This window comes from Notamacropus eugenii, chromosome 3, assembly GCF_028372415.1.
Source record: "Notamacropus eugenii isolate mMacEug1 chromosome 3, mMacEug1.pri_v2, whole genome shotgun sequence".
In the NCBI taxonomy this organism is placed as follows: domain Eukaryota; kingdom Metazoa; phylum Chordata; class Mammalia; order Diprotodontia; family Macropodidae; genus Notamacropus; species Notamacropus eugenii.
This window is the reverse complement of record NC_092874.1, coordinates 418,901,722-418,973,810: the sequence shown is the minus strand read 5'-3', so window position 1 is coordinate 418,973,810 and position 72,089 is coordinate 418,901,722. Positions and strand designations below refer to the sequence as shown.

The window sequence follows — 72,089 nt, the reverse complement described above, 5'->3', positions numbered from 1 at the left end:
GCACATTCCCTTCCACTCCTTCAGCCCGCAGTCAATTGTTAAACATTTGCCATGATACGCTTGGCTCTGGATGTTATGGTTTAAAAAAGAAGTCAATAAAGTAGATATTGTCCAAAGGCAGGCAATCAAGATGGTGAAGGGCTTTGAGTCACCATTAGAATAGGATCATTTGAAGGAACTGCATAAGTTTAGAAAAGAGTAGAGAAGACTCTAGAAGGACGGGCAGCTGTTTTCAAATATTTGAAGCATTGCTGTCTTGTCAAAAGACGATTAGACCAGTTTTCTTTAGTTTCAGAGAGCAACAGTAGGAACTGTGGATAATAAAGTTGCAAAAAACAAAATGAAGCTTGGTGCTAAGCTAATCTTCTTAACAATTTGAGTTTTTTAAAGGTGGAGTTAAAGGTGGTGGTTTTCCTCTTTTTGGATGTCTTCAAGCAGAAGCAGGACTCCACTTGTCATGTATATTATTTTGGAGAATACTTCCATATATTGGTTCAAAAGCAGCTGAAATATCTATTACCTCTCAGATTCAGTAATTCTGTAACTTTGCCTGGGTTTCCTACCACTAAGTTGTACTTCACAGAATAAACTAATCCTAGTCCTGAAAATTCCACCAGATCTTCATGCTTGTTGGAAAGTCATACAAATCTTTGCTTATATATGTCATTAAAATAAATAACTACATTCCTGGGGGGGAAATGAAAATATTCCTTTTTTGCATACCATTTAACATCATTAACCTCATGCACTTGACTTTTATATGATTTCACTAGCTCTCAGTTGTGGAATTATTTCTTTGCAATTCATGTGGTTTTCTTTTTATTACATGAGTGAAAAATGGATACTACATCAAAAAAAAAGTCTCAAGGACATCCATGAAAAATAGCTTTTGGAAAACCATCCAAAATTACTTGGACTTAACACAACTTGTTATTTCAATTCAGGGTCATGATTAACTACAAATGAATGGTGGTCAATTTTAACTGACCATCAATCATTTTCCGTTGATCAGCCTTGCAAATCTTTGATGAAATAAAATGACTTGCCCAATGCCAATCATGGTGAAATTCTATATTTGAAACTCAGTTATTTTATTAAAGTGAACTGGGTTATAACATTTATAACGTAACAGATGATGTCATCTCATGATATCTCCATCCAGTGGGACTCTCCTGGCTCTTTGTTATAACATCACGGTAAAACTGTGGTAGGGTTTGAATGTCATCATGCATTAGTGAAGGCATCATTATAGTTCTACTTCACTATTGCCCTTTTCCCTGAATATTTTTTTTCTGGGAGTAGAGACACAACATGCCCAGAAACATTCTCTCAGAATCAAACTTCTTTAGCTTACATCTAATTCAGATTCTTATATCAGCCATAGTAAACTGCCTAGCTCAGCTCATGTCTTTAGTTCCTACTAGTTATTAACAAACATGTACGGAGTAGTTGGGGATCTACATAGGGGATTTCACTCTATGATGAGCACTAGACAATAAATATTTCCCTGTACCAATTTCAGATGGTCAGATGTGAAGGAAGGAAAATAATTAAAAGCACAGGATTCCAATATATTGCTCACAAGGAATTGCTGAAATCATATGGTTCTTGAGTTTTTCACCTATCAATCCAATAATCAACAAGCATTGTATATGAGGAATGCGCAAGTATATAATGGTGACATAATGATAAAGATCAGATCACAAGCATCAGAGAAAATCTCTCTTTCTCTTTCACACTCACACATACACACACACACACAAACACACACAATTACCCATATCATTTGTTTGTTGTTTTGATGAGTCCCATTGAATGGAATTTCTCATCTACCCATTCTAGAGTCGGGATGCTTTAAGGTTAATCATCCAGACAGATCTTGTATTAGGTTTCTTGTTCATCTGTTATTTTAGGAGTCTCACTGAGAGGTGAAGTATATGTCAGTTTCAGGTGGTTTCTGGGTACAGGGCTATCAAAAGTTTGGTGAATTTTTTAATCTTATTTTGTGACTTTGTAAGAGAGATAATGTGTTTTTTTTTCTCCCTTCCTCCCTCCCGTTTTCCTCACTCCAGTCTTTCTTCTGTTTTCCTCCTTTCTCACCCCCTCCTTTTTCTGTTTCTCTTTCCCTCCCTTCCTCCCTTTCTTTCTTCTTACACACATGTACACAAATAAATACATGCACAAACATATTTATAGACATGTACATATATATAACATGTGTGCATGCCTAAATATTGTATGTGTGTATGTATATGTATATAGATATATAGACTCACATCTATATATCTTTATTTATATATAACATATGCATGCATATGTATAAATTTCCACAGGTTAGATTTTCAAAAAGTAATATAATTCTAAAAACAGATTAAAACTCAATTACTAAGGATTTAAAATATTAACAAATAACTAAGACCAACAAAACAGCACCACAAGCAAAATTTTATAGCCAGCAAATATAACTAAGAGATTGCTGTGAGTATGAATCAGTGAAATGCTAATATCATGAGAGAGAAAAAGGAGAAAGAATAAAGATATTAAGACAAAATGATAAAAATCAATAATAAAGAGAAATGTGTAGACTGCTAAAATAATAGGCTCATAAATTACAAAAAAGCAATCATGGAGCACTAGCAGATTTTTTACTCTTTTTAAGAACAAAGAAATACAAATAAGAAGGTAATATTTGAATGCATTGAAATATTCCATGATGTCAAGAATGTAGGTTAAGAGATTCTGTGCACTACAGTTCAGCTAGCTAGTGTCCCGTACTGCTCTTAAAGCTGAGGCTGAATCACCTCTAATTCTAAACCAATATGAGTGTTCACAATTTTCAAGTTCTCAAATTCAAATACATTCAATCCACATTTATTAATTACCTGTTTATGTGACAGTATGTTTTCAAATGGAATTTACAGGTGTGACTTTGAGGAGAGCAACCAATCTGATCACACCCTTTGACCAGGTGATTTCACTGCTCTGACTGTATCCTAACGATTTTCATGCCTTAATCATCAACTTCTTTGGACTTTAGTTATTCACCTAAAAAATGAGGAGGTAAGATTTGATTATCTTAAGGGGATTTTCTCTCTCTAAATCCATGACTGTGTTATAAACTGGTAAGGAGCAATGTAAGCCTGAACTGATGTGGAAGGAAACTGAAGAAAACAATATATACAAGAGATGTTGTAACATAGAAATGACAAGATTAGACAACCGATTAGATTTGTGGGGTGAGTGAGAGTGAGAAGTGGAGGGCTGGTGATTAGGAGAAATGGTGCTCATGACCATAAAAGTAAAGTTTAGAAGAAGGGAGAATTTGGAGCCGAAGGATGAGTTCCGTTTTAGATATATTGAGTTTAAGGTGCCCACTAAATATTCCATTGAATGATAATGATTAATTGTATCAAATTCTTCAGAGTTCAAGGATGGGGCTTAACAAAAGCAATTGAAACTATAACTTTGGAGATAGACATTTTAGTTAAACAATGAGATTGGAAACCAGATTTCAGAGGATTTAGAAGAGAGAGAAGAAATGGAGAATACAGCATGTGTAGACTGTTTTCTCAAATTTAGCCATGAAGGGAAGGAGAGATAGAGAACAATAGCCAGTGGGAATTGTAAGATAACTGAGGGAGATATATAGAATAGTCAGTGTGTATGTAGGTTCAAGGCTGTTCATTCACCTTTGGTGTCCATCTGGCACTCAACTCTCGTCTATGGCTCTAAGAAGCATACACGGCTGTAAGGGGCGCTGACCGCCACACCATCTGGGACGCCACACTGACGGACATGAGGTAAACTGAGTCTGGTGCAGGGAAGGGTGAACAAGATGGCGCTGGAAGGGATGGCCCCACTCCTGGTTTGTTTTTGTCACTATAGTTCCAGCTTGTGTTCATTACTATAGCTTTGGGCTTGTTTGTGTGTGTTACCATGGTTCACTGGGCTGGCTGGCAGAGATTATATAATCAGAATGCTTGCTTGAATAAATCGGAGTTGCTTCACGACCTGCCCTCCCGCCTCATTCTTTTACTTGCGAGCTCCACAGGAGGACAAGCAACCTGCTGGTCAGGCATAAGACTTGCTCCTCTCGGTAAGCTATGCCATCACCATAGCACATGGCAAACATGTTCTGGTAAAACTATCTTGGCAGACAGGTTAAAACAGGTTGAGGGTAATCTATAAGCCATGGAACTATGGATGAGTAAGGGGTGTATCTGCCCCAAGCATGTGAAGTCTTCCCCCAGTGGAATGGCAGATGAAAACAATTTGTTCTATCAGCCATGAAGGTGGATGGTCATACATCAAAGATGCAAAGATCTTCTACTGCATCTCAGGCCATTTTCAGTTCTGATTTTTGTCTTGACACTGGACTTTGATGACTGGGAGAGAGAGTGAGGCTGATGACTTTGTACAACTCAGTCTCACTTAAACACAATTCAAGTACACTAAAGAAATCACCTTGTGATGGCATTTGTCCTGTTCAAAACTGAAAGACAAATAACAGGTTGCAGGGAAGTAAATAGTAGAGATTATGAATAAGTAAGAAAGTGAGCATGATTTTGGAAACAGTCATCTAGAGAAGATAAGGGAAGAAATAAAAGTTACATATAGAGCATTTGGACTTGGCAAGGAGCAGAGCCATGTTTTCATTTAAGATTCAGGAAGAAGAGAATATAGGAGGGGAGGGATAGAATGTGTAAGTCATGTGAGATGAGGAGGTGGTTAGAAGTTCCTGGAAAATGGCCTCACTTTTATCAGTGAAGCTCAGGAAGCAATTTCTAGTCATTACACAATTTCTCAAATTAATTTCATCCTGTTCTCTTCCAGTTTCAATACTGCCTAATTTACCTTCCCTCTGACATATAAGTTCAAAGTATATGTATGGATGTACTGAATATAATATCAGAGAATCACAAAATCTTAGAGTCATCTATTCTATCCCATCATCTGTAAAAAATCTGCACTACCACATATTCAACAAGAAGTCATCAAACTTCTGATTAATGACCTTCAGTGAGGGAAGAATCCTCTCTCTCAAAACAACTGATTCTACAAAGAATTTTTAGGCCTTTTCCTCAGAGAAAGCATAATGTATCTTTCGTTTTTCAGTTTCTTCCAGTTTTTTTTGTTTCTGTTCTCAGAGAACAAACAGAACAAGCTTGGTCTTTTTTTTGCTCCCTCAATATAGCCCAGTAAGTACTTGAAAGAATTTAAATGGCACCCCCAACCTCAATCAAGTATTCTCTTTTCCAGGCTATCTATCTCGAATTGCTCCATCTGACCCTCTTATGCTACGTATTCAAGGCCCTCTATTACTGTGGTTGCCCTTTTCTGACTGCTTTCAAGCTTATCAATGGCTGTTCTAAACTGTGTCTCTAAGAACAGAACACAATCGTCCAGATAGTGTTATGTACTCTGAACATACAGTGTCATATGGGGATTATCTCTTTCTTATTTAGGAAACATATGCCTCTCATGTATTTTCTTATCAAACTATGGACTCATATTGATCTTTAAGTCCACTAAATGCCACCAAGCTAAATAAATAACAAATAAGAAAACAATTATAGAAAAATAGACCATAGAAACAAAAATCATGCTTCCTAGACAAATCATATCTGTCATATTTGTGAGACTTATTTTTTGAGCTGATAACACTTTTACATTTAGCATCAGAAAATTAGCTCAGTGTAATTGTCAAAATCGCAATACTATTATTCCAAAAGTTAGCTGTCTCTTCTTGTTTTTAAGCACTGGCAAACTTGATTAGCCACCCATCTATTCCTTTATATAAGTGACTAAATATTTTCAACAGAGTAGAATGAAACTGAGAGCTACTACACTGTTGACTGATCATTAAATTTGATATGAAACCAATAATGATTACTCCTTGAGTCTGACCATACGACCAAGTGAGAATGCATTAATATAATTATATTATCATCTAGTCTACATTAACCATTATTTAATAATCATATGGGATATTTTCAAATACTTTCCCATAATATAATAAGAGGTATAGAAAACCTATGATCCACTGAATTAGGAAGGGATAGAGAATAAATATATAATTTCCTTGGTATAAGAAACTCTTGAATGAGGAAACCTCCTATACCAATGCAAGTTGCTGTGTGTTCTATCTAAACAGATCATTGCGTGTGTGTTTGTCCTTTATTGCTGAAGAAGACCATGCCATCTGAAAAAAATGATGACATGACTTGCATTTGACTTTGTTTTGAGTGAGGGAGGACTGTGCAGGTCACCAGCCTCACTTTTCCTCCAGAGCCATCTGAATCCAGTGACCAGGTATTCATCAGGATGACTGAAGATGACCCAGGATGAGGCAATTTGGGTTAAGTTACTTGCCCAAGGTCACACAGCTGGTGAGTGCCAAGTGTCTGAGGTGAGATTTGAACTCAAGTCCTCCTGACTCCTGCACTGGGGCTCTATCTACTGCACCACTTGGCTGCCCATTGCATTGTAGCCACTAGTTAGGATAGTAGGGAATCTTATATTTTGTCTTTTAATCCATTGTGCTATTGGAAAAATGTATTGTCGTGTAGAATTTCATGTGCAAAAACTCCCTTATCTCTTTTATCCCTTCACCAAAGGATCCGTGGGAAATCGTCAAATATGCCAGAAGTATAAACATGTGGACTGAGTGAGTCCAAGAGTGCCAGGAATATATGAAAGTCAACATTACCATTGTTGTTTCCCTTTAAAGAAAAGGACAGACCATCCCCCAATCCAAAATATTGTCTGTAGAGGAAGGGGAAGAGTCAATGGTAATGCTCACCTGAGTGTTGGTACACCCAGCCTACTACTCTGTCTACACTTATTGTCAGGCGTTATTGATGTTTTCTCATGTGTTTTTTTTTTTGGTAGTAGTATTTTTTGTGCTTTCTCCTAAGCATTTGATATCCTTCTCTACTTCTGAGGTTTTGGTAATCTATCATTCAGCCCTTTTAAAAAATGTGTTCTTTCCAACATAGATCTTGCTCTAATTCGGCATCATTCTTATCTTTGGTTTGCTTAATATCATTTCTTCTCCCCTTCTATAGCACATTGAATGCTATGCTGTCAGAGTTAAATACTGTGGCCCCAGAAGTACTAATGGAAAAAAAAAAGCAACCAGTAAAAGAAAAATGAGACACATCTGTACAAAAATATTCATAGATACTTTACTCATAATAGTGAAAAAATGGGACTATATTTAGCAATCAGTATTGGTGAATAAATAACAGTATACCAAGGCAATGGAATACCATTCTATCATAAAAATGACAAATATTAAGAGTATAAAGAAATATGGAAAGGAGCAAAATGATACAAAGCAATTTAAGCAGAATAGGTGTAGCACAATGACTGTAGTCATTTTAAAATTTAGAATATAAAAGATAATATTTTATAATTATGCAGAAAGGAGGTAAGATATACAGGTAAATGAATTGTTATTGATATAATTTTATTAAAACCTAGTTTTGTTTTAAATGAAAATATAAACATTAAAGACTATTACTTTTGGAGGAGTTGACTCTATATTCTTTTTGCTTATTTGTGTTTGCTGAAACTTACTAATCTAACAGAAAGCTGACTTTACCATGCTCAGAACCATGGACAAAGTTATGTGAGCTTTCATACTAAGGCATATTCTTAAAAGTTATATATTAAGCACAGAATGAAGTAAATGAGGGCACATGTTTATAAAGTAGAATTCCAATCCAAGACCCAATTAGTGAAATATTCTCCCCTCTAATTTTGTGTTTTCATTATATCTTCTATTTTACAAGCCAGGAAACTGAAGCAGAGAGATTAAATAATTTATCCAGGGATGGCCTCATTCTTGTCTTTGTATTTGAAGTGTCTACCATAAGACCTTGTTTATAGAGTCAATGAAACACACACACACACACACACACACACACACACACACACACACATACACGTTGACTGAAATGTTTGGTCTCAGTGTTGAGAAAACTCTGTTTCAGGAAAATAGCTGACCACATAGATTTGGGCTGACCACCTATAAAAGACAGAATCCTGGAATTTGAGCCAGGAAGACTTGGGTTAAAATTCATACTTCTTTTTTAAGCCATGTGACGATGGACATATTCTTTCATCTCTTTGGGGTAGTAAGTACAGATCATCCTTATCCATTAATAAATATAATCTCCCATAGAGTTCTGTGCTGTTGGGAATGGTAAAAACTCTCCAGGAAATGTACTCTAAAGAGAAGAAAAGTTGTATCATTGCTGGAACACCTAGAAAACTGAATACTCATGGATCCCTCTCATGACAACTGTTTCCTAATTATTCTTTAACTATGCTCCTCAAAGTTCCCTTGCTATGGTCCTAAAGCTCCCATTCCTCAGCTGTTCTGCTTGGTCTCATTAACTGTCATCTACTGAAACTGTACCTTCTACTTCTGCTCTCTGCCTCTGAAATGACTGGTTCATGCTTCCTCCTCCACTTGCTGCTGCTATACAAAAAAAAAAAAAAAAAAAAAAAAGTTTTCATCATCAGCCATACCTGCTGCTTCTTTGTGGTGGGTTGGGGTGGAGTAGGAAGGATATTTTGTCAGTCTTTCAACCATGATCAGCAGGTCTCAGGGATAACTAGCATATTTCATCCTTTTTTTTTTTTTTTTGAAGGTAGACACATCTGATTTTCTTTTTTTATTTGTAGCCCTAGCACCTATGGCAGTACTTTGTATCTAATAAAGGCCTTAAATTTTTTTAAGTTCTGGACACCATCACAATTTGCAGATGAGTTATTCCTTCAGGCCCTTTACTTTTGACATAATACATGCACAAGTGGTCTTTATAAGAGTATACTGGAAACAAATCACAGGGGGCTGATTTGGATAAAAAGGAATCTCAGAGTGAGATAAGTTTTGTTTTTCAAAATTCCAGAGAGTGCCCTGAATTTGGGCTTATGGAACAACAAGATATCTAGCAGAGGTCCATACATAAGAAATAATGATGACTTCTGGGTTTAGAACATTGTTTGAAGCACAATCCTCATATGGAACAAACTCAAAGTCCTTAGCCTTTCTGAGGCTGCCTTTTTCTGGCACCTCTCAAGTTTATCAATGTCGCTCCTGCCTGGGACACCCCCAACTGAACATAATGCTCCAGAGGGAGTCAGAACAAGTAGAGTGCACTTCCTTATTTCTGGAGACCATGCCTCTCTCCATGCCTGACTTGCCTTGTAGTTGAACTGGGTCACATGGTGAAAAATAGGAACTTAGGCCATAAGAAGATGGGTTTTACTGTGAGCAAGTCATTTTTCTTCTGGTACAGTGGATAAAGCACTGAGACTAGAGTCAGAAAGTCCTGAGTTCAAATGCAGGCACACTTACTAGCCATGTGATCCTGGGCAAGTCACTTAACCTCTATCCGCCCCACTTTCCTCCAAATAAAATTGGGATAATAATAGCCCATACCTCCTAGGGTTGTTGTGAGGATCAGATGAAATAATATGTGTAAAATATTTAGCACAATGTGACACATAATGAGACACTTAATAAATGTCTGTCTGCTTCCCCCTTTGTATTCAACTGAGGGGTTGGCCTTCCAACAAATGCAGTAACCTTCCATGATTCTAAATGAAGACAAAGTTTTAAGGGCTCAATTTGTTTACTTGAAAGAAAAGTCTAATGGAGTTTATAAGGAGGCCCTGGTAAAGTTTCAAGGAACTCATAGAAGGCAGAATAATAATAAAGAGATAAGCAGTTTAGACTATGTTGAAGGTTTTATATAGTTTTATCACCATGGAGAGCAATAGGGCTATATACATTTACTTGCCAGCACTACAGGCTTCTATAGATTCAAAATACCTAACCATAACTTGGAAGGAAGAACATGTAAAACACAAAAAAAGTGTAACCAAATTTACAAGGGCCTTCTTTTCTGGAAAAAGGCTCCTGATTTCTTAACGGATATTATCAGTTAAGAAGTTTAATATCCCAAATGCATTTTATTTTATTTTAAATTTATTTATTTTAAGTTTTCAACATTCATTTGCACAAAATTTTGAGTTCCAAATTTTCTCCCCATCTCTCCCCTCCCCACACCCAAAAATGCCTTTCATTCTGATTGTCCCTTCCACCAGTGTTCCTTCCCTTCTAACACCTCTTCCTTCCCTTATCCCCATCTTCTCTTTTTTCCTGTAGGGCAAAATAAATTTCTGTACCCCATTACCTGTATTTCTTATTTCCCAGTTGTACACAAAAACAATTCTTAACATTTGTTCCTAAAACTTTGTGTTCCAAATTCTTTTCCTTCCTCTCTCCCCACCCATCCCCACTGAGAAGGCAAGTTATTCAATATAGGCTATGTATGTGGAGTTTTGCAAATGACTTCCATAATAGTCATGTTGTGTAAGACTAACTATATTTCCTTCTATCCTATCCTGCCCCCATTTTTTCTATTCTCTCTTTTGACCTTGTCCCTCCCCAAGAGTGTTTACTTCTAATTCTTCCCTCCTCCCATTTTCCTTCCTTTCCATCATGCCCCCCATCCTGCTTATCCCCTTCTCCCCTACTTTCTTATAGTGTAAGATAGATTTTCATACCAAGTTGAGTGTGCATGTTGTTCCTTCCTTGAGACAAATGTGATGAGAGTAAGCATCACTTTTTCCCTCTCACCTCCCCCCCTTTACCCCTCCATTGGAAAAACTTTTTTCTTGCCTCTTCTATGAGAGATAATTTGGCCCATTCCATTTCTCCCTTTCTCCTCCCAATATATTCCTCTCTCATCACTTAATTTTATTTTTCTAGATATGATCTCTTCCTATTCAACCACTTGTGCTCTCTGTCTCTCTCTCTGTCTCTGTCTCTCTATGTGTGTGTGTGGGTATGTGTGTGTGTGTGTGTGTGTGTGTGTGTGTGTGTGTGTGTGTAATCCCTCCAACTACCCAGATACTGAGAAAAGTTTCAAGAGTTACAAATATTGTCTTTCCATGTAGGAATGTAAACAGTTCAACTTTAATAAGTGCCTTGTGATTTCTCTTTCCTGTTTATCTTTTCATGCTTCCCTTAATTCTTGTGTTTGAAAGTCATTTTCTGTTTCAGCTCTGATATTTTCACCAAGAATGCTTGAAAGTTCTCTAGTTCATTGAATGACCATTTTTTCCCTGAAGTATTATACTCAGTTTTGCTGTTTAGGTGATTCTTGGTTTTAATCCTAGTTCCTTTGACTTCTGGAATATCATATTCCAAGCCCTTTGATCTCATAATGTAGAAGCTGCTAGATCTTGTGTTATCCTGATTGTATTTCCATAATACTCAAATTGTTTCTTTCTAGCTGCTTGGTATATTTTCTCCTTGACCTGGGAACTCTGGAATTTGGCTACACTATTCCTAGGAGTTTCTCTTTTTATATCTCTTTCGGAGGTGTTCTGTGGATTCTTTCAATATTTATTTTGCCCTCTAGTTTTAGAATATCAGGGCAATTGTCTATTCTCCTTACACTTGTATCACAAAGTATATTACCATTTGGTGTTAATTTGATGACTGACTAGATACTCTAAGTATATAGAGTAAGGGAGGATCCTGGACAGGGATAGTTGGAAAGAGACAGCTGGCTATAAATTGGCATGAGTGAGATAGCAGATACAGTCCCCATGCATTTGTTAATTATGTCTTATGTGGTAAGCACTACACTGAAAGCAGAAAATAAATAGACCTCAAGAGGTTTATATTGTAATGGGTAAAACAACATACAAACACCTATGCATAGACATAGTTTGAACAGGGTAAATTGTAGTGCTTAGCACACAGGAAGTACTTCAGTGCTTGTGGAATATTATAGCTGCTAACTTACACATACCAATTTACAGTCAGAATAGTCACATTAAGCTACTGCTTCAGTGTTGTGGGTACCTAGCCACTGTGCTAGGTATACTTCATGATGTACAAAGATGTCTTTTTCATTGTGATTGTTATTTTGTAGTTGAAAAGGTTGGAAAATCTAGGTCAGAATCCTAGCTTTGCAACCTACTACTTGGCAGAAATTTTGGCACGAGTGATCCAAAGTAGGGAAGATTTTGTAGGGGGGCCATTAGAGGTAGTGGGGATTTTCAGTCTCATTCAACTCAAAATGTGTGGATGGTTTCTTTGTCTTTTTAGGTATAAACTCCACGACAACCACTGAAATCTCCACACATAAGTATGTACATATGTGTTTATATTGTATGTATACACATGTGAACACAAATAAGCAGATGTATTCCCATACACAAACATCTATACACACACTCATTTGTGTGTGTGTGTGAGTGTGTGAGTGTGTGATGTTTGGAGGTAAAATTTCCACTTCTGTGTAAACTCAAGATTTATCACTCATGCTGAACACTTGTGTTACAGTGCATAAGGCCAGTGTTCTACTTAAGGAGAGGAAGAAGCAACAGAGATGTGATTTGAGATGGAAAGCCCCCATTAATCCCAAATATATTATTCAATATATAATCTGTAATAAATTTTATTAAATTAACAGTGTGCAAGTGTAATTGCCTTCAGAAAGTGGAGCCAGGGTAGATAGTGTTACATATGTATATATAATATTTACGTTAAAATATATGTGTTTATACCTATATGTGTTGGCATGCATTTATTTATGTAAGAACAGTTTTTTTTAAACTGGATATAGTCTATTGAGAATTTAACTTTTCATTTTTTATTATGTTTATGGTGATATAATAGGCTGAGTTTAGCATTCAGACTGTCAGAAGGTAAGAAATAATTATTGCTTTCTGTCAGAGGAAAAACAAAAGGAGATGGACAGGTAAAGAAGTATATGCACATGCTTGCATACATACACACATATATGTATACACACACATATTTATACATGTACACACATATGCATACATACATGTATATGTGTGTATAAATATGTATATGTGCATACATACACATATATTCCTCATATGATACCCCATTACAGTATACAAGTGAGTCTGCATTCCTAAAAGATGCAAGACTTAGTTTTGTCAGGTTCTACTATGCAAGAAAAGTTTCAAATTTGGCCCCAGCAAAAGAATATGTTTACTTTCTATAAGCTGGATTTTGTATATACGGAGACTTTCATCACTGTTAGGCTGAATATTAAGTGAAAACTTTTTAATTATGGCAACCCCTGTGTAGTACCAACACAATACTCATAGCGTCTAAGGCAACCATGAACATACTGGTGCAATTCTGAATCCTGAAATACAACAGACTGTTCACATGGAAGACAGAATCAAAGCATTTATTCAGATACCAGTAAGTTGTAATGATAATTTCAGGTTAATGGTGTTGGTGGCTGGGAAAAGTCAAAGACCTTCCCCACTCATTAATATGCCTCAAGTATGTTTTGTTAATTTTCTAATGGAGGCACTGGTTCTCAAGGTGTGTGATGCTCTTTGGCTTTGAAAAGTGTATACATACGCTAAGGTGAGGTTTTACTTTGGGGCTTACTCATTGGAAGTGTTGGTTGGCTAGACAAATCTCTGCCCAGCAGCCCTGGCTTCAAAAATCCAGATGTTGGTACTTCTCTTCCTGGTAATTATATGTATGGTCAGACAGTTGGATCTATCTGTTGATTGGTCAGACAGCTGGAAGCCCTGTCTGTTGATTTTGATTTCTCTGTATTTTCTCTGAAGTTCAGGGTGCTGACATTTCCCCCTGAATTAAGTGAATGATACATGTGCTTGATTAAAGTGATTGTTGACCCCTCAAAAGTTTCATTTCCTTTTAGAAAAGCACATCAATGAACTTGAGATAGCAGGCCCCCTGTGTATGTGGAGGTGCTTGCTTTTGCATAAGCCAAATCCCAGCACTAGAAAGCCAAATTCATCATACCAACAAAGAAATCTATACACAGTAACAATGCAGAGGGTAATACCAGCCCTATGCCTTACCTCTTTTAGTCTTCCCAGAAACCAGCTCCCTTAAAGAAATTACAAACAGGCTCCCTTCAACAAAACGTTCTTCTCTCACTTACAGCCAGCTACCTGCTTTCCTGTAACCTTCAGTTCTGGCTGCTCTCTGATCAATTGCCTCTCAGCTCTGCTCCAGCTCTGCCTCTCCTTGTTCCACCCTTCCTGCTCCACTCCTTCCTGTTTCATATGACTTGACCCATATGTCTCAGGCTTCTATGTGACCCAGGCAGATCACATGGGCCTATTAATGAATGGGAAAGATCTTCTCATTTAAATCATCATTATACCATGAAACAAAGAAATCTTAACAATGGATCACTACTTCCTTCTCTAGATGAGCAGAAACTATCTAACAATATGTTCTAGAATTTCATGAAGAAGTGAAATCACACCAATTGATTCATAAGGTATACTTTTTTTGTGAAAATTGGGACAATGCTTGCTGTACTTCAGTCCTCTGATATTTCCCTTGTTCTCTAGGATCCTTTAGAGATTTTTGGCAAGAGCTCCTCCATTTCATCTGCCACTTATTTCAATACTTTCCATTGTAATTCATCTGGATGCTGTACTTAAATTTGATAAGAGCAAATAGATACTCTTGTAATTTCTCCTTATATCCTTTACATGGCAGCTGCTTAGTTTCCATTTCTGCTTTATCCTTTATTGTCCAACATTTCTTCTTGATAGAGAAAAAAACAAGCAAAATAAAATCTGAGTATATCATCCTTCCATCCATTGTAAGTTGTCATCTTAACACTAGACAGTGATTGTATTTCTTCTTTGATCTTTCTCTTACCCTAAAAATTGATAACATTTTAAAAAGGCACTTTCTGGGGTGATCTTTAGCATTAGTTGCCTTCCTCAACTAATTCTGGACCTTTTTATTACAGATACAATTCCTACCATAACAAGAGGATTGCTGGGGGTTTTACTTTAGGAATTTTTAGTAAGGAAAAATTGTGGGATATTCACTCTGAGATGCATATAGCAAAAGTATAGACTAGAACTTAAAATGCTTTTGTGGTTATTGCTATTGTTGATGTCATAGATGATGATGATGATGATGATGATGATGATGATGATGATGATGATGATGATGATGATGGTGGTGATGATGATGATGATGTTCTTGCCACAGAATGCATAAATGAAGCTATGTAAATGGATGCATTATTTTAGTGTGTGTGTGTGTGTGTGTGTGTGTGTATGTGGAGAATGGAGAAGAAAATAACAGTGGCCAAATCTTTTGAGGTTCAAATTTACTACCACAGAAGTGGGGAAGTATAAGCCAAAAATGGGAGCAATCAGAGGGAAGGGAGGAAGGATTGGTAAGTAGGATAAATGATGCAGAAAACAAAGGATATAAGAGTTTCAAATGGCATGATCAGCATCACATGCTACCAAAAACTAGTTTGTTCAAGTACTACAAAAAATGATTTGGTTTTACTTGAAGGAGGTTATTGATGTAAACACAGGCTGCAGTTCCAGTGAGACAAAAGTAGATCTTCACACAAGCAATAGGAGATGAAGAAAGGGAGGAGTGACTGTGGTTCACTTTTAAGAACCATATGATTGTGACATCAATGGGACAATAGATGAAAGGGACAGTGGAATAAAAAAAAGACATTTTCAAGACAGATTGTAAGTTCTGAGACTGAATATGTCTCATTTTATTTGTGCGTACTTGAATTTAGTGCAGTGCCTTGTGCTGAACCAGTAACTACCAAATGTTGAGGTAATTGCCTAATAGAGAAGATGAGTGAGGGAACAAGTTCTATTTGAAGGACAGAGGGGGTGGGATTCAGAGCTCAGACGGAGGGATCATTTTCAGAGGAGAGGAGGCTTATCTCTTTCTCTCAGAATATGGAAAAGTATAGACATACAAAACATGGAGTTGAGAGACATAGAGAGAGAGACAGAGACAGACAGAGACAGAGAAAGAGACAGACAGAGACAGAGAGAGACAGAGAGAGAAAGAGACCAAGACAAAGACAGAGACACAGAAAGAGCAGATAGTCTCTGTCATCAATGTAATAAAATGAAAAATAAATACTAATATCACAACATTTCAAATGCCAGGTAATAATTATGCTGGGGTGGTTAGGGTAGGAAGAGAAAATGAGGGGAGGGGAATCAATATTGCTTTCTTTTGCTTTTCTGGAAACATTTTCATGCCTGATTACAGGGCAAAGAAAATCTATGATCTCAGTTTCAATAACAAAAGGCACTTCTTTGGGAGAATCAGGAGACATTTATTTCTAAGGAACACCTATTAATCATTTTGGTTTTTTGCATACTCTGAATAAATGTTTTTAAAATTGATTATAGCTCACAAGTTCTACTTGGTACAGACAATGTTACCTTAGACTGATAACACTGTCTTTTTCTCTCTGACAAGATGAATTATGTTTCTTTAATACAATGATGGCAGAAATTTTTTCCATGGATGCCAAGAAGTAACTACCTTATATCCTTGTAGCAACAGAGCAGTACTCTGTACAAGTATATTAAGTATTGTCATAGCTGAAAAGCCTTGGGTGGGTGAGGGTTGCCATTGCTATACACTTTTCTCTCATTAAAATTTTAAGTCGTGTCTTTCCAATAGATATGTTTTGGATGCATATTTTCTCACAATTTTTTTTTCACTTTAAGGATGAGCACAGTGAAACAGACCAGGCAATCAAACAGATTGTACTTGTAAGTAGGCTTGTCAGATCTCTATTTACACCTCAAATTTATCACTTGTCCTAAAAACCATTATCTTTAACTCTCATGGTTGAATTATTTTTGTTGCACTTTAAAAAAACAAAGTACTTTCTTCAAACTACTTGATAATTATCTTGAGATTAATTTTTAGTAAAATACCATAAGACGTAGTTAGTGGAATGGTTTCCAAATATTTTTAAAGGGCAATGATGATCTTTATGATCTAAAATAGATTTTGTGAAGCATAGTTTATGTATAACTAATCTCGTCTCTATTTTTGACAAAGCTAGCTTGATAGATTAAGAGAATGTTAAAGAGAAAATGTTATAGAATGTTATATCTGGATTTCATTGTCATTTAATAAAATGTCTCATCATTACTCGCATTTAATTTGAAAAATACTTGGAAATTACCCCTTTAATTATTATTTTGTTATTTGCCTAGGAATATATCCCTAATTCATTAGGTAATACTTTGGAAAATACAGTGAGGGAATATATTATCTGAGCTGTTCAACCATCAACTAAGTGCTCCTTTCTGAATCTATAGCATACATATTAAAGGAAGTATCCCATGTAGCTGTAACTCTAAGGGATTGTATAATTTAAAGAATTTAAACAAAGTGACCATGTGTTATGTTGACCAGAACATATTTTTAAAATTAATTATTTTATTTGTTTTCAGTATTTGACAGTCACTTCCATATATCTTAGATTTTTCCCCTCCTTCCCTGTTACTCCCCCTCTCTTCCCACTCCCTCCCTGAGATGGCACACTATCTTATATAGGTTCTACACATACATTCTTATTAAATGCATGTTGCATAGAAGAATTAAAATGAATGGGAGAAACAATAAAACAAAACAAAACATTATACAAAAGAAAATGGTCTGTTTCTATCTGTGATCCAGTTCCATAGTTTTTCTCTGGATGTAGAAGGGATTTTGCCTAAATAGTCCATTGGAAATTTTTTAAGTTCTTGCATGGCAATGAAGTACTGAGTCTACCAGAAAAATTCCTCCCACATTGTGGTTGCTGCTGGGTAAAAAAGTTCTCCTGGTTCTGCTTCTTTCACTCAGCATCAGTTCATATGAGTCTTTCCAGGCTTCTCTGAAGTCTTCCTGTTCATTGTTTCTCATAGCACAACAGTATTCCATTATATTCATATACCACAACTTGTTCAGCCATTCCAAAAATTGATGAGTATCCTCTTGATTTCCAGTTTTTGGCCACACAAAGAGAGCTGCTATAAATATTTTTGTACCTGTGTGACCCTTTCCCATTTCTGTAATCTCTTTGGGATACAGTCTCAGAAATGATATGGCTGGGTAAAGGGTATGAACAATTTTGTAGCCCTTTGGCATAGTTCCAAATTGTTCTCCAGAGTGATTGAATCATCTCACAGCTCCACCAACAATGAATTAGTGTTCCAACTCTCTCACATCTCCAACATTTATCATCTTCCTGTTTTGTCATGTTAGCCAATCTGATATCTGTGCTGTGGTACATCAGAGGTGTTTTGATTTGCATCTCTCTAATCAATAGTGATTTAGAGCATTTCTTTCATATAATTATAGATAACTTTAATTTCTTTCTCTGAGAACTCCCTGTTCATATCCTTTGATCATTTATCAATTGGGGAATGACTTGTATTCTTGTACATTTGACTGAGTTCTCTATACATTTTAGAGATGAGGCCTTTATCGCAGAGACTAGTTGCAAAAATTCTTTCCCAGTTTTCTGTTTCCCTTATAATATTGTTTGCATTGAGTTTGCTTGTGCAAAATCATTTCAATTTAATGTAATCAAAATTATCCATTTTGCACTTCATACGGTTCTCTATCTTTTGTCACAAATTTCTCCATTCACCATAAATTTGACCAATGCATTATTCCTTGCTCCCCTAATTAGTTTATAGTATCAACCTTTATACCTAGATCATGTATACATTTGGACTTTATTATTGTGTACATTGTCAGGCTTTGGTCTATGCCTTGTTTCTGTCACATTGTTATCCAAGTTTCCCAGTAATTTTTGTCAAACAATGTGATCTTATCCTAGAAGCTGAGGTCCTTGTGTTTATCAAACAGTACATTGCTATATTAATTGACAACTATGTCTTGAGTACCTAACATTTTCCACTAGCCTACTCCTCTGTTCCTTAGCCAATACCAAGTGGTTTTGATAATTGCTGCTTTATAATACAGTTTGATATGTGGTAGGGCTAGGCTACCTTCACTAGCATTTATTTTTGTTAGTTCCCTTGATATTCTGGACCTTTTGTTCTTGCAGATGAATTTTGATATTACTTGATCTAACTCTAGAAATAATTATCTGGTAGTTTGATTGGTATGGCACTGAATAAGTAAATTAATTTAGGTAAAATTGTCATTTTTATTATGTTAGCAACTGATGTTTTTCCATTTATTTCAATCTGACCTTATTTGTGTGAAAAGTGTTTTGTAACTGTGTTCATATATTCTGTGGGTTTGTTTTGGCAGGTAGACTCCCAGATATTTTATAATGTCTACCCTAGCTTTAAATGGAATTTCTCTTTCTATCTCTTGCTCTTGGGCTTTGTTAGTAATAAAATAAAATGCAGATGATTTATGTGGGTTTATTTTGTAACTTGCAAATTTGCCAAAGTTGTTTATTATTTCAAATAGTTTTTTACTTTGTTCTCTGAGATTCTCTAAATATCTCATCATACTATCTACAAAGAGTGATCACTTAGTTTCTTCTTTACCTATTCTAATTCCTTAAATTTCATTTCCTTCTCTTATTGCTACAGCTAGCATTTCTAAAACCATATTGAATAATGTTGGTGATAAAGGACATTCTTGTTTCACCCTTGATCTTATTGGAAATGCATCTACCTTACCCCCATTGCATGTAATGCTTGTTGATGGTTTTAGGTAGTTACTACTTATTATTTTAAGGAAAGTTCCATATATTTCTATGTTTTCCAGTGTTTTCAACAGGAATAGGTGTTGTGTTTTGTCAATAGCTTTTTCTGCATCTATTGAGATAATCATGTAGTTTCTGTTAGTTTTGTTGTTGATATGATCAGTAATGCTAATAGTTTCCCTAATATTGAACCAGCCCTGCATTCTTGGTATAAATCCTCCATGATCATAAGGTATTATTATCATGACAGGTTGCTGTATTCTTTTTTCCAAAAAAATTTTTCTAATAAAATCTTATTGAAAATTTTTACATCTATATTCATTGGAGAAACTGGTTTCTAATTTTCTTTCTCTGTTTTTGTGCTTCCTGGTTTAGGTATCAGAACCATATTTATATCATAAAAAGAATTTGGTTGGACTCCTTCTTCAGCAATTTTCTGAAATAGTCTATTTACTATTGGAATTAACCCTTCTTTAAATCTTTGATAGAATTTGCTTTTAAATCCATCTGGCCTTGGAGACTCTTTTTCTAGGGAATTCATTGATGGCTTGTTCAATTTTTTTCCTGTGATGGTGTTACTTAAGTATTCAACTTCCTCTTCTGTTAATCTGGATAATTTATATATATTTTTAAAATAATCATCTTCATTTAGTTTGTAGGATTTATGAGCATACAGTTGGGCAAAACAATTTCTAATTATTGTTTTAATTTCCTTCTTATTGGAGGTTAGTTGGTTCACCCTTTTCATTTTTGATGTTGGTAACTTGATTTTCTTCTTTCTTTTTTTTAATCATATTGACCTAGAGTTTATCATTTTTTTAGTTTTTTCATAAAACCAACTCACAGTTTTATTTATTACTTCAATATTTTTCTTAATTTCAATTTTATCAATCTGTCCTTTGGCTTTCAGTATTTCTAATTTGGTATTTACTTGGGGATTTTCAATTTGTTCTTTTCCTAGCTTTATCAGCTGCATGCTCAGTTCATTGATCTCCTCTTTCTCTATTTTATTCATGTAGGCATTCAAAGTTATAAAACTTTCCCTAAGAACTGCTTTTGCAGTATCCCATAAGATTTGGTAGGGTATTTCATTATTGCCATTCTCTTGAATGAAGTTGTTGACTGTTTCTACAATACGTTGTTTAACCCATTCCTTCTTTAGGTTTAGACTATTTAGTTTCCAATTAATTTTTGGTCTATCTTTCCATGGCCTTTTATTACATATAGTTTTTATTGCATTAAGGTCTGAGAATGATGCATTGACAATCTCTGCCTTTCTGCACTGGATTGTAAGGTTTTTATGGCCTAGTACATGGTCAGTTTTTGTATATGTGCCATACACCACTGAGAAAAAAAGTATATTCCTTTCTATCCCCTTTCAATTTTCTCCAGAGATCTATCATATCTACCTTATCCAGAGTTTTATTCACCTCCTTAACTTCTTTCTTGTTTATTTTCTGGTTAGATTTATCAAGTTCAGAGAGGGGGATTTTGAGGTTCCCTACTAGTATAGTTTTGCTGTCTATTTCTTCCTGTAACTCCCTTAACTTCTCCTGTAACATTTTGGATGGTATACAACTTGAAGCATATAGGTTTAGTAATGAAATTGCTTCGTTGTCTATGGTGCCTTTTAGCAAGATATAATTTCCTTTCTTTTCTCATTTGATTAGATCTATTTCTGCTTTTGCTTTGTCTGAGATTAGGATTGCTGCCCCTGCTTTTTTATATCACCTGAAAGACAATATATTCTGCTCCAATCTTTTACCTTTACCCTGTGTGTATCTCCCCATTTCAAATGTGTTTCTTGCAAAGAAAATATTGTTGGATTGTGCTTTTAATGCATTCCGCTATCTGTTTCCATTTTATGGGAGAGTTCATCCCATTCACATTTACAGTTATTTTTACTGTCTGTGTCTTTCCCTCCATCCCCTTTCCCCCTTTTATGCTTTTACTTCTCCCTTCTTCCTTTCTCTCCACAATAGTTTTAATTTTTGGCCACTGTCTCCCTCAGTCTTCCCTCTCTTCTTTCAGCCATGCCCTCTTTTAATCCCCTTTTCCCTTCCTACTTCTTTCCTCCCTTTTAGCCTCCCCTCCCTTTTCTTTCCCCCTTCCCTTCCTACTGCCTATAGAGGTAGTTGTATTTCTCTCCATAATTTAGTTTGTTGTTCCCTCTTTGAACCCAATCAGATGAGAGTAACTCTCAAACAATGCCATCTCCCTCCCCTCTTTCCCTCTATTGTATTATATTTTTTTGCCTCTTCTGCTCATGTAATTTAATTTTTTCTGGCTCCCCCTTTTCACAACTCCCATTATAATCCCTTCTCCCTTTTAAATCACATTTTTATCATGACATCATTTTCCCTATATGTGTATCCCTTTTATATATCATAATAAATATAAAATTCTCAAGATTAACAAGTATCATCTTCCCTTATAGGGATGTAAACAGTTTGCCCGTATTGAACAACAAGTTTTTTTTTTTCCCTCCATTTACTTTTTTATGCCTTTCTTGAGACCTGTGTTTGAAGATTGCATTTTCTATTGAGCTCTGGTCTTTTCTTCAGGAAAGTCTGGAAAACCCTTGTTTCACTGAATGTCCATTTCCTTGCCTGAAGTATTATATTCAACTTTGCTGGGTAATTGATCCTTGGTGTTAGTTCCAGCTCCTTTGCCTTACAGAATATCATATTCCAATTCTTTCTATCTTTTAATGTAGAACCTGAAAAGTCGTGTGTGATCCTGACTGCACTCCTCAATAGTTGAATTGTTTCTGGCTGCCTGTTATATTTTCTCCTTCACTTGATCGTTCTGGAATTTGGCAATGATATTTCTTGGTGTTTTTAGTTTGGGATCCCTTTCAGGAGATGAACAGTGGATTTTTTCAATGACAATTTTGTCCTCTGAATCTAGAACTTCCAGGGAGTTTTCCTTGATGATTTCTTAGATGATATTGTCCAGGCTCTTTTTTCATCATGACTTTCTGGTAGACCAATAGTCTTTATGTTTTTTTTTTTTCTCCTTGATCTATTTTCCAGGTCAGTTGTTTTTCCAATTAGATATTTTACATTTTCTTCTATCTTTTCATTCGTTAGATTCTGTTTGACTGACACTTGATACTCATAAATTCATTAGCTTCTACTTTCCTGATTCTAATTTTTATCAAATTGTTTTCTTCAGTTAACTTTTGCATCTCCTTTTCCATCTGTCCAATTGTTCCTTTTAAGGAGTTATTTTCTCCAGTTAGGTTTTGTACTTCCTTTTACATTTTTCCAATTTTTCTTTTAAATTCTTCTGTGATTTCTTTATTCATATTTTTAAAATCATTGGTCAGTTTTTCTTCTATTTCTCTAATTTGACTTTTCAGATCCATCCTGAGCTCTTTCAAGAATGCTCTTTGTGCTTCAGACCAGTTCATATTTCCTTCTGAAGTTTCAAATTGTCACATAGTTTCAATTCTGGTCTCTTTGGTATTCCTGTTTTGGTCTTTGTCCCTATAGAAAAATTCTATAGTCTTTTCTTTTCTCCTTTGCTTCTTACTAATGATGATCACCCTTTTCCTGGCTTTTAAAGTAAATATATTCATCTGGGGCCCAGTGGCTCTGTCTCACTGTTCTTGTGCCTAAAACTTGAGGCTTTGTGTGTTATGACCTCAGATTCTTTCAGCTAGTAGCTAAAATACTGCAGCTTACCTGGTGCTGAGCTGGCTGGTGTTTGAAAGCAGAGGCTAGGTGAAGACTTTTTGGATTTCCCTGAGAGTTACCCTGGAGCTCACTGCATTAAGTGTGGGGGAAGGATTGTCTGGCCACAGGAGGTCTCCTCTGCTGAGCTACAGCATAGGCAAGCTCAGTGTTTGATGATCCCATCTGTGCTAGTGTCTTCCAGATTCCCCACTCTTGGGATCCTGGTGTTAACTGTTGTTCAACCCCTTGGGGCTCAGGATCTTCTCCTGGTTTGCTGAGGTAGGGCTGTCTGGGACAGTTGCAGTCCTGCATTGGTCCCCTTCACTCAAGAGAGACCCTTCTTGGCAATTTTCCTAGCCTCACAGGTTAAGAGACCCCTTCTGCTGCTCCCACTGTTCCAGGATTTTTCCCAGGGAGATATTCTCTGGGCTCTTCAAGGTCAACAGTGAGAGGGAGATCCCAATTACCAATCACTCTACCATCTTGGCTCTCAGAAGTGGAAATACCCCAAAATATTTAAAATAGGAAATCTTTTGACCTTCTCTTCCAAATACAGTGGGAAACTTCATTTTTAGTCAATGACCCCTACATTCACAAAACACAGGCATTTAGTATACTGTGTGTGTGTGTTTTATTAGACATTATAAAAATGAAAGGAAAATTATATAGGGATTTGTTCTCCAACTACCTCCTCAAACTCCTTCTATAAAAAAAGGTAAATAAAATGAGAGAAATGAATGCTTGAATCTCCAATACCAGAAACAGATAACAAGAAAATAAAAGGGGAAGAAAGTCAAGATAAAATTTTCAAATCTTGATATTCTCTGCCGCTCCAGATTTGCTTCTCATGTCCCATCCTCTGCCATCAGAGTGTCTGGATAGGGTGAATCTGGAGAGTTCTAGTGTGTGCTCTGCTTTTGCTCCAGTGGTAACAGAAAACTTAGTCTTAGAGTTTAAGAGTACCATCAATACAAGAATTGCCCACTACCACAGGCAGCATAACTATTCCCAAAAGCCTTACCTTAATTTTAGCCTTCTGCTCCAGATGCTATTCAAAGTCAACAGGATGTCTCTTTCAGGGTTAAAGGGAACTCAGATTTCTCCAAGAGCTCACAAATCTTATCATTCTCTATCATATTTCATGGCCTCAAATCCTCAGAGACTGTGTATTCTTTCAAAAAGAAAATAAAAATGGAGGTAGAGACTTGGAATGAAAATAAATCAGTGTCTACTTGCTCTCTTTTTTTCAGTCAACATTTATTGAATTAGTAATTCAAGCAGTAAGAGGGCAGGGTTTGCAGAGCTCAGGTGAAAGCATGGATATAATTTATATTGAATTTGTCTCTTTTCTAGAGCTGAACGCAATCACTAGCATATAGTAAGAACTTAATTAATGTTTGTTTCCTTGATTTATCTCCCTAGTAGACTATAAATTCCAAAAGTGTAGGTGTTATATTTCAGCTAAACTTTGTGATACATCTAAGGACATGAATGGAGAAAACATATAAATAGCCTATGAACTAGAAAACTTTGCCTGGTTAAAGACCTAACTAAGCAGAGACTTAAACTAGATAGGTGAGACTACATCAACAAATGATGTTTAGGCAAATAACTTAATTTTAAACATATAGGCCATGTGGACTCACCTGATGCTGCATCAAGATTTCATTGAGTCATGTTCTTCCCTTGTGAATTGCAGTGGGCCAAATATGTAAACTTTGTCTTACCTGTTTACTCTAGAATTAGAATTAAATTTTATAGGTACCTTTTTATATATTACTTCTCTTCCCACACTCTGAAATCCAGCTCACCTGATCTCTCTAGTCCTCATTTTCCTGTCTTTGTATTGAGCCACTTCCTGTAACTGTAGAGATTTCTCCTTACCTCTCCCACAAGAATTATACTATTCCTTTAAGAAACAACTCAAAATTTTCCTGTACATGAAAACTTTCCTGATTTCCTTCCTCTAATTGCTGGTCTCTGTCTTTCCTAACTACCTTAGATTTATCCATTACATAGACACATACACACACACACGTGTGTGCATGCATATATATATATATATATATATATATATATATATATATATATATATATATATATATATATATATATATATATATATGTGTGTGTGTGTGTGTGTATTGCCTAAACATGTGCATATGTTATATTGTGTATGCACATATACACATGTATATATATGCATATACATGCATGCAAATATCCATATATACATATCTAATATACACACACTTTTTTTTCCTTTTCTTGTCTCCCCAATAAAAAGGAAAATCCTTGAGAGAAGGGATTGTTTGTATCCCTAGACCTAGTATGATACCTATCATGTAGCAGGTGCTTATTAACTGCTTTTTGATTCATTGTGGAAGATGACCTGGTTCTTACCACACCCAATAACTCTTAAATCATGCTATAGGCTTAATCCCTTATTCTAAGCCCTGAGGCTTCCCCCTACCACCCTAACTTGTTTACCATGAAGACCCACTGGACACTGGAGGATGCAGCAAGGCAGGAATCATGGGGATCCCTTCCCTCATCTTCCTGTGCCCATGTCTCTTTTTCCTTTTTCCTTTTCCCCTTCCAGTTGGGCAATGAGCCTTCTCCTCAGTTCTCATGCTCTCAGACCCCAGAGCTCCCACTTTATCAGCTTTTTGTCCACTCCTTCCTTTTGAATAGTTGTATACGGAATCTCTCCAGTTCCCCTCCCATTCCTTCTTCCTCAGATATGCCTCCTGAGAAAGAAAAAAAATGTTCAAAACATCTGATACAGTAGCTATAGATTATAATGCATTTATGACTCTTACTTATGAGTTTCTTCCCTCTCTAATTTGAGAAGGGAGGTATGATTCATCATCTTTACCTTCGTACTTTTATTCCTTTTACCTTACATAGCAGGGCATTATTTCTCAAGGAGATAAAGTGACTTGCCCAAGGTCATAGCCAGATCTTTAGAATCCAAGTTTAGTGCTGTTTTCCCTACAACATGATACTCCTGAAATTCTTATTTTTATACTTTTACATTCTTATATAGGCTATAAGGAAAGAACAAAAAGGAATGATAATGGAAAAGTAACTTGGATGCAATCCATCTGGCTTTTAGAGAAATACTTTAGAACACCTTGAAATTCCATAGAAGTCACACCCTGAATGAGAAGGGAGCTTAGAATCTAGCTGCCAGAAACGTAGTGATTCCTATGACTGTGAGTTTCAGATTTCTATTTTCTGAGTACAATGAAAGGACAATGGATTTTAAAAGTGGAAAAGACTTTTGGATTCCTTCCCAGAGATGGAACAAAGGAAAGAACAAGATTCAAAGTAACAATAATAGAAGGAGTTAGAAGTGATGGTTTATGTCAGAGAGAATATATGTTTAGGAATAAAAAATTAAAGGTAAATACAATTTTAGTCATAGCTCCATGAGTTATGTACAGTAAGGATCAATGATGGACACAAGTCATGGTTGGCTACAATAAAAAGGGTTCTGTTAGAGAGTACTTCTGTTTCCTGAACCCTTGAGTTATAGGAAATGAACATTCATGCTATTTTCTACTGTTCAGGTACATCTTCTACACAGTCCTCACTGATATAATCTTACTGTACCCCATTCCCCAAGATTGCATATAAATAAAATGATCATGGATGAGCTGCATTTCCTCACCAGTCAAAAGATTCACAGTTCAGCACAAAGACATTTAATATAATCAGATGGTAAAAAAAAAAAAAAATGCAACAACACAATTTTTTTTCACATGAACCTAGAACTCACTTCCTGAAAAACACATTTCCCCTCAGTAGGAAGAGTAGGTCTATTTACATATCCTACATAAAGCATACATACATGAGTAACCCATGTGCTAGAAAACACGAGGAAGGCTAATTCATGTTTCTGATGCTGCAGAGCTCCTAATATTTTCTAGTGATCTTATCTTGAAGGTCACCTAATATTTGGTGCGTTATTTACTAGGGATGTTGTAACTAATCAACTTCTCTCCCAAAGAGAAGGGATATGACTTGGTTATCTCGCTCTTTCAATGATCACTAATCCTAGGGAGAGGGAGGAATGGCCTAATTTCCACAGGAAAGGATTATAGTTGTATCTTCTAGTGTTCAGCTTCTTGCTGAACCTCAGTAATGGCCTTCAGCTGATATATAATAATTGTGGGGAGAGCTGCACCTCTTTTTCTTAAGTCAATTTTCCTAATCCATAGCTACAAAGCCATTTCAGGTATTGATTTCAGTCAATGCCTATGAAGCTCTCTTTCCCTGTGTTAGTCTTCTCACAGATTTCTTATGGTCAGGCTAAGATCTCTTAGTTCTACTATCACTAGGACTATGATAAGAAATTCATTTTAAGTCCTAGTCATATTCCCCTGGATGAGACAGCATTTCTAGAAATGGAAAAATAGTTGACAGAATCCTTGGTAAAGAAACTGTTCTTAAGTCTCAACATTGCAGTCTTCTTTTCTACGGAAATTCTAAGTATGGGATTGATTTGAGAAGACTAATTACTTATGTTCCATTCTTGCCTCCCCTCATCCCTCCAAAAAATCTCAGGTTGCTCTTTGTGCACATTTTTCCAAGAACCAATTATAGTACCAGAAAATTACATAGATTACATAAAAGATTACATTTTTTAACATGGCTCATTAATAATCTAGTAAACATCAGTAATTAGTATAAATTTAATTGCAGATAATTATTTCAATTTTACTGCACAATCACATTATAATGTCACACAGTAACACATGAGCACTGACAATAAAGAGAATAGTTAATGCATAATCAAAAGTATTTATGTTAACAGTAAGGACATTTCGACCAAAACTAGCCATCATTTGTTTGTGTTCACATACACATATATTCATTAGCAGGGCTAAAAGGTTTTCTCTTTTCTCTATCTCTAATATTTAGTGTTTTCTTTATTAACTTCACTATCATCTTCTTGTTGAAACATTACTTTAACTCCACCCCACCACACACACATACCCCATTTCCTAGGTCTCTCTCCTCAAATTACTGTGCATCATACTTAGTTATGATTATGTTTTGTCCTTCTAATAATTTATATGGGGCCATTAGAGACAAGGATGATATTGTTTCCCTTACCATCCCCATGTATATTCATGTATGTATAGTTGGCTAGATAGAAAGATAAATCTATATTTAGACTATATGTCTATATATTATATATTTAGAATATACATGCATGTGTGTGTGTGTGTGTGTGTGTTCCTGTGTGTGTGTCTGTGTATGGGTTAAGTGGAACAGTGAATAAAGTGCCAGGTGCAGAGTCAGGAAGATTCATCTTCATGAGTTCAAATCTTGTTGCTGACACTTAACAGTTGTGTGACCCTGGACAAGTTACTTAACTCTGTTTGCCTTAGTTCCTCATCTGTAAAATGAGCTGGAGAAAGAAATGGCAAAACCCTCTAGTATCTTTGCCAAGAGAATCCCAAATGGGGTCATGAAGAGTTGGACACTGTGAGAGAGACTCAAAAACTATATGTCTCTGTATATCTATCTATCTATCTATCTATCTATCTATCTATCTATCTATCTATCTATCTAGATATATATGCATTTATATATACATTATACATTATCAACATGTAAGTATATGTGTATATACATACGTATATAAGTACACACACATATATATATATATATATACACACACATTTTACATTAGCTCTATTAATTTATAAATGGTCCTTAAATCTACATGGAAACTATATAAGGATATAAATACATAGATCTATCTATATAAATATCCATATCTATATAGATATGATAGAGATTTAGACATGTAGATAAAAATATAGACATAACTATAGTTGGTTGGTTGGTTGTTGTCCTTCGTCTTAAAAGAGGACCAAAATGAAATCACCATTGTAAAGTGCAATTTCAGTGTGTCCAACTGTGGCTGATCAGATCAATATGAGCTTGGAATGCTCTACCACAGGTTGGGCACAGATAGTCCGTGTGAATATTTGGAGTGAATATACCAGATTTGCGCATCCTGAATTTACTTTGTGCTGTCTCAGTCTGCTTTGCTCGAAGAGCACAGCACCTTTTCTTATGTGGGCATTCCATGCTGAGCATGATAGCTTTGTCCATTATCCAGAACCTGGGCAAACATGCCATCATGAAATTGACATACTATATTGATGAACTTCTCTGGGCAACCAAATGTTGACATAATTTTCCATAAGCCCTCATGATTAACAGTGTCAAAGGCCTTGGTCAGATCTATAAGCGTTGTGTACAGACCTCTGTTCTGCTCCTGGCATTTCTCCTGGAGTTGTTGAGCAACAAACACCATATCGACTGTTCCTTGGCCCTTTCTGAAGCCACACTGGCTCTCAGGTACATGACCATCTTCCAGGTGAAGGATCAGCCTATTAAGAAGGATTCTAGCAAGAATTTTACCAGCAGTGACTAAGACAGAGAGATCCCTCTGTGATTGTTGCAGTACAATCTGTTCCCTTATCCTAATAGAGATGGGCAATGGAGGCATCCTTGAACTCCTGGGGGATAACCTCCCCTTGCCATATAACCTGGAGAATTTCAGTTAGCTTTTGTATGAGCAATGGTCCCCCTACCTTGTAAATCTCATCTGGAATAGAATCAACACCAGGTACTTTGCCACATGAAAGGAGCCTGGTGGCCCTCAAAACTTCCTCTTCAGTTGGAAGTTCAGCTAAGGAGGGATTGACTTCAACCTAAGGTAAATGGTCGGTGGCCTCAGCATTGATTGATGATAGTCTGTTGAGAACACTATGGAAGTGTTGAGACCATCTCTTGAGGATCATGTCCTTCTCACTAATCAATGTGACTCCATCAGCACTGAGTAGTTGTGATGCACCATAGGTTTTTGGTCCATAAATAGTTTTCAGGGAATCATAAAAGTGCTCTGGATTGTTGCTATCAGCATAAAACTGAATTTCATTTGCCTTCTTGCTGAGCCAGGAATCCTGCAACTCTCTAAGTTTTGCTTGTACTTTGCTTTTGATGGAATTAAATGCTGCTTTCTTAGAGGTGGATGAACTCTCCTGCTGGTAAATCCCATGGAGCTCTCATCTTTCATTTAGCAACTTCTGAATTTCCCCATCATTTCATCAAACCAGTCTTGGTGTTTGTGAGTGTTCTGACCCAGATGAGCAAATGCAGTGCTGTATATCAAATCTCTGAGAGCTGCCCTCTCCTTTTCTGCTCCACTGTTGCCAACTGTGAGAGTGACAAAGACAATGTGTGGTGCAGAGTGCTGGACTGATCATAGACTTATCCTTTCCAAGCTAAATATTCTCATTCATCAAAAGCACTAACTCCAAGGCAAAATGACTACCAGAAGAATTAATGTCAAGAAATTAGAGCTCTTCTCTGAGTGTGAACTGTTTGCTGCTGACTTGGATAGACATAACTATAAGCATAGATATGGATATAGATAAGATATGGATATGGACAGAGACATATACTTAGAGATAATCATGGACATTTTACATGGACATGGATGTTGGACATGGATATGGACATGGTTATGGACATAGGCATAAATATAGATATATAAAGGGACTTAAGGCAAAGGATAAGGTCATAAGGTAAAATGTGTGTTCCTCCTTCATTGCCGAAGAAGACCATGCCATCAGAGAAATAATGACATGGCTTACACTTGACTTTGTTTTGAGTGAGGGAGGGCTGTGCAGGTCACCAGCCACATTTCTCCTCCAGAGACATCTGAATCCAGTGAACAGATATTTATCAGGATTATTGGAGATGACCCAGGTTGAGGCAATTGGGGTTAAGTGACTTGTCCACGGTCACACAGCTAGTGAGTGTCAAGTGTCTGTGGTGAGATTTGAACTCAGGTTCTCCTGACTCCTGCACTGGTGCTCTATCCACTGCACCACCTAGCTGCCCCATAAGGCAAAATAGCAGAGATATAGATGGTTAGATGATATCAAAGTCTCATTATGTCTCTGAGCTAATATTCTAGTCAACAAAGATTTGCTAAGTATCTGATATGAAGTAGGCAGCACTGTGGTACTTGGAGATAGTAAGAAAAGAACAATCTTCTCTGCCTTCAATGATAATACCTCTGGAATGGTAAAACATGGTGACAAATAGGTATGATACAGAATAGTTTGTGGTAAGAATCCTAGGAAATGTGGAGAATGGAGTGCAGTTTCAAGTAAGGTTTTAATGAAGAGGAAAAAGTGAAGCTAGGACTTTAAGGAAAACAATGATTATTGGAGGAATATATGGGAAAGGGAAAGGGAATAAATGTACATAAATGTAGTGCCTGCTATGTGCTAAACATTGTGTTAAGCACTTAAATATCCCCTTTGATCCTCACATTGATCCTATGAGGTAGCTGCTGTTACAGTTCATACTTTACAATAGAACAGACTGATGGTGAGAAAAGTTAATTGACTTGCACAGAGTCACATTGCCATTAAGAATCTGAGGTTGACTTTGAACTCAGATCTTCTTTATTCCATGCCTTGCATTCTATCTGTTGTATGATCTAACTGTGTCACAGAAGAAAGAAGACATACTTTAGATTTTTGCAAATGCAAAGAGGATGTGGACAGAATGATGAAAAACTGGTAGTCCAATTTGACTAGAATGGAGAATGTTTAGAGAGGAAAAATAAGGCTAAAGCCAGACCATCCTCCTACAAAGACGATTTCCTACTTATCTATCTTTAGCACTAAATTTAGTACCTGGTATGTAAGATGGTAATTTAAAATATTTGTTGACTATTTTCTTCTTTAAAAAATTTATTTATTTATTTGTTTGTTTGTTTGTTTGTTTATTCATTCATTTACTTATTTTAAGTTTTCAGCATTCATTTCCACAAAATTTTGAGTTCTAAATTTTCTCCCTATCTCTCCCCTTCCTGCCCCAAACCCTGTGCAATCTGATTGCCCCATCCACCAATGTGCCCTCCCTTCTAACACCCCTTCTCTTATCCCCATCTTCTCTCTTGTCCTGTGGGGCAACATAAATTTCTCTACCCCATTATCTGTATTTTATATTTCCCAGTTGTACTCAAAAACATTTCTCAACATTGTTCTTCAAACTTTGAGTTCCAACTTCTCTTCCTTCCTCCCTCCACAACCATCCCTACTGAGAAGGCAAGCAATTCAATACAGGCTACCTATATGTAGTTTTGCAAATGATTTCTGTAATAATCATGTTGTGAAAGACTAACTATATTTCCCTCCATCCTATCCTGCCCACCATTTCTTCTATTCTCTCTTTTGACCCTGTCTCTCCCCAATAATGTTTACTTCTAAAAATGTTCCCTCCTCCCATTTTTCCTCCCTTCCATAATGCCCCCCACCCTGTTTATCCCCTTCTTCCCTACTTTCCTGTAGTGTAAGATAGATTTTCATACCAAATTGAGTGTGCATGTTATTCCTTCTTTGAGCCAAATGTGATGACAGTAAGCATCACTTTTTCCCTCTCACCTCCCCCTTTTTCCCCTCCATTGGCAAAGCTTTCTCTTGCCTCTTCTAAGAGAGATGATTTACCCCATTCCATTTCTCCCTTTCTCCTCCCAATATATTCCTCTCTCACCCCTTAATTTTATTTATTTAGATATGATCCCTTCCTATACAAGTCACCTTGTGCTCTCTATGTCTCTCTGTCTCTGTCTGTCTTTGTCTCTGTCTCTCTTTCTCTGTCTATCTATCTGTCTGTCTATCTATCTATCTATCATCTATCTATCTATCTATCTATCTATCTATCTATCTATCTATCTATCTATCTATCTATCTATCTATCTATCTATCTATCCATCCATCCATCCATCCATCCATCCATCCATCCATCCATCCATCCATCTATCTATCTATCTATCTATCTATCTATCTATCTATCTATCTATCTATCTATCTATCTATCTATCTATAGTGTGTGTGTGTAATCCCTCCAACTACCTAGATACTGAGAAAAGTTTTAAGAGTTACAAATATTATCTTTCCATGCAGTTCAACTTTAATGAGTCCCTTGTGATTTACCTTTCCTATTTACCTTTTCTCACTTCTCTTGATTCTTGTGTTTGAAAGTCAAATTTTCTTTTCAACTCTAGTCTTTTCATCAAGAATGCTTGAAAGTCCTCTAGTTCATTGAATGACCAATCTTTTCCCCTGAAGTATTATACTCATATTTGCTGGGTAGGTGATTCTTGGTTTTAATCATAGTTCCTTTGACTTCTAGAATATCATATTCCAAGCCCTTTGATCCCTTACTGTAGGGATGGCACAAGCTGCCAGATCTTGTGTTATCCTGATGGTATTTCCACAATACTCAAATCACTTCTTTCTAGCTACTTGTAATATTTTCTCCTTAACCAGGGAACTCTGAAATTTGACTACAATATTCCTAGGAGTTTATCTTTTTGGATCTCTTTCAGGAGGTAATTTGTGGATTCAATATTTATTTCACCCTCTGGTTCTAGAATATCAGCGGAGTTTTCCTTGATAATTTCATGAAAGATGATGTGTAGTCTCTTTTGTTGATCATGGCTTTCAGGTAGTCCCATAATTTTTAAATTATCTCTCCTGGATCTATTTTCTAGGTCAGTTATTTTTCCAGAGAGATATTTCACATTTTCTTCCATGTTATCATTATTTTGGCTTTGTTTTTTAATTTCTTGGTTTCTCATAAAGTCATTAGCTTCCATCTGTTCCATTCTAATTTTTAAGGAACTATTTTCTTCAGTGAGCTTTTGATCCTCCTTTTCCATTAGACCAATTCTTCTTTTTAAAGCATTCTTCCCCTTATTGGTTTTTTGGACCTCTTTTGCCAATTGAATTGGCCTATTTTTAAAAATGTTACTTTTTTCAGCATTTTTTTTATCTCCTTTGGTGTGTTCATCCTTCATTGCCTAAGAAGATCATACCATCTGAGAAATAATGACATGACTTGCGCTTGACTTTGTTTTGAGTAAGGGAGGGCTGTACACATTGGCAGTCTCACTTCTCCTCCAGAGCCATCATGAATCCAGTGACACATCTTCCTCAGGATGACTGGAGATGACCCAGGTTGAGGCAATTGGGGTTAAATGACTGGATCTCCTTTAGCAAGATGTTGACTTGCTTTTCATGATATTCTTGCATTGCTCTCATTTCTCTTCCCTATTTTTCCTCCACCTCTCTTAATTGATTTTCAAAATCCTTTTTCAACTCTTCCATGGCCTAGGACCATTGCATATATATTTTGGAGGTTTTGGATGCAGAAGCCTTGACTTGTATGCCTTCCCCTGATGGTAAACATTGTTCTTCCTCATCTGAAAGGATGGGAGATAATACATGTTCACCAAGAAAGTGACCTTCTATAGTCTTGTTTTTTCCCCCTTTTTGGGAATTTTCTCAACCAGTTACTTGACTTTTGAGTCCTTTGTCAAGAGTAGGGTATACTCTGGGGGACCTGAAAGATCTCAGTTCCTCCACAGTGGCACAATCAAGGGAGAGGACTTTACTCCCTGACCTGGCACCTGGCTGAGATTAATATCAACTGCTAAATTCCCCCAAAGGCCTTAGGCAGGGGCAGAGCTGCCACTCAGGGCTGAGGTTCAGATCAGCTGTTCAGTTTTCCCAGGGACTTTAAGCTGAGGGCTTCAGTAATGGAAGCTGGCTGCTGTCTTCTGCAGCCACCTCCATTGCTGCTGTAGTAACCCGCTGCTGCCACCACTGCGACCGCTGCCTAGGGCTGGGGCTATTGTAGGGCCCTGCTCCCTTGTCACAGATGTGAAAAAGCCCTCTTACTGACCTTTGAAGTGCATTTGTCGCCTTTGGGTTGATGGATCTGTGAACTTCAGATGCTGCTGGGAATTCCACCCTGAAGGCCTGCTCCAGTTCTGTTCCTCCTTACACTGTGCAACCAAGGTTGAGCTGCCCTCCACTCTGTGTCAGTGGGACAGACCTTTCCCATTGGCCTTCCAGGTCACCCTGGGCTGGAAATCTCCTCGACTCCATCTCTCTGTGGCTTCTGCTGCTCTAGAATTTGTTGAGAGTCTTTCTTTACATGTATTTTATGGGCTGTGGGGGAAGAGGCAGAGTATGTGTGTCTTTCTATTCTGCCATCTTGCCTCTACCCCTGACTATTTTCTTTGATCCTTGTTTTATTTTGTTTATAAGAGTAGTGCCTCTTTTCCCTTCTTGTGTCTTATTTTAGAAATGGGATGTAATCCAATCCACCCTCCTGCCCAATTCATCCCTTCTTCCTCCTCTCATCCCAATTAGAAGCATCAATTACTATTAACCTGGAATTAATTTGCAAATACCAAAAGAAATGAACATTTATATCCACCATTACCATTTAAAATCTCTGTTCATCAAAGGCACCAAACATATGTAATAACATCAAGCAGAATAACTGATGTCAATTTCAAGATGAAAACACTGACAGAGAATATTTGCTTTCAATCAAGTTATTCAGGGGCTTTAAGAAGTAAAACAAAACAAAACTTCAAATAAACAGAGAAATTCACACACATATTATAAAAAGAGGAGAAAAAAAGATCTCCCACCTATTTAGTAGTTGTTTGTGCTATATAATGATATCAGTCAACCTTATTTATAATTGTAAGTCATACTATTTTATGTATTTAAGAATTGTTTATTGAGTTTCTTGAGTTATTCTGGGAATGGAGTTCTAATTTGTTACTCTTAGCAATAGTAGAAAGGTGCAAGTAACAGGACTTTTCCTAAAGAATCTTTTAATCTTGCTGAAGAGACAGAAATAAAATATGTGAAACTTTAATTTAGAACTAAGGACAGATTACTGAATTTGCTTGCAGTACAAATTCAGAGAATGGGAATTTCTGTGGGAGCCAAATTTATCAGTAAAGTCTTCACTGAGGAAATAAGGAGTAATAGGTTGTTGAATAACTGATAGGATCGTTGGAAGGAAGGGATTATTGAACTATGAGGAGAGAAAATCTGGACATAGTCTGATGTATACTATCAATTCAGGGAGATAGATTGCAAAGATTTCAGAAAAAAAGGTTGGTAAGAACCAGGGGCCTCAGATTTTACAAAACAAGTTGGTTTAAGAAGGTAATTCAGAAGATAATAGCCTCTAAGGGACACAGTATCCTTTGCCTGACAGAACTATTCAATAGTCAGAACCAAGTGCTGTCAAATAAGGACTCATTGTCCCCTTTTGAAAGAACTGTTCAGCATCAGGAGGAAATGGTGCTCTAAAATGGCCAAGTCTCACAGTTCCTTTATGTCCCTCTCCCCTTTGTGTGTATTATTGCCCTTTTTTTATTGGTTTAAGTTTTGTGTGCAGATTGACCAATCAGATATTGACTCTCTTTTCCATCCTATTGCTCCATTTCTTATTACATCACTGGGTGTGTAGCACTTAATCACTTACATAAACATGGTATAAAACTTTAATCAAATTGTTCAAAATTAATCAAGTAAATAACACCTATGAAAGCAGAACAGTCGTATTTCCACTTTGAGTAATCTTCCCCCAAGTAGGTAGGAACTCTAATAGGAAGTAGGCCTAACCTGGGCCCTGACTGCACATCCAACTGCTTCCAGAGATTGCTGGTAAAGAGGTTATTATAATTGCTGCAGAAACAAAAGAAAGCATACAAAAAGTGAACAAAATACCTTGGAAGTTAAGTTTCCAGTTTCATGTAATAACTGACTCAAATTATTTCATTTTTATTCTGAACTTAGACACACATCAAATTAAAAGGGCACAAATATATGTCTGCACGCACATACACATATGTGTATTTATATGTGTCTGTATATATATATATATATATATACATATGGAGAGACAGACAGACAGATAGAGAGAGAGAGAGAGAGAGAGAGAGAGAGAGAGAGAGAGGCAGAGAGATCCATATTCCTTTTTTTCTGTTCACATATATGAACAGAAAAAAGGAGAAATTATTGTACCTGAAACTTCAGATAATAAATAAATAAACAACATTTGTATAGTACTTACTATGTGCCAGATACTCTGCTAAGTGTTTTATACATATTATATCATGTGATCCTCACAACAGTTCTGGGGAAAAAGTAGTTATTATCCCCATTTTACAGTTGAGGAAACTTTGGCAAATAGAGGTTAAGTGACTTGCCCAGGTATTAAGTATAGGCCCGGCACTATGTCCTGCTATGTCATATAACTGACTGGATCTCTCAGGTAGCCCCATTGCTTATCCTAGATCAATATTTCTTCTTTGTCAACTGTGAACAGACCGATGAATATCTCATTTTATTCAAATATTTAACCTAGACTTTCAGGGGACTAATCAGAATGAAGGTGTGCAGAAAACCACAGGTTAAGAACCTCTCATCTACAGTCATAATTGGTTACTCTATTTGTCACTCAGATCACTTCTGCTAGTCCCACTCATGGCAGTATGGGCTATTATAGAAGAATGCATTTAAGGAAAATTCACAAGCAGAGATTTGGTATTTCCATTCTTTGATGCCTGACACTTTTCATATGCCTAACTGTTTAGTTTGGGGCTCTTTTCCTTTCATACCAGAGAAATTTGAATTGGGTTTAAATTTTTCATTTACTAAGCCTGATTCTCACAATACTGTCCTGAAAGTTGGAGAGGGCACATTCTAGGCCTAGCTAGAAGCATTCTATTTTCTCAGCATTCTTTCACCATGAAAAACCTTTCCTCTACTCTAATTACCTTATACCCAAAGACACTGTCTTTAAGTTCCATAAAGGAAGTATGTCCTCCAGACATTCTACCAGCCCAGTGCAGGCCTGTTAGCTGATGAACAAAAAGAAAACCAAAAGAACATTACCATAATGGAAGAACAGGGAATTTACTGACCAAGTTAGATTTCTGTAAACAGCTTAGAAAGAAGCTAGAAGCAAAGGCATATTATTTGAGGACAAGTACATAAGAGTAGTAAAGTCCTGTAAGAATGTCAGATATACTGAGGCTGAGAATGAGCTTTTTGTGATAAATACTAAGGGGAACAAAAATAGCTTTTTAAAACTACATTGGGAGCCAAAGACAGATCAAGGAAGAGATAGGACTACAGCCCAGAGTCTGGGGCAATTATAATGGATAAGGTCACAAAGCAGAACTCCTAAACTCTTATCTTGCTTTTATTTTCTCTACAAATTATATACACACTGGGAAAGATAGATTAAACATGGTTAACTGGGAACTGGAGCCCACAAAAAAAGGAGAAGATTGTTTGGAGAGTTCCTACAATGAACTGAAGTCACCTTTTTTCTGACTGAATGACAGCCCTAAGTATTAAAACAAATTACCCTTTGTTTGTTGACCTGGTGCTATTGATCTCTGAAAAATGTTAAAGAATGGGAGAGTTTCAGGCATGAGGGAGAGCTGGTAAAAACACTACAGTGGTGAGATGGAGGGTCTCATTTGAGGAAAATGAGGACAGTGTCTGTCACCGGATGGCAGAGTACTGGTGTGCATGTGGGTAAGGTATAAGAGAATTGGAAAGGCAAGAAGTTAGGTTTCAAAGGACTTTAAAAATTAAAACTGAAGACTCTGTTGTGGATCTTGTATGTTAGAAACATCAAACTTGTTCCAGAAAGCTGTCACAAAATTCCCAGTTTAGGTAGAACCTGATTAAATATAATTGGAAGGTATTAAACAAAAATGAATGAAAAACAAATCAATATAAATGATGCTAATTTCTTGATTTTTCCAAGTCTATATGTGACCCACAGGGATGTGGGTTTTTTTTTTTTTGAGTATGATAATGGTTGCTAAGCAATAGGGAGCTACTGAAGTCTTTTGAATGCAGGAGGAAGGAAAGGAGGTCATATCTTCATACGTGCACTTTAGGAAAATCTGAATTTGGCATCTGAATTTGGATGACTAAACCCACCTGCAGGCTACTGCAGCAGTCCAGGGGTGAGGCAATTAGGACCTGTAGTAAGGCAGTGGCAATGTCAGAGAAGAGAAGGTAATATATACAAAAGATCTTGAAAAGGTAGAATTGAAAAGGTTGACATTGATAATTTTGGAGAAAACAGTTACAGTTGAATGATGAATTCAGAAACCAGACTGTAAAGAATTAAACTGGAGAGAGGAAAAGAGGTGACAACTAAGTACAGATGGCCATCTTAAGGATCTTAGTCAGAAAAGGAAGAAGCAGTGTACCCAGTCAGCATGGTTTGGTGAATTTTCCCATCTTGTTTGAGTAGGAGCAAGGCAGCAAATTGCTGGAGTAAACCATTCTTGAGGCTTGGCAGACCTATGGGGGGACTGAACATCATGATTGGGATAAAGAACTGATTTGGGGTTGGCAGAAGATGTGGTATGACAAAAGACTGTGATCAGATAAGATTTCAGGGTTCATGAACATAGGAGTTGGGGCTTCCATAAACATGTAAAGGTCTACAGTTTGACTATTCAAATTATTTGGGTGCCCCTAACCCCTCAGTTAGTAAATCTGTTTGGTGTGTGAGATTCTACATGAAATCTCTAGGTACACAGGCCAGGAAATCATCCAAAAGGAAGGGTCCTGTTTTTTGCTTATAAGAAGAATCTAGAATCTTTAAATCATAGTCAAATGATACAGACTTTCATACCTGGGGAAATTATTTTTTAAGGAAATTAGATGTTTCTTTTGAAGTAGTTTGTGGTATTTTGTGATGATTGCTTTGTATCTAAAGGAACTCTCCTCCATGTTGATTTCATATATATATATATATATATATATATATATATATATATATATATATATATATATATATATATATATGTGTGTGTGTGTGTGTGTGTGTATGTGTGTATGCATATATGTATAAAGAATGTCCTATCTTTTGTTTCAATAGTCTTGAATATTTTCTTAGATCAGATGTGAATTGTTATAATTTTTAGTCACCTCTTCCATTCTTTTTTTCTATCTTGGCTTTTATTTTTCACCTCTTCTAAATAGATGACAGTATGAATACTGAAAAACAATGATGAGCTAATATTTATGTAATGTGTTTTAAGGCTGTAAAGTGTTTTACATATATTATCTCATTGGATCACAACAACTCTGTGAGGTAGGTAATATTATCATCCTCATTTTGAGTAGGAATAATTTCATGACTGCTAAGATACATCAAATTCCCTCTTTAAACATGTTTCATAGAAAGGCTTCGGTTTGAATTTTATTTTTTTATATTTATGAACTGCATGACTGTGAGAAAATAAAAAAAAAAACCAACTTCTCTGGACCTCATCTTCCCTAAGCCACATTTTATACATTTAATAGTTATTTTGAATTTGACAACTCCTTCTAGCATTTCCTCATGAATCTTCTTATTGCTACGCAGAAATGCTGTTGATTTTGTAGATCAATTTTGTACAAAGTACCACTTTACTAAAGCTATAAATTTTCTATATTTCTTTCCTGGTTCTCTAGGTTGGGATAAAAAAATCACCCTGTCATCAGTATATAGGGATAATGATGTCTCCTCTTTGTCAATTTTTATGCCATTAATTCCTTTCTCAGCACATAGTTGTCATTTAACTTCTTTGTTTCAAATAACAGTGGACAGAAGAAGCTTTCTTCCTTTATTTCTGAGTTTAATGGAAATATTTCTAGGATTTCCCAATGGTAAGCAATGACAATGCTTAGTTATATACCTAATGTATATAATTAGGTAATAATATATAATATATGCAATATTATATATAATTATATATAACATTATATGGTAATATAAAATATGTAAATCAAGCATTAGCTTTGCTTTTCATTGGGAAACCCTAGAAGCTTTTCCATTCTGTTTATCTAGCTTCTATCTATCTATCTATCTATCTATCTATCTATCTATCTATCTATCTATCTATCTATCTATTTATCTATCTATTATCTATCTCTATATATGTGTATGTATATGTATATGCATATGTATATACATGTGTATATTGATTAATTGTATTGAATTAATAGTAATTTCCAGCATTTTTCCCTCATTAAATTTTGAATGTACACACACATAAATTTTATACTGAAACAACTCTTGTGTACCTATGCTTTTTGGGGGGGATTTTTTGAACACGAATGTTGCACTTCGTAAAAAAAAAAGACAGTTCTGCCTCGATATAATATAATTAGGAGTTTTGTTATTTCCAGATGCTTAGCTGATACATAGATATAGCCCAATTGTTTGAGATGGTATTTAAGAAGACTGGAATAGGTGAACTTTGCCCCAAATTATCTATAGTTATGAGATAGAGGAAAGATTTTCATTTTGCAGCAATAGTTTTTCACATTCCCCCTTCTCTTGGTTTTCTACCAAACTTAATGAAATGAAGGACGGTCATCCTTAAGCCAGTCTCCAGGGTCAGTTTGATACACCACCCACTGTCTTGAGAACTCTTTTATTCTATGATTCCTATTCAGCTGTCCTCTGTACTGCTGCTATAGAGCCTTCCTCAAATAAATATTTCCTGGATGTAACAATTCCTAGTTATAACTCTGACTTTAGTTCTAAGCAATGAATTAAATTTTTATCAGAAAAAAAATGGTAATTTCCATAGTTGAATCAAAATGAAAATGTTTTCTGGGAGGGGGAATAAAACTGAATAACTTTTATCTGTGATGCAACTGGACTTCACTTGAGTCATATTTTATCAAACTAATGAAATATTCTTATATTTCCCTAAAGCTTCTTTTAAAATTATATTTGTAACTTCACTCCATCATCAACCTTTTGCATATAGTTGAAGACTCTTATTACTGCTTTCAATTTCTTTGCTATTTACTTAATAGCAGGTTTCAGCTGATGTGACCTTTTACTTGATAAAAAAGAAAATAGAGCATCAATAGATTGCTACCATCAATAGGATACAATTAACTAGGTGATGATTTAATGAAAGAATAATGTCAGAAGAACTGTGGCGGGAAAGCTATTTTAAGAATTAGAGACAATTTTATGCAAAAAGTGCATGCAGAAGGTAGTGATTTCATTAGCATGTGCTTAGCAGTTGACAGTAGTGTCTTTGATTTTCTCCTCTTTTCTATAATTTTATGCTTAAATGATCATTGAGGTAAATGATGTGGAAGAAAAAAGAATTTCTATTGTTTCTGGAATTGCAAGTCAGTGCTGGGATGGTTGTAGCAATCCTCAGTCAGCTACTTAACTTCTGCAGACACTGTAGTCACCACATATTGAGCTTGATGACCCCTATTAAATCTAGTCTAATCTTCCACCCAACTCAACTCCTGCTTCATTCTATGTAATGTGAAAGAACAGCTGACAAGTTCATTATTGCTTTGCCTATTACTGCTTTATAGTTTGGATTTGAATATTTAAAACAGCACTTTTGATACGACGAGGTGGAAAATGTTACCTTATTGTTATGAATGAGACTCTGAATGGGCTGTCTATGCCATTTCATCCTTTTGAATTCTTAAATTTGCCAGCTCAGTTTATGGAATTCTGTGATTGATAAAGCCACAACTTTGTACCATTTATTCTGAAATCTTCATTGCTCCAACATTGATTAAGAGGACGACAGACTGGAAGGAGGAGTTGAAACTTGAAATCAATTCTTACTGGCTCTAAAACAGGCTGTTTATCCATGAAGCAATGCTGTCTTTCAGAAAGTAGACCTACTGTATTAGAAAACTCGGCTGCCAAAAATTTTTGCCTGATAAATATTTCCCCAATAATTTTAACTATGGTTACTTTGTATAAAAACTTTTTCATAATCAGTACTCTCCATTTTATCATTTGTGAGTAATTAATCAGTTGATAATGAACAGCTAGTACAAACACATTGATATTGGACATGGTAGCGCTATGAGTGGAGAGGAGGGGAGATAAAGTAGAGACAGAAATGACAAGACTTGGCAAATAAATTGGATAAAAAAATTCTACAGATGGACTTAAAATACCAATGAGGGGTAACTTTTTTCTTGAAGCGGCCTTTGAGACTCAACATAAGACTTACAACTTTCCTGAATAAAAAACAAGTAAACAAAAAACAAACACTATACTAACCATATCTCCTACCAGGCTACCTATTCAAAGACCCTTAGTTTTCTAGTCACCTACTGTATGCTATATTGGTTAGATTAGAAACTCTATCAAGGAGGACTATTTAACTTTTGTCTTTGAATACTTCTCACATAGCATCAGAGGGTTCCAATACTATTCTGATGATATGAAGAGATAGAAAAGCTTCCAGTATATTAGCAAACATTTGGGAGAATATGGACAAGAGTCCAACATGATGGAAAGGTCACAAATGGGTATTGATGCAGATAATGGAAAGGAATACTTCAATCTGGGAGAATAGTGTTCTTAGTGCCTAGCACTGAAATCTACTCATGATTTAAATGTTTGTTTTTTAAAATTATTTTCCATTGTGTGATTACTCAACTGAAGTAATAATGAGCAAGAGGCTAGTACTCAGATAGACTGTGTTCAATTATGAAACTTGTTAGTCATGTGACCTTGGACAAATCACTTTACTTCTCACCTCATACTTCTCTATGTGTAAAAGACAGAAAATAATGCTTGAGAATTTTTTAAGGTTTGACTCCAAGAATTGTTACTTAGAATCACAGGTTTAGAATTCTAAGGGACTTTAAAGATAATCTAATTATACCCCACCATTTAAGATATGACAATAATGATTTATGATCAGTGCCTGGTCCTATTCAGTAATAAAGACCAGGTGTGTGATAGTAATCAAGTACTCATCCTATCTGTCATGTACACTGCTCAATATGAGGAGTTTCTCGAGGGTATGAATTACAATGTCTGGAATCTCAGTTTTAGTAGCCCCTGCTGTGACTTCTGTCCCTACCTTTCCATAAGCAATATCTGAGATTCTTCTATTTGTCTAGAAGCTGGTGTTCATAACCCAGTCAGAACATGACTTACCATCTCCACCACGCTAAGAAACCCCTGTGTTTCCTTGTTCATTTATAAAACATATTGTATCAAAGATCTATCAGAATATTAAAAAAAATAATTCAGAACAAAATAACAGGAGTGAACTCAGACCAAATTCTCTCCCTCTGTGATCTTTCTTAGATCATAGTCATCAAATCCTCAGTGACGAGGTCAGTTTCCTTGCAGTAGCCCCAAGCAGGAAACTGACAAGATATTTGCCTACAGCTTTATTTATTGGTTTTCACTTTCCCTCTCACAGCCCACCTTCAGTGGATCCTTGTCCATTTAATTGAGGTGAGAAGCATGAACTTCTTGGTCATAAGTCAGTTTCACTGGCAGGACTGTATCTGTCTCAGGGACACAACTGCAATGTGTTATTGTTACTATTTTTGTCTTTACTCGGGGAAAATGTTTAGGGGGATTCTTGTCACTCATAAGGAAGAGACAGTCTGGGCATCTTCATATCTTCTGTATGTTGATAGAGAGGCAGTATAATAGTTTCAGTTAGCAAGGTGCTAATATTTTTCTTCTTTCACCTTCAAAAGCCCACTACTGTCCAAAATCTGAAGTCACCGTCCTTCTGTCTGCAATCCATCATGGAAAAGATACTCTTTGCATGCAAACTGAAAATACAAAGCTAAGACAAAATGTATCAGCAAAGGTGTATGTTTTTCTCTTACTTTCAATGAGACAATAGACAGAGACTAGACTTCATCAGGGTCATTGGAGTAGTTAGAATTCATATACATGGAAGCAATCTGGGGCTAAATTTTTCTACTTTACTATTCTAGGTCATAGAGTCCTCATGCATTAGTCACAGAGTAATGGGGTTTGGTAGTTCCCAGGTCTCTGTTTCACTTCTTATGCCTTAGCTTTCCTCAGAAAATTGAGAGCCTAAAACTTCTAATGCTAAGTTTTAAAATATGCAAAAAGCTTCAGAGTTGCTTAGCTGGTAGATCTTAAAATATAAAAGCAATAAAAACCCCTTTCCCCCCTCCACATGTGAACACTGTGGCAATGAGTATTTCCTATATCCACCCCATTTTCAATCCCTACTAGATGTAAATTGTCATATCTTTTGGGGATTTTTCTATCACTGTGAAATGCTTAGAGAAATGGAAATGATAGAACAGAGACCGTCAGTAGAATAACATAACTTTACAGGTTCTTTTCCAGGAACTCTGTGATTCAGCGACACCAGCTCATTGTTCCTCAACAACATACTTCATCTCATACTTCATCTCCTGACTCCTAATATCTTTACTGGCTGTTTCCCATACCTACCATTATCTCTGCCTCCTGGCTTTCCAGATAAAATCCTTTCAGCTTCTAGATACTTTTCCTGATGTCCCTCAATAATGGTCTCTTTCTCCTGTTAATTATACCCAATTTATTCTGAGTAGATATTGTGTGCATGTGAATATTTACATGTTGTTTCCTCCATCAGACTGAGTTTCTTGAGAGTAGAGATATCTTTATATTTTCTTTGTGTCACCATAGTAGACATTTAATAAATACTTCTGAAATGACCTGCATAGCGGTATTTGTATAAGATTTCTTTTGTTCAGATCAATTTTAATTTTTTTTTAATATTAAGACTGAAGTTCTTCCAAGTCTATGATTTGGAATAGCGAAAAAAAATGTGCCATATAGAGATTTTAAACTCTTTCTCTTAACCTTAAAGCATCATATAAATATCGATTGTTTTCATCGTTTCATTCCATCTTAATTTTTTTGAATAGGGCTTATTACAATGCTTGGCACATAGTAGGTGCTTAATAAATGTTTATTGATTTATGGACTATTGAATACCCTGATCATATGTTCTATGGAGGAACTTAATATTTTATCAACATTGTCGTAAAAGTCAGACATCTTCATGTGATCTATTCATGATCTTAAATTTTGAATTTTTTTCTGAGAGATGGATATGATTTTTCCAATTTATTGAGATGCTCTCATTTCCTTGAGTATTCTATTAAATTAGAACTTTGTTGCGCTCCTACCATTGTTTTTGATCTTTGGCCAATCAAGGACTGTTGTTGGGGAGGTTTTTATACAAAATCCTCCATAAAGCCAGTTTAGATTCTTCCCTACTTCTTAAGAAACAAATTTCTCACACCTTACACTGTCATAGGATTTTTCTTGGATCTCTCTTTATTTACCTTATTTTTCCTAGCATCACTGTCATATCCATGTATGTTACTCCCTTCTCCTTAGCCCCATTAGGGCATATCATATCTATTTTTGTCTTTGCTGCTTGATTAAGAGATCTGATTTATTGTTTATTATTTCTTCCATTCTCATTAATTATTGTCTTGTATCTCTTTTGCCCTTTGTAGGTAAGTTCCTCAAAAAGACAACATACAATAGGTGTTTTGACTTTTTCTCATCTCATTGCCTTCTTAAGAAGTAACATTCTGGCTTCCAATTTTATCATTCCAAAGAAAAACCTATTCTCTTAAAAATTACTGATGATCCTTAGTTGATAAATCTAGTGAATTTTTTCTCCAGCCTTACTCCCTTTGACCTCTCTGCAGTCTTTCACACTATTAATACTCTCTCTTAGATACTCTCTAGGTTTTTTAGGACACCACTCTCCCTTGGCTCTCTTGCTAAGTAGTTGGCCAGTCTTTTCTCTTTTGCTCTATCTTCTCCAAAATCATATCCTTTAAACATAAGTGTCCCTTAGTGTCAGGTCATGGACTCTCTTCTCTTCTCCTAATATAATACTTGGAGATCTCATTAATTTTCCCCTTTTTGATTTCCATCTCTTTGCTAGTGATTTCAAATCTACCTATTCTACCCTAAAGTTTCTGCTGATCTCTGAGCTTGTATGTCCAATTGCCTTTTAGTCACCTTGAATTGGATGTCTGGTCAAGATCATAAGCTGAATAGAACTTGTCATCTTTCCCCTTAAGCCATTTCCTCCTACTTTCCACTTTATTGTACAGGACAACACCATCCTCTCAGTCCTTTATTCTCACTTCTTAGGAGATATTCTGGATTCATCACTATCTTTCAACCTACTTTCCATATTCATTCTTCTGCCAATGCCTGTTACTTTTGCAACATCTCTTGAATATGCTTCTTTCTGTCTTCTGACACTTTGACCACATTAGTGCAGGCCCTCATCACTTCACTTTAATGAGGTAAAGAAAAGAAAGACATCAGGCTGGGAGGGAAACAGCAACAGTTACTATTGATAATCACTCTTAAACTAGGAAGATCCAGAAGAGAGCCCTTAGGCAGGGGCCCAGTGGTGTCCCAGCTTGAGAGTGCAGTAAGTTTAAGAGCACAAGAAAGGGAAGGCAAGAGAAGGAAAGGGAAGGGAAGAGAAGGGAAGGGAAGGGAAGGGATGGAAAGAGAAGGGAAAGGAACAGGAAGAGGAGGGAAGGGAGAGGAAGGAAAGGGAAGGGATGGAAATGGAAGGAATGGAAAGGGAAGGGAAAGGAACAGGAAGAGAAGGGAAGGGAGAGGAAGGGAAGGGAAGGGAAAGGAAGGGAAGGGAAGGGAAAGGAAAGAATCTAGCCAGTCTTCTTAAACAGACCTACTCAATGAATGGGCATTACCTCACCCTAAGCGAGTACCTACATAGACCTTGGCCTAAAGGGTCCATGTTCTCCCAGTGCATCCTGGGTCATCTTCAATCATCCTGATGCATATCTGGTCACCATATTCATATGGCTCTGGAAGAGAAGTGAGGCTGGTGACCTGCACAGACCTCCCTCACTCAAAACAAGTTCAAGTGCAAGTCGTGTCATCATTCTACTGATGGCATGGTCTTCTTTGGCAGCAAAAGATGAACACAACATCAACTCACACCTTGATCATTGCAATATTTTTCTAGTGGGTCCACTTGCCTTGACTCTCCCCACTCCATTCTCTGTTCCGTTCAGTCACTAAAATGATTTTCCTAAAGTGCAGGTCCAATTATATCCACCCCCCCTCCACTCAATAAACTCCAATGACTTCATGTTGCGTTCAGGATCAAATACAAAATGTTCTTTTTGGCATTCAGAACCCTTCATAACCTCACCCCCTCCAGTCTTCTTACACTTTGCTCCCATATATGTACTCCTTGATCCAGTGATACTGGCCTCTTGGCTGTTCCACCAACAAGATACCCCATCTCTAGCCTCCAGGCCTTTTCTCTGTCTGTTTCCCAAGCCTAGGGTGCTTCTCCCCTTCTACAATATACCTCCTCCAACCCCACTTAATTATCTTTTCTTCCTTTTCTTAATTATTTCCTACTTATCCAGAATACGTTTTGTTTGTATATGTGTAGATGTAAGTTCCTTGAGGACAGAAACTACCTTTTGCCTCTTTCTGGGCCACAGTCACTTAGCTTATTGCTTGACACATAGTAATTGTTTAATAAATGTTTACTCGTTAAGTTCTTGATTATATTGTCTGGAAAAAAACCAAAAACTTTAAGATGACATGGGATTTAACCATACAATAGAAACACAGATGGTAAAGTTTGGTTAACTGAAAATGCTTTAGTTTGAGGAGATGTCTGTTCTTAATTCCACTGAGTTCATCTTTAGTAATAAATGGAATAATAGAAGGTGAAGTGAAGAAAATCTATTGTCCTCAATAAGAACCATAACCTTTTCATGCACCTATTTATTCCTTCCCAGAATACCTTTTTTGCCAGTGTGTAGGCCTAGAATCTGAGTCATCCAATGACAAGATCTCAACCTGCCTCAGAACTTGTCTGTGACAAGAAACATGGACAATAATGATGTGTCTTCTATAAGCTTTGCCCAGGTGTTTTAAACTAATGTATGGTATGCTTCATAAGGAATGTGCTTGGAAACATTGAGAGAGTTTCTCATTTTCTCTTTTTTAAGCAATTAGACAAGATATGGTGTGGTTGAATGACTAAAGCACTGGAAGGCAATTAACACATATTGAGAAAGCAAATGAAGGCAGGCTTTATTAACAAAACTTATAAATAAGGAAGTAATCTAAGTATGGCCAATTTAACTTAAATAACATCTACAAGTCAAAATATTCCAATGCAAACATTCTCCAAATAGTGGTCCGGAAAAGGGAAAGGAAATGAATTATTTTGAAGACCCTGAAAAGACCTCAATATTTTTTTGGATTCTCTTATAGTATCACAGATTCTTTTTTAAATTTACTTTTTAAAAGAACGAGATAAAAGAGACCTTAGAGATCATCCATCTCAATCCCTTTACTTTAGATATGAGCAAAATGAGATCCAAGGCAGGGAAGGGATTGACTGAAGATCATAGAAACAGTAAATAAAAAATCCAGGATCACAACCCAGGTCTCCTAACTCTAAGATTTTAGGATCTTAGATCTGTAGTGAAAAAAACCACAGATTATCTAGTTCAATGCCTTCATTTTTATAGATGAGGAAACAGAGGCCCAGAGAAGTGAGACGATTTGCTCATGGTTATTTAATAACTCCTTTAAAATAAGTTCTTGTTCTAACAAAGTGATTTTTTTTCCCCTCCATAATGCAACATGTCTCCAAGTGACGAGATTTTGCGTTAATATGTGAAGAGGAACTATAAGTGATGTGTGTGATAATGACAGCCACAATCCTTTTATAATACATTTGTTTAATTTCAATTCAATAGTCACTTATTTAACACCTACTATACTCAGGACGCTAGATAATATTTCAATCTCCAGGCCTGCAAGAGAGTAAAGAACAGGAAAACTAAGAATCAAACTTCATGGTGCAAATGATTTGTATATTAAACAAAACCTACATATCTTCTGTTTTTATTTTTCATTGAATTTTTAATGAGCAAAAATCTACTTTCTGTCTTTTTCACCCAATCTCATTAGGACAACAAAACAAAAATAAAACTCTTGTAAAAACATGCAGTCATAACCAGTTATCTCATTGTCTTTGTTGAAGAAAAATAACAATAAGACATGCATATTTTTCATTGCTGTACATCAGTCATATGTATACATACGTATTTATGCATATGTATAAAATTGTTTAATTTCTAAATACTTTCTAGTTAGTAAAGACACTGAAACAATGAAGTGTGTTTAGAGCAAAGAAACTAGAAAGATAGAGGGTCGTTTTAGTTAATTCCTGTGAGATCAGTTGAAGACAACAAGACTGTTTAACATGGGACGGAAAGAAATCTAAAGACACTTTAGCTCTAGTGTATCTGGAGACACATTAGCTGCCTGTCATATGAAAGAGAATTGTTCTGTTGGACCCTGGAAGTAAGGAGTAGGAGCAACGTGTACAAGTTGCAAAGAGTCTGATTTAGGCTTGATGTCAGGAAAAACTTTCTAAAAAGTCGTGTTTTCACAAAGTGGAAAGTTATCTCAAGAAGTGACCATTTCCCTCTCACTGGAGGGCTTCAAACAAAGGATGAAGACTCATCAGAAAAATTATAGAGGGGATTCTTCTATGGACACAGTTTGAATGAGGTGTCTACTGAGGTGTTTTCTGGTGCTAAAATTCTGTAATTCTCTGAGTAATGCTTTTATTTTCAATTACACAAAAAAAGCAATCTAGGTTATCTACAATTCTGGATCCTGCTGACTGTGGCCAAGAACTCCTGCAGCTTTGTCATTCACTCAAAGGCCATGACTGCCACAAAGTTTATGTCCAATTAACTTGGGGTTATGATTCTGGTGTGGAGGAGGCCATTACATTAGCATATGAAAGCACTGAATTGCAATGGACAAGCTGTGAGCTGGTGGGAGGCCAGGCCAATGAGTCTAGGTCAGTTTGTTACAACATTAGATGCCCATACCTTGAAGCATTCTCGATGCAGTATTTTTCAAAATGGCCTACAAAATGATCAGTAATGTATTCTCTCAAAACATATTAATATATTACAAATCAAAGATCTATGATTTCTTCAGTATAGGGAACTTCCTGTACAGGAGCCAAGTCCAACAATATAGACTTAAACACATCTATTCAGAGAGTAATAGATTTTGAGCTGGAATGAACCGTAGAAACGATCTTCTCCAATCTGTTCATGTTACAGATGAGTAAATTGAGGCCAGATCATTTAAATAACTTATATAAACTCACATAAGTAGCAACAAAATGAGGACTGGAATTTGAATTCTCTGAGTCTAGTTTCAAGGCCCTTTCTCCTGAATTATACCTTCTCTCTTAGTAGACCCTATCCTGTTGCCTCCACACACCCCCAACCCCCCATAAAGTTACCTAGGAAATTTGCTCATGATCACACAAGTCCTAAATGTCAGAGACGATGGAATCTGAACAAAGATTTCTTGAGTCTTAAATACAGTACTTTATTCACTATACCATGATACCTTTGTACAGTGTGGACACTGGCAATATTTTTTTCTGGCAAGAATTAGTTATTTTCTCACATTAAAATACATATTACATTTGTTTTATGACAAAAAGCATCATTATTTTCCTATTAGTTCTGGTGAAGTTTTCTTTTAATAGGTATAGCAGATGTCAGTAATCCATGGGAGTCTCCCAAAGAAGTCTTGGAGAAATGAATGTGGAATTCATGGATTTGCATCTAAGCTCTTCCCTTCATGTCTTTTGTGTCCTTAGGCAAGTCATTTAACCACTACAGGCTTCAATTTCTGTATCTGTAAATTGAAGTTGCTACACTAGATGACTTCTGTGTATCCTTTCAGATTAGATCTATGATCCTATAGGCATCCAGAATTTGGCTGAAAAGACTTTAAGAATTGAGTCATCTCCTTATTTTATGACATAGAATTATATTTCCTCCTTGTCTACTATTGTAGTGAGTTATTTTGGAATATATTCATGAAAACTATTAGACTGGCAGCCTTTTCTGACACTTCATCACCATTGCTCTATACTTTTGATCTTCACTTTCTATATATATAGTCTTTTCTTATCTGTGTATATGTTGTCATTCATTCCCAAAAATTTTATGGGCAAAAATTGTATTTATTTTATTTTTCTATTTCTAAAACTTAAAACATTATCTTGCATATAGCAGACACTTAATAAGCCCTGATTAAACTTTGTTAGTGTGAAACAAACACGACCAAGGTCACATATTTTATAGCCTTAGTATCACGGTGAACCAGATGTGTTTATGAAGTCAAATTATTTACTCTCTCTAGACCTCAGTTTTTCAACTTGTTAAATATGGAGCGAAATGTGGCAGATGATCCTCCAAGTCCCAGCCCCACTTTACAATACTGTGATCTATTAAAAGTAAATAGGATATGGACATAATTCAATTCAATTCAATAAACAAAACAAAACAAAACAAAAAAAGCAAAAAAAATTTTCAATAATCCCTGATCTAGGTGAAGGAATGAAATCCTAAATTCAATAGATCCTATCTAGGACCATTCTTTTCATAAATTAATTTCATTATAATTTACACATTTTGCTAGTCCCACAAAAATAAATGTCATATAGAACCTTGATAGACAAGTTGTTTGTACAGTGGCATAGCATTTCACTAATAATAGTTCTTTCATTTTCCCTCTTATTTTGATGCCTGTCACAGACTGATAAATTTCCCTTTTAAAATTTTTAGATATATGGAAGATGCTTCTGGAGTTTCATTTTTAATGTGCACTTTTTATTTGATGCATATTCTTTTAACAGCAATGTATTTCCCATTCATATCAGTAATGGATGTGGGGACAGAGGGCATAATATGCCTAATAACAGAAGAAATGAAAGAGGCCTGAATTGTTGTCATTTTAGTGAGACATTTTAAAAAGTTATTTTTCGGTATAAACAGAAGCCCTCTATGAATGTATGTATGCATATACATGATCACTAAGGTCCAAAGAATTTCATGATTTCTTCCATTCTATATTAAAATGGTGATAGATAAAGAGGAGCAACAAGGGAACAGACAGATATAATTCTAATCCAGCAGCCTCTTTACTAAGGGAGCAGAATACCCAACTTCATCGCCCCTTTTCCAGTTGTAATCAAAGTCTCTGTTGGAGAGGGATGGGTAAAATTATGAAGAAATCTATCAAAGTGTCACCATGACTTGCATTTAGATAACCCATGTGGAAATATATAACCTATAAAGGATTCATAATCTACACTCTGACCCAGAAAGATCCTTCCCATTTGTTGTGGCTGACACTATTGGGAGCCAGGAAGAGTCTATGCGAAAGACAATGAGAGGGAAGGTAAGCCTATCTGGCTGCAAGAGCTAGTGGGTCATTTTTTTTTTTTCATAATGTATTACTCTTTTCTCTTTACTTTGATGATTCTCACTAAAAGGGTAATGAGTTCTCCATTAGACTGAGTGTTTATTTTGACACAAAGAGGAGGCTAAGGCCCCTCATATTACACAGTGATAATTAACCCCCTCCATCACTCTTTCCATCCCACTTCAGCAATCAAACAACCATATATAACATTGCTTTTATATTGACAGTTAGGTGATACAGTGTATATTTTGCTGGACATAGAAAGACCTGTAATCAAATATTATCTCAGACATTTGATCATGAGCAAGTCACTTGATCTCTCAGTCTCAGTTTACTCATCAGTGAAATGAAGGCAATAACATCTACATTGTTGTGAGGATCTAAGAAGATCACAGATGTAAAACACTTGACAAATCTTGAAGTGCTAAATCAATTACAGTTACTATTAGTTAGTATTACCATTTATCTAGGATTTGTTAGTAAACATGGAGAAGAAATACACCAAATGAGAAATACACCAAAATATCAAAACCTTTTTATAATTCAAGTGCAATAGTAATGATAACTTCACATTTGAAAAGATCTTATGATATACAAAGAACACTTAAAGTTTAATTTTATTACATTTGGATAATCTGGCTCTTAGTAGGAAGTCTTTGCAGTGTAACCCTTAATAAAGACCATGTCTTAAAATTAATCTATCCTTTTTCTATTTCAAAACCTAGAGATTTCCACTATGTGTTAGCTGTTCCATTGTATAACAATCTATTAAAATAATTACTAGGGTGTTGATGACCAACAATGACTTCCTGAATCAATGTTTTAGAAACATTTAAATGTGAATTCTGAAATATGTAAAGCTTTAACCCCAATTTTGTCTTTAATGTGCCCCAAATTGAGTACTGCCCTCCTCTGTTTTCCTCACATAAAGTATCAACATTGGTCATGATCTAATTAACTGTGTTTCATCAAGTCACCTCTGGCATCTTCCCCTCAAAGTGCCACTTATAAGTAATATTGTTACTTGCAACCACTTAACATAATAGTTGAGAAGGCAGCTCTTCTATACTTGATCACTTTTCCTGAGGTGTTTGGTCGAACACATCTATACATGAAACCAGAAACATAATTATCTTTATTTCTTTTCCTCTTCCTTTTCAGTTCTCTTGTGTTTTTCTTCTTGGCTAGCATATATTTTCATGTTCTTACTTTCCCACAGCAATTCCATTATTCCCCTCATTTGTTTCTTTTCTTATACTAGCAAAATATAGTTAGTCTCCAATGACACAGGGGAGGGAGGAATTAGGAAGTTTAGTTAAAGATGAGAGTTATTCCCTAACATAGCCTTGTAACTTTCTAATCCACTGGGATCATCACTTTATGGCCATTCATAGATTGTCTTATTCAGGCTACTGATTCCAGTTGAGTGTATAAGAGAGACTTCATAGAGAGGCCAAAGGACATAAGCCCCACCAGCAGAAATACCAGGGCATCAAGAGGATGAGGCATGTGCTGGATAGGCTGTCACTTAGGTAGAGGAGAGAATAAGGTGTTGTCAGTTAGTGTAGGGAAGAACTCATTTAGGTTTCTCTCACGGGATAAAATGAAGGGAAACTTTCCAACTCCTGTGACCATAGGATGGTGGATTAAACCTATTCTCTATTGCTCACTATTAGAAAAAAGAGGATTTATTTTTAATAAAACAATTACTACTCCTTTCTTAAAATATGAAAGCAAAAAGCCCAACAAGGTAACAACTTTATGAATTAACTTTGGAGAATATTAGTCATTAATATGTTATTCAGTATAGAGTCAGCTAGGCAGAGCAGTTGATAGAGCACTGAATATGGCATCAGAAAAACTCAAGTAACTGTGTGACCATGAAAAAGTCATTTGATTTCTACTGTCTCAGTTTTCTTATCTGTAAAATCAAGATATTAATAGTACCTTCTTCTAGTGTGGGTATGAGGATAAATTGAGATAATATTTGTAAAGTACTTTACAAACCTTTAAGTCCTATGTAAATGTTAGTGTATTAACATTAATTATTAATATCTCCTCTATACCAGCAACCTCCCACATTCCACCAAGGTGCATAATACAACCCAACAGTTTGTGCTCCACTCAATAACTGACTTCTTGCCACAAATTCCTGGAATGCACTCACTCCCTCTAGTTTTCGACAAAGGTCCTCTTGTAACAAGGAGTGGATCTCAATGCACCTTAGAAAGGGTTGCACTGAAGTGGGAATGGAATGCACTTTGCCAGGAGTTTCCTTATGTCAGGGAACCCAAGATGACTGAAAATCTTCCCACAACACCCATACTGCTCTTTCTTCAAGTTTACCAAAAATTCCCAGACACTGACTTAACTTGGCCATGATTTAAAGGAAAGAGGGAACTAAAGTGAAGCCAGAAGGTGGGGTTAAACCTGGTCTGAAAAAAAATGGATTGACATCTACTTAGGGCCATTCCTATCAACACAGAAGTTATTTGGGCTAAGAATGGTTGCTAGTCAAAAGTGAATTTTCCAGTTCAAATGAAGGCTGAGCCTGCTTTGAAGTCTCAGGTGGTAAATTTGCTGTAATATTTAGCAGTCAGAAAGTGATAGCAGAAATATAAGTAAAGAAGCCTAAAATCATTAATGATCTTAGGCAGAAGAAAATTCAGCTAAAAACCCAAAGCACAAGCAGAGTGAGGGAAGCATAATTAATTATTTTTCTTCACTAATTTCTAACTAGGTGATTAATTATTTCTAAGAAAAAAAGTGTTGACAGCATCCTCTCACTGATGGTGCCCTGGTCAAAGCCCTGATCACTTTGCCCTAGTTACAACTCTGTAAGAGAATGTATTGTAAGAGAAAATCAGACCACACTGATTATGTTTTTCACTATTAAAGAATTTAGAAATATCTCATATATTTGTTGCTTTTAGGCATAAAATTCAACATATGTATTTCCTTTCACCAAGGATACAAATAATAAAGTATGAGAGATGCTGGTTTAGAAATAGACTCAGAAATAACAATTTCTGAATAAAACAATTTGTTAAAAGAGTAGTCAGGCATCAAGGTCACAACAAAAGAAAAATAATAACCTACAACAAAACACCTTTGAGAAAAGCACAGGCTTCAGTGGTGTGCAAATTACCTTAAATCTGAAAGCTTACATCTTAACATTCATGGCCATGATTGTTTTTATGTTATGGTTGATAGAATTTTTGGCTCTAGGTTTGTTCTGTTATTATGTTCTCTAACAGAGAGACTCTAAGTTGAAGGAAGAGTTAAGTGCAAATAGAAATTTTCCGATCTTGGAAAGTACTTGGTGAGCACATATTAAACCAAATATTCCCTTCAGAATTATAGTAGATAATAAGGGGAATAGGTCAGATTATTCTTATCTGTAAATGAGCCACCTGCAAGGTTTCATTGAAAACAATTATATGGAAGAACCCCTTCCCTACTTATTTTCCCCCTCGATCATCTTTCATGTGAATAAATTCTAATTCAAATCACGATTGATATTATAAATTGGAACATAAAAGGTGGAAGACCAAGCTTGAAATCAAAAAGACTTGAGTTCAAGTCATGACACATAATAACCTTAAGACCACGAGCACTTTACATGGTCTCCCTATGTTCTAGGAAATTCTATCTCTAAATTACCAAAACCACCACCAAGCCAAAAGGTGTTGCACAACCATAAAACTACAGATCCAAGCCAAAACAAAACCAAATAAAAATCCAGAAAAATGTAACTATGGATTAAATATATACAAATAATGATGAAAACATGCTGTTATTGTTCATATTTCCTTTAGCCTTCATTGCAATCCTATCACTTAGGCATACCAAATATATTCATCCTAATTTAAAGAAAGTAAGACTCAGAAGAATGTGTGACTTAACCAATATCACGTGGATCTGAGGATCCAGATACAAGGTTTTATTTTGCTTATAAATCTGAGCATTTTCCACTTCATTATGATGCAGTAGACCATAAATATGATAAATCTTTATGCACCAGGATAATTTCATTTCAAACCACCATCAAAACAACAAAGCACTACCATATTTGATTCTGAAATATACAATCCCTACAATTGGTAGCCCATTCAAAATAAGAACTCAATATATTTTTTAAAATGTATCTATTTGCGTATGAATTATTGAAAAATATTGCATGAGATTGTCATAAAATACATTGACACTTATTTTTACATTAAAAGAGCAGCATTGTATTCATTTATGTGATTATTATTCTGTCACTTTCACTGTCTTTTCATTCTATGAATTGAATTATAAGTCACATTTAAACTTTATAACAACTCAGATTGGTAGAAAATTTTGGGATTTTGGTTTAGGATCTGGATCTGTATGGCATCACAGAAGTCACCTGGTCTTACTCTCTCTTTACAGAGATGAAAACTGAGGTTTAGGTATGAGACAACTCCAAAAAACTCATGATGAATAACACTCTCCACATCCAGAAAAAGAACTAAGAATCTGAATGTAGATAGAAGCATACAATTTTCACACTTTTTTGTTTTGTTTTGTTTTGTTTTCTCATGGTTTTTCCCATTCATTTTAATTCTCCTTTACAACATGGCTAATGTGAAAATATGCTTAATAATAATGTATATGTAGAGTATGTATCAGATTGCAGTTCATTTTGGGGGAGCAAGGTAGAGAAAATTTAAAAGACAAAAACTTATGGAAGTGAATGTTAAAAACTAAAATTAAATAAATTAATTTACAGAAGAAAAAGACCCTCAGGTTTAGCAAAGTTCTAAGAACTTTCCCAGAATCATTATTCTTTTGTGAAATATTTCTTTTAAAAACCATAGACTATTCCTATAGTCATAAAGTGTTAAAACAAATGAAATATTCTGTCACTGATTAATTTTATTTACCATGTCACCAATTAGTCTGGATAAGAAAACAACATATTCAGTGGTAGATAACATCATTTCAGTGCTCCTCTATTAAATAGTCACTACTTCAGGCTCTGCTAGTTCTGCCTACATCTGTTCCTTTATTCTCTATTGTATGCCATAAAAATTCTGATGCCATTGTCTCCAGACTCCCATGAACAATAGTAATAATAATGAAATGTCAGCATTTACACGTTGCTTAGAGGTTTTCAAAGTGCGTTCCAAATATGATCTCATTTTATTCTCACAACAACTTTGGGAGGTAGGTTTTATTATTATCCCCATTTTATAGATGAAGGGAACTGAGACAAATGGAGGTTGAATGAATAGCCCAAGATGAAAGCTAGTAAGAGTCTGAGGCTGAAATGGATCTCAAGTCTTCCTCCAAGTCCAGTGATTTATCCTTTGAGTCCCCCACCTGACACTATAGGAAGGGTGGCCAGAAAAAGTCTTTAAAATATTATCCCTTATTGGGAGAAAAAAAAAAATAGGTCGGATTTTTTTGAAAGGCCTAGATACTTGTTTGGCCAAGACTTTATGCAACAGAATAAGTTATGTGTTCTTTCCCTCCTTCCTTCCTATTTTCCCTCCTTCCTTCCCATTTTTGTCATTCTTTCCTTTTTTCTGTTTTCTTCCTTCTCTGTTCTTCTTCTTTCTCTTCCCCTTTCATGTCTTCCTTTCATTCTTCCTTCCTTCTTTTCTTTCTTCCCTCTTTGCTCCCTCTTTCCATTCTTTCCCTTTTCCTCTCCTTCCACTTCCTTTTTTTCCCTCATTTCCCTAATTCCCTTATTTTTCCTCATTTCATCACTCCTTCTTTCCCTCCCTCCCTCCTTCCTTCCTTCTAAATTGCATTATAGAATACAAAATAAGGATCAAGGAAACACTTTTTTAGCTTGGTCAGATTTTATTTAGTCCATTATTTATAGGTGTAATTTCAATGCCTATGAAAAAGAAGTTTAAGTTAATGACCTATAAACCCCCCTATACATAAAAATTGGTAAACCTAGGTAATATGGAACAGTATTCTAGCTTTGTAGCTGATGTTGCTGAAATAGGGTATTTTGGCCTTGTTGTTGTTGATTCATCAATTCAGTTACGTCTGACACTTCATGACCCCATGTGCCATAATGTCCATGGGGTTTTCTTGGCAAAGATTTTGAAATAGTTTGCTATTTCCTTCTCCAGTGGACTGAGGTAGAGAGTGATTATTTGGCTTAACCAGAGTCACATAACTGGTAAGTGTCTGAGGCCAGATTTAAGCTCAAGTCTTCCTGACTCTAGGCCTACTGCTTTACCAACTCAACTACCCAGCTGCCTCCTGGAATGTGGGATTATTATTGGGTATAGAAGAGGCATTTTTTTTTTTATTTTTTAGCCTTAATTAATCGATCTTTTTCTTTCTTCTACAGAATTTGCTATTCTAAGCAATCAGCTAACCCTCCTAACAATACAACTTACCTAATCTCCCCTCAAAGTGGAGTAAACAGGTGCATTAAGTCATTTGTGGCCATAGTTATTGCTTTTTGGGTTTTCTTCTTCTTACATATCTGTGTATACTTTTGGTAATGCCTCCAGCCAAAATTAGAATCAGTTTTGCACTGTGATCTTTTTGGATAGTTATACAAGATGTATAAACTTGTGACCAACTTGTGATCAACTGGCAGTGTGGCCTGTAAAACTTCTAAATACAGTCTGGATTAAATTAAACATATTTGGCAAATGTTGAGAAATAAAAAAAATATCATAAATCAAAGATGATATTACTTTGTGTTTTTCTAAGCTAATATATCATCTGCAATGATCTACTTCTATTTGAGTTTTGCACTACTGGATTATACTTCCAAAGAAAATTAACATGTAGACACTTCTGCCCCTATTGTGTATATGTATGGATGTGTGCATGTATGATGAATATATTACTATTACTTGTGTTACTTGTTGATTATAGGACCATCAGAATTCTTCTCACATGGTACAAGAAAGAGAATAAGAGCTGAAAAAAGGCTGCAAGACTTGGCTAAATTGACAAAATATATTTTAATGCGCAGGAATAAGAGGATAACTTTCCTGAGGATCTTAAATACAGCAGTTTTTAGTGGATTGCTAGATAAAAGAATGAGGTTATAAAAGGCAGAGTTAGTGGGTAGTTAGAAAGTAGAGGCAGCAAATAGAGTGTACTATTTCTAGAAACTTATTGGTTAGCTTTAGGAGAGAAATATGATGATAGCTTGAAAGCCTGGGAGGGTTATGGGAAAGAGGTGTTCTGTGTTTTGCTTTCCTCTCAGTGGTAGGTGATGCTGGAGTGTACTTGTAAGCTCAGAGGGGCAAGCCTATAGAGAAGGAGGGGTTGAAGACAAAAGAGTTGAAATGATTGAAGGATCAAGGCCATGGAACAGAGAGGGGATGTTTGTTCAGTGTCCAGTGTAGAGAGGTTGGACTTAGCAAATTGGAGGGCTTTTTTGAGATCAGATAGAAAGATGCTGTAATAAAGGACAAACAGAAATATTTGGTAGGGGATGAGGACAGGATGTATGAAGGAGAGCAGAAAAAAATGGACTCATCATAATGCATAAATTCAACCTTCTCAGTGAGGAAACAGATAATTTCATCTTCTTGGAGAGTGAGGATTGGAGTAGAGCTGAGGGGTGGAGGCCTTTAGGAGAGAGGAGAAAATGTAGAATGAATTATACTGGGGAAAATGGTGAAAAAGTCAAAGACTTTCAGGCAGCAGTCCTCTTGCTGTTAGGTACCATAGATCTGCAAGGTATTTCTTTGGTGGTAGTTTTTGTTCAGCACTATTCTTCAGATTAGTAGCAGGATCAATGAATGCAGTTGGTAAGTTTAGTAGGAAAGTAAGACTAAGGGGACAAGGTCAAGAAGATCAAGAAAAGAAGGCATCCCTTTTTGAAATCTCTGACTGTAGGCTTAGTAATGGCTCACAAAAGCTACCAGCCTGTGGAGGGAGAAAAGTGACACTCAATTAGTGGTAATGGACGGGGAGAACAGTGCTAAATTGAGGAACTTGAAGTAAAGAACAAATTTCAAAAGAAAAAGTAGAAAAAAAGAAGAAAGATAGGAAATTGTGAACTGAGATGGGCAAGTCAGCATTAGGATCATTTAGAAATGATGAATTCCAACATAAGATCACTTCCTTTAAGAAAGTGATCTGAAGAGGCAAATTTCCTGAGCAGCCAGAGTGGTAGATGGGCCAGTCATTCAAACATTGATATTATTTCAATAATGGTGAAAAATGTGAGTCACATTTTAAGATCATGGGGGAAGACAGGGGATCATATGGGATGTCAATAGATAATACAAACAAGAATTTAGCTAGAGTGATAGAATCTAATATTGTCCTGAAAGGTTTTTTTTCAGTCTAGAACTATGATTATTAGTATCAGCAGTTCCCACTATGGAAATGATGTACTGATGTATGCATGTTTGTGTGTGTGTGTGAGTTTGTGTGTGTGTATTTCCTCTCAATGATAGCTGAGATCAGAGCATACTTATAAGTGCAGAGGAAGAAACCTGTAAAGAAGGAATGATTGAAGATGAAAGAAAGTTAAAATGATTGATGGAACAAGGTCGTGGTATAGACAGGAGAGTTAGTACAGTGAGATAGATCTTTAATTCATCATTAACTGAGACTTAGACAGTTGTCTAAGCCACTGAGACATTTAATGATTTGCTCATGGACACATACCAAGACTTACAACTAGGTCTTCCTGCCAAGGCCAACCTGTCATCTTCCTACCTTCAAAATTATGGATTAGAAATGTATCAGGGAAAACTCTAATGACGTTAGAGAAAAGGTATTGAGACTTCAGAAGTTAATTTCTGCTATGTAAAGGAATGCTTGACAATGATAATTGTGCCTCTCCAAATCCTGAAGAAACAATAATGGAGACTGGTAATTGATTTAGTTCTGTCCAAGACATATTCAGAATTCAAAAGTATAAAGAACTTTAACTATTTACAAATAGTTCTTCAAGGTAGTATGAATTATTATGCCCATTTAGCTGGTAAAGAAACTGAGGATTTGAGTTATTTTTCAATTTTTATTTTATACCTTAGAACATGAGGAGAATTCTAACTTCACTGAATGAGCCTTGGTAAAAAAGACTGTAAGCTGTCATTGGAGTCACATTGAAGAAAACTGAGGAGGAGAAGGGAAGAAAAACATAAATTTACATGATACACTTATTATATGTTTTAAAAGAAAAGCAAGATTTACATCATAAATTTACAGTTTCACATGCAATAATCTTTTTAATTATACTGTAATGAAAATAGTTGTTTTACTCCATATATTAAAAAAGAAAATACATTAAAAGAAACAAAAATAGTCATTTTTAAGTATGTGTGGGGAGGCAGAGGGAGATGGTTCATCTGCAACAAATTTGTTGTGATTCTAAAATGTGATACAGATGATTAGTCTGATCTGAGTCCAGTACTTGAAGGATGCATAATTTATTGGTGTGAGTCTTTCAACACGGGTATGACCAATTTGTCTGAGTGATAAACTTCCTTGAACACTGTTGGTCATTGAATGGCACACCATGAGAACTTCAGACCAATAAGAAACCTTAGAAATCATCTAGTAAAGTCTGATAATTTTACAGTGTAGAAACCGTTGTCCAAAGGAATTAAGAGATTTGTCCAAGTCACAGTACGTGGTAAAGACAGGATTTGGATTCATGTCTTTCTGATCTCAAGCCTGATGTCTCATTTATGACACCACACTACACAAATGATTTCAGTTTTCCTTGATATTTATGTTAGCCATCCACTTGCAATGTGACATTTCCCTTCTTTCTCCCCCATCAGGTTTGCCTATGATTAACACAAAATTCTATATAAAGTGATCAGTTTATGACAATAGTGTGAAATATACTCTGGGAAAATAATGACTTTTCAAGAATATGATTCTAATTATTATAGTTTTTCATGGTCTCCCAAGTGCAATCAAGGGAGGTTAGGATTCAAGTAATAGCCAACCATGTATGTTTCTGTATCTAAGAGATAAATGAGATTTTGTGAACTAGAGTGTCTTACCAAGGTATGTTTCTAGCATCACGTAGGATTCCATTTGGAATTTTTATTGGAACTGAAAGTAAATATTGGAAGTTGTGTTACCAAGTTCAAAAGAAATTATACTTCATCCTCTGAACCCTTACCTCCACTTTTTGGAATGTTTGGTTTCATTTTAAACTTCCCTCAGGCACCATTTTCTAGGTGGACCTTTTTCTGACCCACCCGCTACTTGAGACCATTCTCTCCATAGTACAGTATGTTCTTTTAGTGTATATTCTGTATATACTCATATAAGTACAAGGTAGATCTGCTGAAAGCCCTTGAGGTGAGAAACTGTTTACATTTTGCATTTTATCCTCAGTGGTTAGCACAGTACTTCACACATACTAGGTACTTAAAAATGTTTTTTGATTAGTTGTTTATGCTGGGGGAATAAAAGACCTTTCTCCTTCTACAGATCAAAGGAAGTAAATAGAGATCTCCATTCCTAGTGCCTTAAAATGTTCTGGATACCTTCAGGAAATTTAAATTCTTAACACTCCAGGAAATTGATACAAAGAGAGTCAAGGAGATATAAGCAGCTTAAATGCACAGTGAGAAAAAGACCATCTGCCCAGTCACAAGGAAGACTGAGAGAGAAATGCTATGGGAGTTTGAAACTGCTAAGAACTTTTGTACCAATTTCTCTCTTTTAGAGATTGCTGTCTGAATCTCTCCTAATCAACTGTAAAATGAAAGAAACTTATCGAAGGAAATAAGAGAAATTTGAAAGATTATGTGTTAGAATTCTTATCTGTATGTGTGTTTACATATATATGTATGCATGTATGTATGTGTATACATATACATACACACATATTACACATATGTGTGTGTATGTGTATATATACGTATATATGTGTGTGTATATATATATATATATATATATTCTCAATGAGTGGTAGAAGGAGAAAAAATAGACTGGGGAAGGCATGGAGGCAAACTCTCAACATTTCCAAAACCTTAGTGATCAGTGGACTGAATGAAAGGCAGGCAAAACTTCTACCAGCAATCTCATAGAAGATCAGGATGACAGTGATACAATAAGTGATTCCACTCCTTCATAAGTAATTTTTTAGTTCTGTCATTTCATTTCAGTCAAGTTTTATTTCCCCCTCTAGTTCATTTTACAGATGAGGAACTGAGGCAAACAGGATTACCTGAATTGTCCAGGATCACACAGGTAGTAAGTGTCTGAGGCCAGATTTGAACGCAGGAAGATGAGTCTTTCCTTTCTCCAGGTCCAACAGTCTAATTACTGTGCTACCAAGATGCATTTACATAAATAATAAATATGATTAATAAATACGTGTTGACTCGATGACATAAGCTCAACATTATAACCAAAATAGTCTGTAGTCCCTACTTTCAAAGGGCTCACAGCCTAATGGGGAAACAATTACCAAACTCCGTACAAACCAAAATACATTGGATGTCTTATACAAACAGAATAAATTGAGTCTAGTCTCTAAAAGGAAGACACTAAGTTTAAGAAAGAGTGGGAAAGCCTTTGTGCAAGAGGTAAAATATTAGCATGTGTTTTGGTGGAAGCCATAGGAGTAGGAGGCAGAGAGGAGGAAGCAGATATTTTCTAACACTTGGGAAAACCTATGAAAACATTTGGAGTTAGAAAACGGGGTAATGGCATCCATCATTACATTATTGAATTCTGATCATCAGTTAGCTCATCAAGTCTTGACAGTACTGCTAAAGACATGTTACCTCCTTGAATTAAAATTAAAGTTTTTATTATTAACCATATGAGTATAGTCAAACATACAATGATATATAGAGATTAAGTAATATGTAGACATGCAGGTTATATTTTTTTAAAATGTCAAAGAAGACAATGATGTCTCTTTACTCTGCCTTGGTCAGACCATATCTGGCATATCATATTCAGTATGGGGCACAGATGAAGATCAAGCTACATAAAAACTGTTTAAAGAAATGAAAGACATTTAGCCTAAAAAAGAGAGTATTTATGAGGAGTTTAAGTTTAATAACTCTCTTAAAATATTTGAAAGATAGTCATTGTTCTTTTTAATTCCAGAAAACAGAATTAGTAGTGATAGGCAAACATTGTGGAGGCAGATCCATAGGTTTAAAGTGAGTACAAATTGCCTAATTATTTGAACTATCCCTGAGTGCAATGGGCCATGATGTTGGTGAATTCCTTTTTACTCAGGGTCCATAAATGGATGACTACATGTCGAAGATGGTGTGCTGGAGAGAACATTCTTCTTCAGATATGAATTGTACTAAATGATCTTTAAGGGTTTTCACAACCTACAGATTCTAGCATTCTAGAAAATACTTTTCTAGGTCTATTAGGTTATTTTTTCATTACATTTTATACATTATAAATTTATTAATTATTGATTGTGGAGAACTTTGTTTCCCTTTCTTTGCTTTGTATTTTATTTTCTCTTCCCTTCTCTTTCCCCAGCCCACCTCTCATTGAAAAGGCAAGCAATTTGGTATAGATTATACCTGTGTGGTCATACAGACATATTTCCATATTACTCATGATATAGAGAACAGTTCAAGAAAAATAAAGTAAAAAAAAAAAAGCATGTTTCAATCTGAATTCAGACACCATTAGTTCTTTCTCTGGGGATGTATTGCATTTTTCATCAAAAATCCTTCCTTGTTGTCTTGGCTTATTGCATTACTGAAAATAGTTAAATCATTTGCAGTTGATCATCTCACTCATTACAGTTCACTTTGCTTCACCCTATGCAAGTCTTTCCAGGTTTTTCTGAGAGCATCCCGCTCATCATTTCTTATAGTACAATAGTATTCCATCATAATTGCATTCCATTCCCAAATTGATGGACATCCCCTCAATTTCTGATTCTTTGACCCCAGAAAAGAACTACAATAAATATTATTGTACACTTAGGTACTTTTCCTTTAATCTCTTTTTTGGCTATAGACCTAGTAGTGGTATTATTAGGTCAAAGAATATGCATGGTTTTATAGCCCTTCGGACATAGTTCCAAATTGCTCTAGAGAATGGTTAAATCAGGTCACAATTCCAACAGTACATTAATTTCTCATTTCCCCTACATACCCTCTACCATTTGTCATTTTCCTTTTCTGTCCCATTAGCCAATCTAGTAGGTATGAAGTAGTACTTCAGAATCATTTTAATTTGCGTTTCTCCAATCAATAGTGAGAGTATTTTGTTTTTTCATTTTAGATAGCTTTGATTATTTCATCTGGCATCTGTTCATATCTTTTGATCATTTATCAATTGAGGAATTGCTCTTATTCTTATAAATTTGACTCCGTTCTTTCTATGTTTGAGAAATGCGACCTTTATCAGAGAAATGTGCTTTATTTATTTCACAGTTACAATTGCTAACTGCATTTTTCTCCATCCTGTTTCCCCCTCTGTTTATTCTATTCTTTCTCTCCTTTCACCCCATCCCTTCTCAAAAGTGTAGTTTTTTTTTTCTTTTAGAAATCATGAAGCTTTTTTGCCATTATGGTTTACTTTTGTAAATCATGACTGTCATAAAATTTTGAGCAATTTTATCACTTTATTTATAGAAATCCAGAGAGACTTGGGAAGAATGAAGCCACAATGATGGAGTAAAATGAATATTACCCCCCCACACACACACACACAACACTTTCACTACATACTCCTCTAAACAAAGTTAAAAAACAATATCAAACCAAATACTAAGTGGGAAAACCAGCGTAAAGTCAGTGAGTCATTTTTTTCCAGCCCAAGGCAGTTTTTCCTCAGTACCATTTATTTATTATTTGTTTTTCAAATCTGCTTTTCTTTTCCACAAATATAACTTCAAATTACAAGATAAGATCAAAAGATGACTTGTGCCTGTAGTGCTTTAGTCTCCCTCTCAATCAAATGAATAAACCAACATTTATCTATTACCTACTATGTGCCAGGCACTGGGGATACACCAAGACAAAAAACGCATTCCATGCTCAGATGAAGCTCACAATTTAATAGGAGAGACAAATATACAGTTCTGCATAAAGAAGCTATATAAAGGATCAAAAGGAGATAATCAACAGAGGGAAGGCATCAGAATGAGAAGGGATAAGAGAAAACTTACAGTCAAAGATGGGATTTTTTGTTGGTATTTCAAAATCAGGAATGAAACTCCAGATTATCACTTTTTGAAGGAGGGATTATTGTTTACTTATAGAATCTTTTAAAGATTTAAGCAAATGTGATGAATATAAATAATAAACAGCAAAATAAACTATTAATTGCTTCAGGACATTATATAATGATATATAAGATATAAAATAATCAAGATATGAAATAAATGCACTAAAACACAAACATTTTATTATATTTATGTTAACAACAAAATCTAACAAGAAAAAAGGCAAATATGCCACATTCAAAATAGTTAGAAAATTATGAATGTTTGAAAGTTTTCATATGAATCCCACACAAGAATAAAAAACTACAAAACACTACAGAAATCAAGAGAGAGCTGGGAAAAACTAAGCCATGATGATGGAGGAAAACAAATATTTTCCCCCCCTAAATTTTCTTTACATGCTCTTCTAAACAATGTTAAAAAGTACACCAAACCAAATACCGAGTAGGAAAACCAGCGTAAAGTCACGGTGAGTCATTTTTTTTCTAGCCCAATGCAGCTTAGAGAGACAATAAGAGAGCTATGAAGACTCTTAATTGGGTACTGGCAGAAGCAGCATAGTTTATGGGCTTTGGAAGCAGTAGCAATAACAATTGCAGAGTCAGTATTGTACATTGGCCATAGATAATAAAGAGATAGAATATTTGATCAGAAAGAGATTTCAGGTGACACTTGTGTTATCACTGGTGATGGATAAGGTGTCATTTGACAACTATTTAGAGAATCAGAGTTCCAGTTGTTGAGGGAGGAGGAGTTGTGAGGAAGGAGGAACCCTATATGCATAAGAACTAGCACGTAGATGAGGAGAGCAATGACCAGAATTCTCACTGGGTTAAACCACCTTGGAAGCCCAAATGACTTATAAGCCTTCTGACCTAGTTGTAAAAGCAACATGACATAACAAAAGAGGCTGAGGCCAGACTTCTCCACCAGAGCAGAATCCAACTCTAACATGAAGTCCAATATCCAGAAACAGACTGAAAAAATGAGAAAAGAATAGAAAAAGTACAGGCACATAAAAAGTTGCTATGGTGACATGGAAGCTTGAGATACAAATTCAGAAGATTATCATGAATGTATCTACAAACAAATACTCAAATAAAAAAATGTAGATTGGACCCAAATTCATTAAGAATCCTAGAGATTTTTTTTAAAAAAAACCAAAGTGATTCTAAAAATCAAGTAAGAGTGACAGAGGAAACGTTGGAGAAGAAATGAGAGCAATAAAAGAAAATTATGAAATGTGAATTAAAAACAGCAAAAGAGGCACAAAATAAAAAAAAATGACTCCTTAAAAATCAGAATAAGTCATTTGGAAACTAACAACTTTAAGAGTCATCAATAAAAAAGTAAAACAAATTCAGAAGACTGAAATGTTAGAAGAAAATATGTCATCTCTCATAGGAAAAAAAGTCACCTAGAAAATAGATAAAGGATAAATAAGTAAAGAATTATTGATCTACCTGAAAATCATGTTCAAATAAAAAGAAACTATACATCTTATTTCAAGAAATTATAAAGGTAAGCAGCCCAGATATCAGAGAACAAGAGAACAAAGTAGAAATTGAAAGAATCATTGATCATCTCCTGCAATATATTCCCAAATGAAAACTGTCAGGAATGTTATAGAGAATTTCCAGAAGTCCCAGATCAAGGAGAAATACGACAAGTAGTCATAAAGAAATAATCCAAATACCATGGAACCAGAATCAGTTTCATACAAGTTTTAGGAGCTACTATCCAAAGGAGTGGAATATGACTTTCTGAAAGACAAAGGAGCTAGCATTACAATAAGAATAGCTTATGCAGCAAAACTGAGTAAAATACTGTAGGGAAAAATGGGAATTTTAAAGTATTCTTGATGAAAAGGCCAGAACTGAATAGTAATTTTGAAATTCAAACACAAGACTCAAGAAAATCATTAAAAAAAAAAACCAACATGATTGAAAAATCATAAAGGATGTGATAAGGCTATACTAATTATATTCCTAAGTGAGAAGATAATACATATAATACCTAAGAATTTTACCATCATTAGATCAGAGACATATACTAATACAGGAGTCATAGGTATGAGTCTATTATATAGGAATGATCTCAAAATAAAAATAAAATAAAAAGGTGAGAAAGAGAGATGCATTGGGAGAAGGGTGAAGAGAAATGAAGAGTGCAGAAAATTATCTCACATGAAAGAGGCACACAAGAAGTAATTTGTACAATGGAGGGGGGAAAGGGATAAGTGGGCAATACTTGAACCTCACTCTCATTTGAATTGGTACAAAAGGTGTATATATATATATATATATATATACACACATGTATGAATGAATGAATGAATTGATGAATATATATATGTACATATACACATATATACACACATATATGAATATATGTATATATTATATGTATGTATGTTTGTATTTTAGGGATGGTTCCCCCCACATGTAATATTTCTTCTTCTTTACATACACGCACAATTGAGTGTAGAAATTTATCTTACCCAGTTGGGAAGTATGAAGGCACAGGGCTAAGATAAAGATTGGTAGAGCTAGTTAGAAGGAGGATAGACAGAGGAAGTAGTGATAAGAAGCAAAACAGACTTTTGAGAAGAGAACAGGGTAAAAACATGAGAAGGATAAATTGCATATACGTGTGTATATATATACATATGTACATGCACATACTATATACATATATTTATACACATATATGTGTATATGTATATATCTGTGTGTTTACATACACACACATATATATGTATATATGAATATATGTTGGAGGGAAGTACATAATGATAATAGTAAATGTGAATGGGATAAATTTATTCATAAAATGAAGGAGTATAATAGATTGCATTAGCAAATAGAATTCAACAGTAAGTAGTTTACAAGGGACATTCTTGAAACAGAAAAGACCCCACAAAGTTAAAATAAGGGGTTGAAGAAGAATTCATTTCATTATGCTTCAGCTGAAATAAAGAAGATAGGATGAGTGATTATGATCTCAAACCAAACAAAATAAAAATAGACTTACTTAAAAGAGATGTTCAGGGAAACTGTATATTGCTACATGTACCAAAAACAATGAATTGACAACAGTATATATATATACATATGTGTATGTATCTATATGTGTGTGTATGTATATGTGTGCATATATGTATATACATATGCATATATATGTGTAAATATCTACCTATGATCTAGCTAATTATCTATCTATCTACCTGTCTGTCTATCTATCTATCTATCTATATACCAAATGGAAAAATATAGCTTCCATATTCTTGATGGAAATGTTAAATGAATTATGAGAGAAAACATGATAAACCTATCCTGGTGTATTACCTCAATTTACAACTCTCAGACCTAGATAAATGGAATGATAAACAAAAAAAGCAGTTAAAGAGATGAATGGAATTATAGAAATTTACATATACCAGAGCTCTGCAGACTATTGAAAGGTAAGGGAAGGGAGTATATTTTTGTTTCAATTCTATTCTGCAATTTCACAAGAATTGTGATCATCATAGCATAAAAAGATCGCAAAGAAATGCAGAAATTCAGACATCTTGAATGCATTTTTAAAAGATTATCATGCAGTATAAAATTGATTTCAATAAAAGTCTTTTAAAAGAATAAATTAAAATTAATTGGGAACTAAATAATCTAATGCCAAATAATGTGAACAGGTCACAAAACAAATGATAGAAACAATCAATATTTTTATTAAATTAATGAAAACAAAGGAACATCATAGCAAAATTTATGTGATGCAGAGAAAGCAGTATTTATGAGAAATATATAACTCTGTGCTTAAATCAAGAATAGAGCAAAAATGGATACAATGAAAGATTAATAAACCTTAGCCTAAAACAAGACCAGGATATGGTTATATTAAAAAATACAGAAAAAAAGATAAATCATTGGTACATTTAATTAAGAAAAAGAAGGAAGAAAACAAAATTTCCCTTATCAAAAATGAAAAGATGAATGAACAGTCAATGAAAATGACATTAAACCTATTAGTAGGTGATATTTTACCTATCTATATGCCAATAAAAGTGAATATCTGAGTTAACTGGATACATATTTATAAAACTATATGTTTCCTAGATTACCAGGAAATGAAATAAAATGATAAGATATCTTTATCTTAGAAAAAAATGAATAAGCCACAAATTAGGTCCCTAAGGGGGGAAACAGGATCAGAGGGAGTTATAGATAAATTCTTCCAAACATTAAAAAAAAAAAAAAGTTCAAATATTGTGAAAAACAATTTGAAAAAAATGGGTAAAGAAGAATCCCTACAAAATCATTCTCTGTTAGAAATATGGTTTTGATACCTAAATCATACAGGGCAAAAACAGAAAGAAAACTAAGGACTGATTTCCATGGTGAATATTAATGAAAATTAGAAGAAAAAAAACTAAACAAAAGCAAAGATATTACAGCAACTTATTAAGAAGATTTTACACAATCATCATGCTTGATTTATACCAGAAATGCATGGCTAGTTTAATATTAGGAAAACTATAAGCATATGTTATAGTAAAAATAACAAAATCAAAATATAATTCCCATTCCTATTAAAAGCATAGGCATAAATGAGACTTTTTTAAGAATGAAAAGT

General features: G+C 35.5%; 1 long non-coding RNA gene across 1 annotated transcript; it reads left to right on the top strand.

Annotated features, from left to right (window-relative positions):
- Positions 1 to 15,060: 15,060 nt before the first annotated feature.
- On the top strand, positions 15,061 to 62,504 carry LOC140531737 (uncharacterized). The gene is made up of 3 exons (XR_011976417.1): positions 15,061 to 15,263; positions 16,588 to 16,632; positions 62,308 to 62,504. It is a non-coding gene; the product is annotated as an uncharacterized lncRNA (long non-coding RNA).
- The last annotated feature ends 9,585 nt before the right edge of the window (positions 62,505 to 72,089 follow it).